This window comes from Megascapheus bottae, chromosome 2 (assembly GCF_031878675.1).
Source record: "Megascapheus bottae isolate mThoBot1 chromosome 2, mThoBot2.hap1, whole genome shotgun sequence".
NCBI lineage: Eukaryota > Metazoa > Chordata > Mammalia > Rodentia > Geomyidae > Megascapheus > Megascapheus bottae.
Window position 1 is genome coordinate 48,847,900 of NC_143510.1, and position 70,834 is coordinate 48,918,733.

Genomic DNA, 70,834 nt, shown 5'->3' on the forward strand with positions numbered 1-70,834 from the left:
GAAGAGCTGTGAGTGTGTGTGTGTGTGTGTGTGTGTGTGTGTGTGTGTGTTACCTACACTTACCCATACTTCTCACATAAAATAACAGACATGCACCATTGTACCTAGAGAAGTGGTGGTGAGAAGGGGTCTTAAACTCTTTGGATGTGTGCTGATCCCGGGGCTTGCATTCAGGGTTTAGGCACTGGTCCTGAGCTTTCCCCCCTCCCCCCTCAAAGCTAGCACTGTACCACTTGAGCCGCAGCTCCACTTCTGGCTTTTTGGTGGTTAATTGAAGGTAAGAATCTTTGCAGACTTTCTTGCCCGGGACTGGCTTAAAACTGTGATCCTCAGATCTCAGCCTCCTGAGTAGCTAAGCTTTACAGGCATGAGCCATTTGTACTTGATTCAACCTTCCCCCATCCTAGGCTGGCCTTGAACATTAACCCTCCCCATTTCCACCTCCTGGGTAACTAGGAGCATAACCATGAAGCCAGAGAGCTAAGAACTTTAAGGTACTCATTCCTGTGGTCTAGCCCAGTGCCTGGCACGTAGACATTCAACACCTGCTCCAAGAATAAATCAGTGATGGATAGATACATGAGTTCTCTAGGATATAAAATGGTACCAGCGAGGATAGCCCAGCTTCAAATGATAAAATTAGAAATGGGAGCATTGAAGTTGAAGTATCCATCAATCAAGAAGGAGCCGAATGTTTCTGCTCTATCAGGGGAAGATGAGATAAATACACAGAGGGGAAGACTTTCTGGAGGAGTCAGGCCTTGAGCTGTTAGAACTGTGGGAAAGCTGAGTTGAATATGGTAAAGAATGCCTATAGTCTCAGCAGTTGAGAAGCTGAGGCAGAAGGAAGGATTCCAAGTAAATAAAACAAACTACAGTAAAACCCTAAAACAACAACAAAGTATGATGTGACCTAGTATTGTGGCTGGACTCATGGCCTTCAAGAGCAAACAATCAAAAAAGATTTACTAGTCAGATAGATGGGAACCGGAGAACTCAGTAGTGGGTGAGAAACAAAGCTGGATTGCACGGACTTGAGAAAATAGATACGTGTATATGTTGGATACTGTCTGAGTGTGTGAGGCTGGAGGTGTGTACACATAAATACACCCACAGGCAAGCCAGGAACAAGAGCTCTCCTTTCCTCTCCTCTCCTCCTCTGGCCCCTTCCCCCTTCCCTTTCTTTTCTCCTCCTGTTTTCTCTCTTGGTTTCTGTCCTTTGCTTTTTTCTCCCTTAAACTTGGCTCTGGTCTTCTCCTGTGTGGCTTTCTGGCACTAGTCCCTAGCACTTGCTATATCTAAGTAATTCTGTTTCTTGCCTTCTTAGTTCAAATAATCACAAGAGGACTGGAGTGGCTTTGCCAGTCTAGTTTTGCTTTTTCTTGGTCCACGTGTCTCCCTCTATTGCCATTAGCTGTGGCCAGAAAACAGACCATATAAACTCCATGGGGAAAAGCAGGGGTAATAGGTGTGAGTGACAGACTCTAGTAATCTAGGTAGGAGAGAACTCTGTGTGTGTGTGTGTGTGTGTGTGTGTGTGTGTGTGTGTGTGTGTGTGTGTATTGGCCCTTAGGCTTGGACTCCGGGCCTGGCCAGCATTCTTCAGTTTTTTCATTCAAGGCTGGTGCTCTATTATTTATATACACCTCCATTTCTTGATAAGAGTCTCACAGACTTCCCTGCGTGGGCTGGCTTCATACTTCAATCCTCAGATGTCAGCCTCTTGAGTAGCTAGGATTACAGGTGTGACAAGTTCTCATTGTGTAAGAGGTGTTGGGCTCTGGCCTAGATGGTATGCTTTTCTTTAATGGACCTTAATTTCTCCATCTGTAAAATGAAATAATGTTTTTTAATCCCCTGTCAATTTAGAACACCATGATTATAAGTAATAGAGAGCTTGTCTGTTCTGTAGAACAGAACATCCAGACTGGGGAGATCCAGAGGGCTTTCTTGGGATATGGTGTGCTAGGTCGTACCTGGGGTCTAGAAGCCAGATGGCCAGAAGGCAGAACGGTTACAACATCAGCAGTACCAGAAACATGTTCTTCGAGACTCTGGCCGGGAGCATCCCCAAGGGCCTAGAGAAGAGGGGTGCAAGCCAACAAGGCCAAAGCTGTGAAATCCACAACCAAAGGAGAATGACTGAGAGAGCAATCCAGTTTGGCCACTGGGCATGCCTGGGTAGAAACTTGAATATGAATCATCAAAGCTGAGGGCATAGGGCCTATTTAACAAAGAAGCCCTGGGATGGAGCAAGGTCAGTATGACGGGTAAGAGAGAAGAAAGAAGGCTCTAGAGCCAGGCAGTAGCCTCTGGGGGCAGAAAGGGAACAAGGAGATCCTGGTGGGTTTTTGTTGTTGTTTTTTCAGGAACACCACAGTTCTGCATCAGCCTCTGGATCCCTGCATGTGAACTGCAGGCTGCGGACTGCATCCGTTCCTCGACAATGACTGGGATCTTTGAGCTTCTCAGACCCATACCATTCCCTCTAAACGTCTCCATCCGCCAGCTACTAGACACATCACAACATGCTTTCTCTATTGTCTAACTAGCCACGCTTCTGCTTCCCTCAACACTCTAGCCCATCTGTTCTCTACCAACCCCTGTACCTCTGCTTCCCCTACTCCCACCCTTTCCTCCTTATGGCTTGTCTTCTGCTCTCATCCTAGATTGCCTAGCATTTCCAGAGGAAACAATCATCAAAGGGGCTCAACTTTATGTTCTACAATGCTGGCTAGGTCCCAATACCATCATAACAGTCTCATTTGGTTTACAAACATCCCTAGATACAACCATCTCTGGATACCACTCTCATTGTCTGCCATGGCTTTTACAGATCCCCCCCCTTTTTTTTTTTTTTTTTTTTTTGCCAGTCCTGGGACTTGAACTGAGTCTGGGCAATATCCCTGAGCTTCTTTTGCTCAAGGCTAATGCTCTAGCACTTGAGTCACAGTGCCACTTCTGGCCTTTTCTGTTTATGTGGTTCTGAGGAATTAAACCCAGGGCTTCATGCATGCTAGACAAGTACTCTACCACTAAGCTACATTTGTAACCACTTACAGATTCTTACTGTGCTCTCAACCACATCCTTGATCATACACCATCCATCTCTTTGAGCACACTGGAGCAGGACAGAGGCCATGCCTGCACCTTGACTGAAAACTCAAGACAAACCCCCTGTGCCTGTGAAATTGCTTTTGACTCACCTTCTTCATTTCTTTTCCAGATGGCTGGTACTGGGGCTTAAACTCTGGGCCTTGTGTTCTTGCTTAGCTTTAACACTCAAGACAAGTACTCTCCCATTGGAACCATTTTCAAGGTTGTTTTGTTTTGTTTTTTCTTTTGTGGTTAATTGAAGATAAGAGTTCCATGGACTTTCCTGGCTCTGTATTGCAATCCTGAGATCTCAGCCTCCTGAGTTGCTAGGATTATAGGCATGAGTCACCAGTACCTGCTTCTGTCCTTTCTCCATTCTTCGGATTGGAATATTCTTCTTCAGGCCAACTTTGGCCCTGTACCTCTGCATGTTGATCCTACTTCCCTCTTGTTGTATCTTTGAATCCTTCTGGGCTCTTTTACAAAAGAGCCTGCTTATATATAAGCTGAAGTTTCTCTTTCCTTATTAAAATAAGACAAAAAATGTACCTACTTTGTTTTCTTTGTGTGTGTGTGTGCATGCACCCATCCTGGGACTTGAACTCAGAGCTTGGGCTTCTTGAGCCACCTAGCCACTTCTTGCCTTTTCTGAGTAGTTCATTGGAGATAAGTCTCACAGACTTTTCTGCCTAGGCTGGCTTTAAACTGCATCTTTGGATCTCAGCCTCCTGAGTAACTAGGATTACAGGCTTAAGCCACCAGCACCCAACAATGTACATACTTCCTTATGGTAGCACTAGGAGTGAACTCAGGACCTCATGCCTGCTAGTCAGGTGTCTTAAGTACTTGAACTATACCCCCAAGCCCCTTTTACATTGCCCATATCAGCAGAAGTCCTCCTGCTTTTGTATCACTGGGGATGACAAGTCCATACAACTGTGTCCAGCCATTAGTTGAACTAGTCTTCATGAATTTCTTTTTGTCATTAGCTTCAACTGTGATCCTCCCCACATCTCTGCCTCTCGAGTAGCTAGAATTACAGGCTTGAGCCACCACATCCAGCTTCTAAGTTCTTTTAAATAATAGATGAAACAGGCACTGATAGCTAATGTTATAATCCTAGCTATTCAGGAAGCTGCGATCTGAGGATCATGACTTGAAGCCAGCCCAAGCAGGAAAGACTGTGAGATTTTTATCTCCTATTAACCACCCAAGCCAGAAATGGAGCTGTGGCTTAAGTGGTATCAGGCTAGTCTTGAGCAAAAGAGTTCAAGGACAGAGCCAAGCCTGAGTTCAAGTACCAGAAATGGTACCAAAGTGGGGGATAAAACAATAGATGATACTTGGTCTTCCTAAACTTCTGCCCACTATTCACCTGCAGCCTCTCAAGTTAGTACTTTTTTTTTTTTTTTTTTTGGTTATGGGACATGAATTCTGGGCCTGGGCACTGTCCCTGAACTCAAGCTTAAGGCTATCACCCTACCCCTTGAGCCACAGTGCCTGCCACTCCCTCTCAAGTTAGTTCTGTACCCCATTCTCCACAGAATCTGCTAAGATAAACATCTTCAATAAATTCATATCGGTGCTTACTGTAGTTAAGCTCTTCTCAGCCTTGGGCACTAATAATCTTTGGAAAAACTTCTTCTGCTTTTGGCTTTATGGGTTTGTTTTCTCCCTATTTCTGTAATTATCCCTTCCCTGTACACCCTTGCTGTACTTCCAGTATTCTCATGTTCCTTAGAGTTTCGTGAGCAACTGTGACTTGCTGCTTGTGCCCACAGCTATACCTGCATATGGCTGGGCACCTATGGTGTGCCTTTCTAGCCCAGGAGACCCAGCAGGGAACTCATCTTCCCAAACATACCCTTCCTGTTTTGTCAAATGGAGCTGCTATGCAAGTTAGGTTCCTCAATAATCATATCAGGCCATTGGTGGTCATGGGGCTTGAACTCTGCCTGGGCACTGTCCCTGAACTCTTCAGCTCAAGGCTACTGCCCTACCCTTCAGTCAAGTCCCACTTCCCATTTTCTAGGGATTAATTGGTTCTTTTGTGCCCTGGCTGGCTTTGTACCTTGATCCTCAGATCGCAGCCTCCTGAGTAGCTAGGATTATAGGCTTGAGTCAGCAGCCAACTCTTTTTTTTAATCTCTGATTACCTTCTCTTCCCCCTCCCCCTTCTCCTCCTCCTCTTCCTCCTCCTTTATGCCCCCCTCCTCCTTCTCTTCCTCCTTCTGTTCTTTTTCTTTGGGCCTAATACTGGGACTTGAATGCAAGATCTGAAAACTGTTCCTTAGCTTTTTTGTTCATGGCTGACTCTACCACTTGAGTTACAGTGCCATTTCTGGCTTTTTGGTGGTTAGCTGCAGATGTAAGAGTCTCGTGGGCTTGCCTACCTAGGCTGGCTTCAAATCTCAGTCCTCGGATCTCAGCCTCTTGAATGGCCAGAGTGTGAGTTACTTGCACCTAACTCTGGGTTTGTTTTTTGTTTGTTTGTTTGTTTGTTTGTTTTTGTTTGTCTGGTTCTTGAGCTTGAACTCAAGGCCTAGGCTCTGTCCCTGAGCCTCTCTATGCTCGAAGCTAGTGTTCTACCACTTGAGCCACAGTACTACTTCTGGCCTTTTCTGTTTATATGGTTCTAAGGGATGGACCCCAGGGCTTCATGCATGCAAGGCAAGCACTCTACCACTAAGCCACATTCCCAGCACTCTCTGGTTTCTTTACCACAAATTTTGCCATCCTCCAACCATCCTCTGTCAAAAGTTCGAGTTAATTGGCTCCAGTAAAATAATCTTCCTAAGCCAGGCAACAGAGGCTCACACTTGTCACCTTAGCTCCTCAGGAGATGGAGCTATGATGACTGTGGTTTAAAGCCAACCTAGGGCAGGAATGTCTGTGGAACTCTCATCTTAATTAACCACCAAAAAGCCAGAGTAGAGCTGTGGCTCACATGGTAAAATGCTAATCTTGAGCAGAATAGCTCAGGGACAATACCCAGGTGCTGAGTTCAAGCTCTAGGACTAGAACAAAAACAAAAACAAACAAACAAAAAAGATCTTCCTCAAAGAGGAATATAATCTGTCTGTACTCTTGTTAGCACCTTTCTAAGTGTGCTGAGAAAAGTACTCTCCAACTCTCCTTTCATAGCTGCCTATCTCTCCAACATTACTGTCCAGGCTCTACTACCAGTCTCATTGAAGCTATACTCTCTGACTGAACTACATACTCTTCACAGTTCCCCTAAATGCCAAGCATAAGAGTCTCCTGCCATCCCATGCCCTGACCCACAGAACTCTGTCCAAGAATCAACTGTGGCATCACCTCTTCCTGACCTTCCCATCTCTTCAGCTTTTCCCTGCAGAGTTGAGTCACCCATAGTGACCACACCGACTCTTCATAGTCTTGCTCCATCACATCTAGAAATGCATGTCCTGGTTTTTTTTTTCTCTATTATAAGCTCATGAGGTCAAAGGTCAGGACTTCTTTTTCTTTCTTTCCTTTTTTTTTTTTTTTGTCCTTAGTGGGGCTTGTACTCTGGGCCTGGGCCCTGTCCCTAGCTCTTCAGCTCAAGGCTACTGCCCTACACTGGAGCCACAGGACCACTTCCGGTTTTCTAATGGTTAACTGGAGATGAAGAATCTCATGGACTTTAGTGCCTGATCTGGCTTTGAACCATGATCCTCAAATCTCACTCAGCCTCCTGAGTAGGTAGGATTACAGGCGTGAGCCACCGCGCCTGGCAAGACTTATTTTTATGAATAGGTGCTCAGTCAGTGCTAGTGGAATGGATGAATAATGATGAACTATTAATGAGCAGGATTAAAGATCCTGATGCTCACTAATGTAAACCAGGATAAACCTCAAAAAGCAGTATCTTGGTACTTTGTGACCAAAATGGCAACCATAACATTGGATGATTTAATCATTGAGGGACAAGGCTTTTTTCCTGGGGTAGTGACTCTTGGTGGGTGCAAGGAATTACATAGCACAGGGACAAACACAGAAGACAAAATGTTCCTGGACTGTGGTAAAGGTTCATTCTGAGATTAAGGACACTAGAATAGAATGTGGTTACCAGAGGAAAGAAAATTGGGGAGAGGTGGGTACTCAATGGATAATTACAGTTAGATAAGAGAAGTGACTTCTGGAGTTCTTATTGCACAATAGAACGTCTATAGCTAATGAGAATATATTGTACGTATTTTTTAGAGCTAAGGAAAAGGATTTTGAGTTTTAAAACTACAAAACAATCAGAAATGTTCGTCAATTCAAATATACGTATCCTGATTTGTATCCTGATTGCATATAGGTATAGAAATATTTAATGGTGTCCCCAAATTATGTACTATTTTATGTGTCCATTTTTTTGCCAGTCCTGGGCCTTGAACTCAGGGCCTGAGCACTGTCCTTGGTCTTTTTCAAGGCTAGAGCTCTACCACTTGAGCCACAGCACCACTTCCAGCTTTTTTCTATGTATGTGGTACTAAGGAATTGAACCTGGGTCTTCGTGCATGCTAGGCAAGCACTGTACCACTAAGCAACACTCCCAGCCCCTGTGTCAAAAAAACCAAACAAACAACTTTTTTAAAAAAGGAAGTAGGTACTGGTAGCTCACGCCTATAATCTTATATAATCCTAACTGTTCAGGAGGCTGCAATCTGAAGATCATAGTTTGAATCCAGCCTGAGCAGGAAAGTCAATCTCCAGTTAATGATCAGAAAACTATGAGTGATAATGTGGCTCAATTAACAGAGGGCCAACCTTGACCTAAACGAGTTCAGAGACAGTGCCCAGGCCCAGAGTTCAAGACCCACAACCATCAACAACAAAAATAGTTTTACATGGGGCAGATTGAGGAACCATTTGGTTTGTGAACCCAGAATTCTGGTCCTCTGACCTGCATATCACTGTCCAGGAATGAGTCAACCATAGGCCCTCCTTTCAAGACCCCTGGTCTTATAGCAGCAGCATTTAGCAGGGCCCAAGGAAGGAAAGTTCCCTTTCACTTAGCCTCAAAACATGATCCCAAGAGGTCAGCTTTCCCTTTCCAGTTACATGTCTGGGTGACTATAGTGAGTTGAAATAGTGTTCCTTCAAAACGTGTGAATATGATCTTATTTGGAAATAGGATTTATGTGTGTATGTGTGTGTGTGTGTGTTTGTGTGTACACATGCATGCACACACACACATACACACACATCAATACTCAGACTTGAATCTGAGGCAGTTTCATATGGTTTTGTTGCTCAAGGCTGGCACTGAAACACAATTCCACTTTGGCTTTTGTTGATTGATTAGAGATAAGAACTCAACAGATGTTTCTGCCAAACTAGCTTCAGACTGCCATCCTCAGATCTCAGCCTCCTGAGTAGCTAGGATTATAGAAGTGAACCATTGGTATTGGGGAACTCTTTGGATTCCTGCAGGATCAGGATGGGCCTTATGCCGGTAATTAGCATCTTTATAGGTAGAGGGAAATTTGAATGCAAAGTCACAGGGGTGGAAGGAAGAGCAGTGGGAAGACAGAGGCAGAGATTGGAAGTGTGCTCCAAAGAACATCAAGGAATCTGAGAACCACCAGAAGCCAGAAGAAGCAAAATTTATTTCCTAGACACTTCAGAGAGAACACAGCCAGAGCAACACCATGGTTTAAGAAAAAATTCTAACCTTAGAATGGTGGGGGGAAGCATTCATTTCTGTTATTTAAGCTACCAAGTTAGCTGGATGCAATGGCTTATACCTCAGTACTCGGGATACTGAAATCAGGGAGACTGAAGTTTGAGGCCTGGCGGAGCAAAAAGTTAATGAGATCCCCTTGTCTACTGTTAAAAACTAGATGTAGTGGCACATGTATTTGTCAGGCCAGATACACATGAAGTGTAAATAGAGGAGATTCTTGGTCCAGGCTAGACTGGGTATAAATGTGAAATTCTAGTGGAAAAACAACCAAAGTAAAAAGGAATTAGAAGCATGGATCAGCAGTAGAGTACCTGTAACAAATGTGTTATCTCTGAGTTCAAACCCCAGTACTGCAAAAAAATAATAAAGTTAACAAGTTCACAATATGATAGTATGGGCATCCTTAGCATTGTAGCCACAAAAGCTAGGTTTGGAAGCCCAGTATATATACTTAGGGGAAGGGACTACTTTTGGTAGACAGGTGAGAGAGAGCAGAACAAAAATAAGGTGTTGAACTCCATCTACATACACTAGCTAGAAGCATCAGCTGTATTGTATAGGGGAAATACGAGAAATATTTTGTTCCATCCCTCAACCATCTTTTCCACCCTTACAGCTCATGTGATCAAACTATGCCCTGGAGAAATTAAAATCTTGACCAAGGTTTCCTAGTCAGTTTAGTAAGAGAAGGTGAATTCAGATCCAGAATCCTGGCTCTGAAGACTCTGACTTTCAATGACTATAAGCTAAAGAAAGTGAACTGAAAAAAAAAGATATGCAGGGGCCGGGAGTTTGGCCTAGTGGTTAAAGTGCTTGCCTAGCATGCATGAAGACTCGGGTTCGATTCCTCGGTACCACATTCATAGAAAAAAGCCGGAAGTGGTGCTGAGGCTCAAGTGGTAGAGCTCTAGCCTTGAGAAAGTCCAAGGACAGTGCTCAGGCCCTGAGCTCAAGCCCAGGACTGGTAAAAAAAAAAAAAAAAAAAAAAAAGATATGCAGTGATTTGCTTTACCTGTGTGTGCCTTTGTATGTGTGGTGTGTGTGGGGGTGGGGAGGAGAGAAGGTGTCCAGAGGCTTGAACTAAGGGTTTGTATGCTATCCCTGTGGGGCCTTTTTACTATTTGAGGATTACCTCCACTTCCACTTTTTTATTTTATTTTACTTTGTTTGTGTGTGTTTAATTGAAGATAAGAATCTCAGAGACTGGGCTGGCTTTGAACCTCAATATGCAGATTTTCAGCTTCCTGAGTGACTAGGATTACAGGTGTGAGCCACTGGCACCAGCTTTCATTTTACTTCTTTTTGTTTTTTTAAAAAAGGCAAGCGGGGCTGTGAGTTTGGCCTAGTGGTAGAGTGCTTGCCTAGCATGCACGAAGACCTGGGTTTGATTCCTCAGGGACCATATACATAGAACAGAGCTGGTGGCCGGGAGTTTGGCCTAGTGGTTAAAGTGCTTGCCTAGCATGCATGAAGACCTGGGTTCGATTCCTCGGTACCACATACATAGAAAAAAAAGCTGGAAGTAGTGCTGAGGCTCAAGTGGTAGAGCTCTAGCCTTGAGAAAGTCCAAGGACAGTGCTCAGGCCCTGAGCTCAAGCCCAGGACTGGCAAAAAAAAAAAAGAGCTGGAAGTGGTGCTGTGGCTCAAGTGGTAGAGCTCTAGCCTTGAGAAAGCCCAAGAGCAGTGCTCAGATCCTGAACTCAAGGCCCAGGACTAGCAAAAATAAATAAATAAATAATAAAATAAAATAAAAGAAGCATTCCCCCTGCCCCTGCCCCCACTGTATTTGAAAGTTATATTTCTTTGGAAGCTACTTAGTGGTTACTGAAATGTTTAAAGACTTTTTTTTTAATCTCTGGCAATAGCTACTGATAATATTGAGTAATGATTTCCTGGGTTTTGTTTTTACTTTTTATTTATAGCATTAAAAAATTAGCTGACATTAGTTACACAGAGGAGTATTTTCTTGTTACATTTCCACTCTTATTTTACAATACATCCAATCTTTCCGGGGTTTAAAATTTATTTTAAATTTTATTGTCGGGATAATGTGTAGAGGGTTACAGTTACATTCGTCAGGTAGTAGGTGCATTACACCTCGCACATTGATGCCCCTTCTCATGTTTTTGTCCCCGATTCCCTCCCCTCACCCCCTCCCAATCCTCTTGTCCGGGTTTTTTTTTTTTTTAATCGTGAAAATACACATTATCGACAAAATTTGAATCACACGGCCCATAGTTTTGCACTTTGCTTTTTCATTTAAACATCATTTCATGAACATTTTCTCACGTCATCAGTTTGGGTGCACATGATTTTTAATTCCCTCGCATTACATGAGCCATAATTTATTTAAGCTTCTATTATTGCCGTCTTAGTTTCCAGCTTCTCACCATGACAAATAAGTAAGCAAACGTTTTGCGTAAATATTTATCTTCGTTATTTCCTTAAAACACACACGGAAGGATGCGGGGGGGGGGGCGGAGCGGGGCAGGCAAGGGCTTCAGAGCAGATAATGCTGAGTAGTAAGTGGGCTGCAGAGTAGAAGGCAACTGAACAAGCATGCCCGGGACAGCACTCACGAGCCCGGCTGTTGGGGAGGGCATGCCAGGATTCGATCGCACAGGTCGCCGTGCGCCCGGGGACTGCGGCGGGAAGCCTCGCCGTGGGCCTATTGCGATGACCCCCTGGGACCTAGCCGGGCTGGGGAGAAACCGAGGCTAGGGACCGAGACGGAGGGCAGGAACTCGAGCCGGATTAGTGCTGTTTGGCTAGGGGCGGGGCCCGGTGCTGATAAGGTAACCCTGCACGATCCTGGGGAGCCGCGGAGCTTAGGAGCCGCGGAGCCGGAGCCGAAGGAGACGGCACGTCCGCCCTGGCCCCCAGCACGCTGGGCTCTGCACGCCTCAGCGAAGTTGGCCGAGGCCCGAACCACTCCCACCCCTTTAACAGGGACACTCCCCTTTAAGGCGGGCGCCCGCGCGCTCCCCGCCCCGCCCTTCGGGGACGCGCGCGCGCGCGCGCGGCGGCGGCAGTGGCGGCGGCGGCGGCGGCGGCGGCGGCGCCGGCTCCCCGGCAGCGCACGTGCCGGCGCCGGGCGGAGGAGCGAGGCGGGAGCGGGCGGCGGGAGGAGGGGAGGCCTCGGGAGCGCGCGCGCGCGCGCTGGGCGCTGCTGGGCTGCGGCGGCGGCGGCGGCGGCGGCGGTGGCGGTTACTATGGCGGAGTCGGCCGGAGCCTCCTCCTTCTTCCCCTTCGTTGTCCTCCTGCTCGCCGGCAGCGGCGGGTCCGGGCCCCGGGAGATCCAGGGTGAGTCCCGGAGCGTGAGGGGCGGGGGCCGGGATGAAGAGGGCTGGGCGAGGGGTGAGGCCTCGAGCCGCGGCCCCAGCAGCTACCGCGCGCCCCCTCCCCACGCGCACAATATGGCCGGGCGGGGGGCGCGGAAGACCGGGGTGACCCTCGGCCGGCAGCCCGGACCTCGGGGGTGCGGCCGCCCCCCCGCCGCTCCGAGCGCACGCCGGGCCCCGCGGGACCCGAGCCCCTCATCCCGGCGGACCCGAGTTCGGGGAGCGCCGGGGGGTCGCGCCCCCAGGCTCCCGAGAGGGCAGGTCCGGGTTCCCTGGGTTCGGATCCGGAGGTCCCCGACGTCTTCGCCTTCCCGCACGCGCAGGGCCACGGCGGGGCGTGTGGGGGTCTTTATTCCTCCCACCAGATGCTCTTGGGGACGCCTTGTCTCCCGCCAAGATCGAGGGGTTCAGCGAGGGGGGCTTGCTTCCCCGAGGTGGTGTGGTGTTCACAGCCCTTGTGCCCCCTAGATTTGAAGCGCAAAGCCGGAGTGGGGGGGGTGCCCCTCATCTTCCCCTCAGCCCTGCTCTTCGGGTGTCTCACCCTCCCTCCTCTGCCTCGCCGATGTTCTGGGCTCCGCAGTCACAGTTACCCCCATCGCTCGGTCCCTGGCGTGCCGCGGGACACACGACCCCTCCTCCGGTGCCTGCCCGTGGAAGTGGGGCGAGCAGGCAGGCCCCGAAACCTGTTCGGAGCTCGGCCGTGGAGTCTCTAACCCGAGGAAACCTAGGTTTCCCAGCGGTGGATCCGAATCTAGGTGTTATTTGCATTGCTCCTCGCCCGCCCCCCCCCATCACCCCAGGGGGCTCATTCAGATCACTTTGTGGCTGCCTTTCTGGTGAAATCCTAGAACTGGCCACTCCCCCCACCCCCTCCCCACTCCGGCCCCCGATTATTTAAAGATCCCACCTCTGGACCGTCTCGCTGGCCCTCGGTCAGTACTTATTTACTTCCTCACACGGTCTCGTCTTCCCAGTCCTCCCCACCCGCACACATCCCTTACCTTCCAACCCCCACAGCCTTCTGCTCCCAGGATCCACCCCTGCCCTTCCCACTACAGAGGTGGGTACCTTCTGTGGGCCACACTGCTAAGTGTGTTGTGTTATGAGGCTTCAGGGGCTGAGAAGAGCAGTTGTAACCCTAAAATATTTGAGTCGTCTTAGATGTGTTTTGGTTTGGGGGTTGCAGATGAAGGTTATATTTGGCAGTTAGATTGAAGTGATTATTGACCCACCGATGCATCTGGGAGAGATTCTCAGGATTGTATTTGCTTCTGTTGTACAAAGCCTGCTGGCTTGATTTCTCACCAGTCCCTAACCTTCTAGCAACGAGAGATCAAGTGTGTGTTCTGAGATCTCTCCACCGAAAATACTGATTACCAGGTAGATCCTGGTTTACTAAGCCATCAAGAAAGGGCACTATGCCACTTTGAAGTCTCAAAAACAAGTTCATTACCTCCTGTGTTGGTATTTGTTCCTCAGTAGCCTGTGCTGTGGGAGTCTTTGTTCACTGGCTGATGCTTCTGTTAGCACCTCCTATGTTCCCCCCTGTTGCTTCGCTGTGTCATAGGTGACTGCGGTGGGGGTCTGATAAACATGCGAGGTAAGAACGGAATCTGACACTGTCAAGATAAGGATTGTCATGAATAAGTACTTTTACTGGGCCTCATTACAGGGCATGTTTTTGGAATGTATACCAGTGTTACTTCTCTAGTAGAGTAGTAAAACCAGCTTCGTGTTTGTCATTTGTGTGTGTGTGTGTGTGAATAAATCTTTAAATCCCTCCAGTAAGAATTCTTACCCTGCCCTTAATATAGCAAGATATAAGCAATCTTTTTCCTGCTGATTTGGTGTACTGTCTGTGGAACTTTTTTAAACCTAGTTTAAATGTTTAATTGATAATCCCACTGGGTCTGAATGGGACAGAGTTCATTTTTTTGTAACTCTCCAAAAATGAATGTTTGCTAGGATGGAGATGGGTGGGCATAATAGGGACTTGGTTTCTTTCTTCTTTTTTTTCTTTTGTAAATGGGAAATTAAGTTGTGTGTCCAGCAAACATTTCTCTAAGGCCTTTAAACCTCTTGGCCAGACACAACTTTTTTTTTTTTTTTCTTCAGGACACATATTGTTGCCAATACTGCATGCTACAGAGACCACTGTTGCAAAAGGCTTAAAGCAAAACAATTCTGGGAAGATAGAGGCTGTGGGATAATGAGAAGTTGATTTTTTTTTTCCTCTTCATTTCTTTTACAGTGGGTTGGAGAAGTGAGAGAGCCAGGCAGCTTGGGTACTGGTACTTGGACATGATGTGAAGACAGTAACAGATAGGTGTTTCTATTAATTAATGAATTAGCTGGGACTTAGTAAAAAGCCAGTGATAAGAAAAATGAGTTTCAGACTAGAAACAGCATTCATTTTTGATAGGTATGCCATGTTTTAAGACCCAGCTTAGGCATTTTCACATTATTATTCATAAATGTTAAATTGAGTTAGTAGCAGGAGAACATGACATTCATTTCTTAAAGACAAAAGCAACAAAAGAGGCATTTGAGGTTCTGATAGGAACATTTTGAGTTTCCATGAACACTCAGAATCTAATTTCAAGTTAAGTCTTGATGTTTTGTTCAGTGGATGTGGATTCCAAGTACAGTGGAAGTGAATTTCTGTAGAGGAAAGGGGAATCTCTGATTTCATGTTAAAACAGCTTCTGGGACAGATGTGATAGAGTGTAATAAAATGGCTACATTGGTTAAAGGTCAGAATCAGATGCAGGGAAGGTGCTGGTGTTCAGCCCAGAACTTTGCTTCTTTATAGGTTGTCCTTGAACAAGTAACTTAACCTGTTACTGCCTCAATTTCCCCCCTGAAAAGTAAGGAAAGATTCTGTGTCACTCTTATTGGGACATTTGTGAGGCTGACTGACTGATAGCCAGTTGGCAGGAAGGTATTTTTAGACACTGTTTCTGACTTCAGTGAATAAGCAATGTTGAGTTACTTTTTTATCTTTAGGGCAGAATAACATACTCTGTGACTGATAGATGTCCTACATGTTAGTGTGGTGGAGTTCTTATTTGTGCTTTTCAGTACACCTGAGTCCTATTCCCTCAAGCCTGTCTCTAACAGGCTTTTTCTTCGCAGACCAGGCAGCATACCTGTGCTAATGAAAGACTGTCTGGAGGGAGTGACCTGCTTTAGGCTTTATTGGTTGGCAGTGTTACGCAACTCTGGGTATGTTTATGGCTCTATGTAAATGTTACATAAGAACATGGAGGCTGAGAGGTGGCCAGACTGGTGACTGAACACAGGAAGGTTAGACTGGAGGACTACTTCATCTGAAAGGACCTTGAGAATCTGCAGTCAGTACAGAAAGAAACTGCACTTCATTTTCTTCTGGAAACCTTTTTAGATGATTGTGTCTTTCAGGGGGGTACTGCTGTGTTATAAATAGGTTTATTCTCCACCGGTGAGCTAATTGTAACCTTGCTACCAAAATATGAATCCGTAAAGAGGAGAGTGGGGCAAGGAGAGGACATGCGCTTCCTTTCTTCAGCATGTCCTGTTGAGGCTGCTTGTTGCATCTTAGAACATGAGTTGAATTACCTTGCAGTCTGTTCTAATAACTCAGGAGTACAGAGTGTTGAAGTGGAATGGACTTCTCAGTTCACAACACTTTAGATCTCCTTTCCTTTTGAAGGTTCAATTAGAACACTATCGTGGCTGTTTTAATTTTGAAATTCTTATTGTTTACTGCTTGCTTGGAGCAGCAGTGACCATTAATTCTGGAATGCTTCCTCTTTCTGTTGAGTTTTTGTGTTCTCTGTCACTGTGGGAGTTGATAGATGTGAGAGGGTCTTATCCCCTTATCCTCTCTGTATTTTCAAGAGTCTTCTATCTACCTCAGCAGCCTTCTGGTGCAAGAGCAGCAGGGACTCAGTCAGTCCCACCTGGACTGGGGATGCTGCAGCCTTTTAAGTAATCAGACGCCGTGGTTTCTGGCAGTCTGATGTGCATTTCTCTTGCTTGCCCCACGCCAGGATAGAATGCCTGTTCTGTGTTCTTGCATTTCTCAGTTTTTCTATCCTATGCATGGTTTAACCTGAGCTTGAGCTTCAGAGGCATCATTTCTACTCTGGCCTGCTCTGTCTGCCTGCTGGCTTCTCTGTCTTAGGTAACTGGGGCACCCACTACAAGTACTACTTCAGAGTGTCTTCCTTTCCTTATTCTAGAGCTGCCAGAGTTTGGGTTAACCGTGACTTTTCCAAATCTGGTGATCTTATCTCCAATCTAGATTCCAGAGATAGTACGATGTCAGGCAGTGCTGGTATGCTTTTTGTTTTTCTTTTACCACCTAGTTTTAAGCCTGCATTTGTATTACTAATATATATTTTGCTGGTCCAGGGCTTGAACTCAGGGCCTGAATGCTGCCCCTGAAGTTCTTTTGCTCGGGGCTCTACCACCTGAGCCACAGTGCCATATGTGGCTTTTTCTGAGTAGTTGAACTAACCTGGCTTGGACCCTCAATTCTCAGTTCTGAGCTTGAGCCACTGACACCCCACTCACTAATATTTTGGGGGGGGGGGCATGGGACTTGAACTCTGGGCCTGGGTGCTGTCCTTGAGCATTTCAGCTCTAGGCTATTGTCATATCCCTTTGAGCCATAGCCCCACTTCCCATTTTCTAGTGATTAATTGGAGATAAGAGTCTCACGGACTTTAGTGCCCTCCCTCACGGACTTTAGTGCCCTAGGAGGCTTTGAACCTCCATCTTCAGATCTCAGCCTCCTGAGTAGCTAGGATTACAGGCTTGAACCACTGCCCTCGGCTTCACTAAAATATTTTTATTTAACATAATGGAAGTAACTTTATCAAATCGCCTGTAATAGTTACATAGATAAATATAGAAGATTCTTATTTCATTTGGCTGAGTATGTGCCTGGAACAGCTTTTGACACAGGGGAATAACAGAACAACATGAGCAAAAGTTTCTAGATCTCTACTGTTGCAGAAATGGCAGTGGTTTACACTGAAAATAAATAAATGTAAGTTTTATTTGTCACAATGCTGTGATGAGAATAAAACAGGATAATGTGCTAGTGAGTTTCCAGAGCTGCCATTCCACCTCTGAGCTTCTTTCTTTCATCTGTAAAATGGAACTTACACCATCAAGCCTTATTTGTTGTTGCTACATTCTATAATACGGCTGTTAACATTAAATTAGTAAATACTAATGCATTGTGCCATTGTTCCTAGAGTAGTCAGGTTCCTGAAAAGCTCATATTTTCATCAAATAGATATTTGTTATAGATATTGTTGACTCACTAATTGAACTCTAGCAGTCCAGTTGAACACGTTTGGACAAGGCTTACTTAACACATCCTTTCTCTTTAAGACACATCGCTGTCTTCTTGAGCGTAGGAGCACCATGCCTGGAGATCATTTATTTCTTATTTCGGGGGATGTGTGTGTATATGTGGACCAGTACTGACTGTAGCTTGAACTCAGCCTGGGCACAGACCCTTAGCTTGTTCACTGAAGGCTAGTCTTGTAACACTTGAGCCACAGCTCCACTTCCAGCTTTTTACTGGTTAATTGGAGGTAAGAACCTCATGGGCTTTGCTGCCTTGGCTGGCTGCGAACCATGATTCTCAGATATAAGCCTCCTGAGTACCCAGGATTACAGGTATTAGCCACTGGTGCCTGACTTCAAGACCATTTAAAATAGCAAAATCATCAACAAAAAGTATGATACTAAATATACTGCCAAAAGAGCATGTGGTTACAGTATGAGAGCTGAGACAAGAAGGCAGTGTTGCCTTATTTGACCTCAACTGGGAACATGTGTGTTGGGTGGTTCAAATCTTTCGCTGCTCTGTGTATGTCCTCAAGTGACCAAGAAAGTACCACAAGCATTGATTATTAGGGTTATAGAGAAATTTCAGCATGTGTGCAAATTCATATCCATGGAGTCTGGATAGTGCAGAACAATTTAGTTGGAGCTATACAAATGTGGTAGAGATAGAACTGCATCACTTAGAATTCCAAAGGCTCTCAAGTGGTTTTACTGAGTCCTTAATTGTGTATGTGTGTACAAGTGTAATGTTCTGGGGTTGAACCCAGGGTCTTATGCTAGGTAAGAGTTCTACAACCAAGCCACATCTCTAACTCTTAGAAATTTAATCCATGTATTTAGAAATCCCATATCTAATTGTAAGCAAAGACACACGGCACTGTACATATTGATTCTCAATTATGATGACTCAAAGATTCCATAAAGATGTGTTTATTGAGCCCCTTCCCTTCCTCTCCCTCTTCTTTTCTCCCTCCCTCTCTCCTTTCCTTTCTTTTTTCGTTCTCTGTCAGACTTGGAGCTTGACCTCAAGGTCTGGGAGGGCCTAGGCACTGTCCCTGAGCTTTTTTGCTCAAGGTTAGCACTCTACCACTTGAGCCACAGCTCCACTTTTGACATTTATTTTTTATTTATTTATTTATTTTGGTGATTAATTAAATATAAAAGTCTCAGGAACTTTTCTACCTAGCCTGGCTTTAAACTGTGGTCCCCAGATCTCAGCCTCCTGCGTAGCTAGAATTGTAGATATGAGACGCTGATGCTTTGGTCATTTTCAAGGCAGGTACTGCTTTATGTCCAAGCCATCCTGGGCTATGATTCTCCTACTTGTTCTTCCCTTTGTCAGTAGGGTTGACAGATATTCGCCACTGCATGCAGCATCCAATAGCTGGGATAATAGACATGATCTATCACGTCCCCATGTTGGTTGATTGGAGTCTCTTTAAATGTCTTTTTGCCTCACTTTGAACTGTGAATCCCTAAACCACCTCCTCCATCTCCAGTTTCCAAGTAGCTATGATTACAGGCTGGAGCCTGGAGTCTGGCTCTGAATAAAGCTTTTACAGATGTAATTAAGGTGCAAGTCAGTTTATCTTCAGGTAGGGTGAGCTTAATTGAACTAGTCCTTTAAACTCTAGATCTCTCAGCTTTCAAAAGTCCAGAGATGTTCTAAGTGGCCTGGAAGCAAGCAGATACCCATGTTATGAATTACCCAACCCAACAGGCAGACTAGGCTACTCTCCCGACCATTCTTTTTCTAAAACGTGCCAGGTATTATACGTGCCTGTAATCCCAGGGGAGGATGAGATCAAGAGGATCACAATTGGAGGTCAGCCCAGGCAAAAAGTGAGACCCTACTATCTACTTCAACCAATAAAAATCTGGGCATGGTGACATGTAGTGCCTGTCACCCCAGCTCCATGGGAAGCATAAACAGGGTCACACAGTCCAGACCCGCCTGGCATAAATATGACACTTTATTTGGAAAACCAAAGCATAAAGGAATAGGGGCATGTATGGCTGGAGTGTTAGAAAGCTTTGCCTAGCAAGCTCAGGTCCCTGAGTTCAAACCCTTGTGGTGGGGGGGGCGAGGGAAGGACGTATGTGTGTGTTTATGAATCAGGATACTGAGTCAGTGAGTTGGGGGTGGTAGAAGGGAAGTAATGAAAAATCTCCCAGGATGTGAGTTCTAAAGACCCATGATGGGGCCTTGAATATAGAAAGGTCTTTTCTTTATGTGAGCTTTGGGATGGAATCTGCGAGGAACGGAAGCATTTTTTAGTAAGCATTTGAAGAGAAGCCCCTGGTCCCAAGTCCTCCTGCATTGACTAGATGTGTGTTTGTGGTTTTCACTTATCTAGTGTAGTTGAGTAGTAGATAAGATGAAATCCAGTAGATCAAGGTTCTTTATGATATCAGGGTGTGCCTAGCCTGGAGCTGAATGGAGGTTGAGATACTGGTGAAAGCCATCTCTTGCCCTTGAGCAGTTTACACACCAGCTAACATTTATTCTGTCAAAACTCTCTATCTACCACAGACTAAAGAGTTCAGACCCTTTTCAGTAATTTTTAAAAGCCAAAGCAGCTGGTGGCTCACACCTGTAATCATAACTACTCAGAAGGCTGAGATCACAATTTAGATCCAACCTGGGCACCTGTTACTGAAAGGAAAGTCCGTGAATCTTATCTCCAATGAATCACCAGAAAACAGGAAGTGGTAGAGCTCTAGCCTTGGGCTGAAGCCCTCAGGAACACCACCCAGGCCCAGAGTTCAAGCCCTCACAACAGGGGTCGGGGGTAGGAGTGGGGACAAAGTACACACCAAAAACTCTGCTGAATGTGTACTGTATATTCAGACAATCTAAACCCTTGTGTTATATCACTTCTGTATGAAGCTGCTCTTGGAGGCACTCTTGTCCTATTTTACAGATGCTCCAGGCATAGAATGGCTACAGAATGGGTCCCAGCTCAGTCTGACTCCAAAACTTGTCCTCTGGGGGCCAGGAGTTTGGCCTAGTGGTAAAGTGCTTTCCCAGCATGCATGAAAACCCCAGGTTCCATTCCTCAGCACCACATACATAGAAAAAGCCAGAAATGGTGCTGTGGCTCAAGTGGTAAAGTGCTAGTTTTGAGAAAGCCTAAGGACAGTGCCCAGGCCCTGAGTTCAAGCCCCAGGACTGGCAGACACACACACACTTACACACTTGTGCTCTGTGACTGACAAGGGTTATGGGTTACAGTTACAGTGGTTTAACCAAGTAGTTAGCCTTCAGGTTTCCTTTGTCCTCTGCCATTGCTGTATATAACCTTGGGAAATGAACTCTGTCTGATGGGTTCTACTGCCTTTTTTATAGCTTTTAGAATCAACTCCAGACCCTTTTACTTGGCATTATAATTAGTCTGATTTGCCCCTACTTTTCTTGCTTTGCTGTCCTTGCCTGTATCTGCAACTTTGTTGCTGTATGTTGTAGTTACTATGGACCTTATATGCCTTCTGTTTTTCATGGCCCCATGCCTTTTGTTTCTTTCTTCTCCATGGCATGCTTTCTTCCCCTTTCTCTTCCTGTTGAGGCTGCTAAATCCAATATCCTCTAGAATAGGACTTTTGTTCTTGGGTTTCCCAGTCAGTGCCACTCCTTAGACACCCATGCATACTGGTAGTATTTGAGTTCCATGCTCCCCTCATCTCTACTCCCAAAACGTTGATGCTTAGAACTACTTTGTTTTTTATATGGCTTTGGGTGATCACTGAGCCTTGAATATTTTAAGTAATTAATAAATTTGTTTGTCAGGTGTCCGTGGCTCACACCCATAATCTTAGCTATTCAGGAAGCTGAGGTTTAAGGATTGTAGTTCAAAACCAACCCAGGCAAGAAAGTCTGTGAAACTTTTATCTCTAATAAACTACTCAGAAAAAGCCAGAAGCAGTGCTGTGGCTCAAGTGGTATAACTCTGGCCTTAAGCAAAAGAAGCTCAGAGTCAGTTTCCCAGGTCCAGAGTCCAAGCAGCACTAGGCAAAAAAAAAAAAAAGTTTAATTGAATGTATATCTTTTCCGTCTTCTGTAAAATCCTAAGTAATTAATTCCTATTCTGTCCTGTTACAACTCTGAACATTTTGGTGTTACCTGGAACATGGAGATCTCTTCCCACCTTACCCCTTCATCTCTGTTTATTCTACACCTACCCATTTTATTCTAGCCAAATGAATTTGATTTCAGCCTCTCTAGTTTCTAAGTCTTAGCTGATTTTTTTTTCCCCTTCATTGTTCCGGTTGCCTGAAACAGTGATTCCTATCCCTCTCGTCACTCAAATGTGACATACACCATCTGCTCCCCACTAATTCATATAGTATAGTAAATATGTCAGGAAGAAAGTTCCAGTGATAAATATCCACCCTTGCCCCAATAGCCACTAAAGTGCAGTAATGAGAGCAAGCATCAGTTTTACATATTTATTATAAACTATCAGGAAAGGCAAACTAAGCCAAGTCACTAAATTATCCAAATATGAATGCATTTAGGTCCTGGGAACAAGCATTGGACCCATTCCTTTATAATGATGCCATTAGTTCTAGTTTTACCTTGACTTTTTCCTGGGCAGCAGGTGGGCCTTTGCTGGACATTCAAGTATTTACAGTCATATATTACTTTGCAATGACAGATCTCCTTAGCATAAACATAAAACATCCCTTTTGAGTGAGAACAAAGCTTTCATTCTCTAGACCTGAGGCTTAACGTTGAACTTGTTTAAACAACTCTCTAGGGTTGGGTTTGTTTCTGAGTAAAAATTTAGAAAGGCAGTTCATAGAATGGATATAATATAGAGCTAGCTTTTCAGGTACCTTTCTCTTAAGCAAACCCCATTTTTAGATCTTTTCCCAGTTGTAATTAAATACCAAGCCTACTAAGCATCTTACTTTTACATTGGTGGATTTTACTCTCTTTCTAGACAAATAACTTCCTTTATTAAGTCAGTTATTTTTTCATAAGTGCTCTGCTGTGTGCTGTGTGTGTGTGTGTCTGTCTGTCTGTCTATCTGTGTGTCTGTGTGTCTGTGTGTGTGTGTGTCTGTGTCTGCATCTGCACATTCCAGTCTCAGGGCTTGAATTTAGGGCCTGGGTACTATCCCCGGCCTTGAAGGTTTGTGCTCAAGGTTAGCACTCTACCACTTGAGTTACAACACTGTTTCTGGCTTTTTGGTGGTTAATTGGAGATAAGAGTCTCATAGATTTTCCTGCCTGGGCTGGGTTCAAACCGTGATCTTCTCTCAAATCTCAGCTTACTGAATTGCGAGGATTACAGGCATGAGCCGCCAGCACCTAGTGCTTCTCAGTTTTTCAGTATCACTCAATTTACCAAAACAAACCAAAAAAGTGCTCTTTAACTATAGTGGTAACCATGGTGAGGAATATGCATCTAGAATATAATAGTAAATATCTCTGGGGCAGAAATGAAGGGGACTTTGAACTTTTGCATTGTGTATCCTGTGGTTTGGATATTTTCCATTTTCCATTAGTTGCTGCTCTGCTCCTAAGGTTGGGGCTGTGACAGGATCTCCAGCCTTCACCATTACCTCACATTTTGAAAAATGTTTAGCAAGGAAGCATGAATTGTGTAAGCCAAAAAATAAGAACAAACAAAACTGCCACAACCTGATATGTACTTTATATACTTATATACCTAAACGACCCAGACAGTACTCATGACAGCATTTGTAATATTAACAGAAACAGGACATTTCTTCCAGTAGAATTCCTCAGAACAAAATATTAGAACTGAAAAGCATAGTAGCAAGGAGGGCTTTGATGTTCTCTTAGATTTTGTCTCTGAAATTGGGTGGGAGGGCAGCCAGTTGATGGAGATGCAAACTACTCACCTGTTGTGAGGATAGGCTGTAGTGAAGAGCAACAAGAGGTAGAAGTTTGACCAGGTAGACAGCACCTGAGGATACCCAGCAAGACCTTGTCCTTATATGGTATGATTGGCAAGAAGTTATAATGCTGACCCCCTGACCAGGGCAGTGAGCCCCATACAAGCCACAGCATTAGGTAAGACATTAAGGATTGCAGTTGTAAACTAACTAGTTAGAACAAGAGAGGAACAATTTGAAGTGCAGTTATAATAACCCGTTCCTAGGATAGATGGCCTTAGAACTATAAGGGCTTACATTGAATACAATGTTGAGTATTGATAGGGAAATTAGTAATGGCAAGTCTAGGAAAGGGAGAGCTTCATCCTTCCCCAAAGAGTGAGTATGAGTCAAAGATCTGCTGGGGTATCTACTAGAAAATTGGCAGATCACTGTATTTAATGTTTTGTTTTGCAAGCCCTAGGGCTTGAAGTAGGGCCTAGGCACTGCCTTTGAGCTTCTTTTGCTCAAGGCTAACACTCTACTATACCACAGTACCACTTCTGGCTTTCTCTATATATGTGTTAGTGAGAAATCGAACCCAGGGCATTGTGCATTCTAGGCAAGCCCTCTACTACTAGGCCACACTCCCAGCCCTATATTTAATGTTTAATGCACTTTGTTAAGAGATTTATATACCAATTACTTCTAGCCACCCTACAAAATAGATTCTGTTGTTAACTCTGTTTCTTTCGCTCACTTTCTCTTTCTCCCTTTCTTCCTACCTTTTTAGTTCCTTCCTTCAGTCATGAAGTTTGAACCTCAGCTCTACCACTCTGACCTCAGCTCCACTTTCAGGTTTTGAGTGGTTAATTGGAGATAAGAGTTTCACTGGAATGTTTCTGCTTGGGCTGGCTTTGACCTGGCTTCAGGTCTTATCCTCCTGAATAGCTAGTACTACAGGCATGAGCCACTGACACCTGGCTTGTTATACATATTTCTTTTCTTTCCCCTCTCTCTCTCCCCCCCCCTCTCTCTCTCCCCTTCTCTTTTTTTGGCCAGTCCTGGGCTTGAGCTCAGGTCCTGAGCACTGTCCTTGGACTCTCTCAAGGATGGAGCTCTACTACTTGAGACTCAGGGCCACTTCCAACTTTTTCCTATGTATGTGATACCAAGGAATTGAACCCAGGTCTTCATTCATTCTAGACAGGCCCTCTATCACTAGGCCAAACTCCGGCCCTGTTATCCCTATTTCTTTTCTTGTCCCCCTCCCTCTCTCTTCCCCCTCCCTTTCTTTCTCTCCTTTCCTCCCTCTGCACCTTCACTCCCCCACTTTCTTTGCCAGTCACTCAGGGCTGGAACACTGTCCCTGAGCTCTTTTTGCTCAAGGCTAGTGTTCTACTACTTGAGCCACAGTGCCACTTCTGGCTTTTTCTGTTTATGTGGCGATGAGGGGCCTTCATGCATGCTAGGCAAGCACTTTACCACTAAGTCACATTCCAAGCCTCCATCCCTATTTCTTGAATATTAGTCCTGTTCTTTTTTTTTTTTTTTTTTTTTTGCCAGTTCTGGGTCTTGAACTTAGGACCTCATGCTCTTGCTTATTAGCTTTTTCTGCTCAAAGCTGGTGCTCTACTACTTAAGCTATACTCCCACTTTGGCTTTTAGCTGGTCCATTGGAGACAAGAGTCTCTGGATTTGAACAGCAGTCCTCAAGTCTCAGCATCCCAAGAAACTAGGATTACAGTGTAAGCCATTGATACCCAGCGTGTTAACCCATTCTTTAGTTGTCCAGTTTTGCTCAGCTAACAAGTGACAGAACCAGGATTCCAACTGGCTGTCTGACCTCAGAGCCTTGGCTGTTCCTCACTGTGCAACTATGTCTCCATTAAGCACTAAGGCAGCCTTCAGTGACAGAGGAGATGACCCAGGAATCAAAATAATTATTTCATTTTTGTTGAGAGGCATACTGTAGAAGTCTAGATCTCCATTTTTTTCTGGGGGAATATCAGTCCTGGGGCTTGAAGTCAGACCCTTAGTGCTGTCTCTGAGCTTTGCTTAAGGCTAGCACTCTACCACTTGAGGTACAGTTCCTTTTCTGGCTTTTTGGTAGTTAATTGGAAATAAGAATCTCACAAATTTTTCTGCTTCAAACCAGATTTTCCTTAGACCTCAACCTCCTGTGTAGCTAGACTTTACAGGTATGAGATACCTAGAATTTACAGGCATGAGGCCTTGGTTTTTTGTGTGTATATTTTGTTGTTCTTGTTTTGTTTTGTTTTGCCTTTTTTTTCCCTGCTGTTCTTGGGGCTTGAGCTCAAAGGCTAAGTGCTATCTCTGAGCTCGCTCGCCTACCTGTCCCCCCCCTCTCTCTTTCTTTCTTTCTTTGCCAGTCCTAGGGCTTGAACTTGGGGCCTAGGCACTAACCTTGAGCTTTCTCAAGGCTAGCACTCTCCTACTTGAGCCACAGCAACACTTTTGTCTTTTTCTGTGTGATACTGAGGAATCAAACTGAGGACTTCATGCATGCTAAGCAAACACTCCCACTAGGCTACACTCCCAGCTTTTCTTTTGCTGAAGTCTACTGCTCTATCACTTGAGCCACAGCTCTGTTTCCAGCTTTTTGGTAGATTACTAGAGATCAGTGTCTCATGGATTTCCCTATGGGTTTGAACTGTGAGCCTCCAGTCTCAGCTTCCTAAGTAGCTAAGATGTTTTCAGTGGCCAGATCCCCTCAAGCAAACTGCTATAAGACTTGATGAGGCCCTTTTAGTTAGAAAATCAAATGTGGTGAGAGCAAAGATGCATTTAGGGTAATAACAGTAATATTTACAGGATGATAAACACAGGTAGCTGTGCACAGTAAGAGGGAGTGGGGACTGAAAACCACATCCTAATATAAAACTAGTGCCCCTGGTCCTGAAGTCAGGGTAGAGTCGAGTTGTGGTCTTTCATTTTGTCCCAAGGAAATGGGATGGGTGTGTAGTTCAGTAGCATAGAGGTTTGCTTAACATGATGGAGGCTCCACGGTCCTTCCCCATAAGCACAAGACAATGAAGTCAAAAACAAGCTCGGGTTGGGGATACGGCCCAAGGAAGAGTAAATGAAGTAATTCATGTCACAGGCTGCTACCATCAGTGTAGCCTGTCTGATGGGTGCTCCTCTGAAAGGATGAGGGCTGAGGCAGTGTGTTATCAAGTTTTAAACTCCAGTAGACTCTAGAATTGAAAAGTTGGCAGGTTTGCAAGAGGCCAATTTTGTACCTATGTAGGACAGTGCTCCATAACTCATATTCATTTATGAAATGGATTATCCCTAAGGAATAATAAGTTAAAAATCATGTTTGCTATCTATAGCTTTAAAATAGTTTTGGCCAGTTTACACACTGACTGCTGGACAGACTTGGCTGCTTTGTGATGTGCTTACCTTTAGAGGTGTGCTATAATCATGCGTTTCTCCCACGCCTGTCCTCTGAGCAGAGGCTGGGCAAGTGGCTATGAGTCTGCCCTGTGTGGCAGTCCCTGGGATTTCCCTGCTGAGCCATAGCCTTGCCCCTACCCCTCCCGAGGCCCCACTGCAGGAGGGCTTTCTTAACCTGTAGCAGCCAGAGGCTACCCAGGTTGGGACTTGTCTGCCTTTCTCAAGACACAACCTATTTCTCATGAATTAAATTTTGTGCTCCACAAATTCACACTATTACAAACCACCTTGCAATCATGCTTTGAACCCAGGTTTAAATCCTGTGAAGGCAGCTTTGTCTAGGTCAGTTTTGACTATCAAACTTGTTAATAACAGAAGTCTACTTTTAACTTGTATGTGCAGAGTGCCTTGATGAGTCCTCTGTGACTTGGCTCTTCAAATTGTGTCGTTTCTAGTACACAATGCTTTGGCCATAGTATGAGGAGTTTTAGATGTGTATTGTTTATATACCTGAATGAAGATTTTTTTTGTATTCTTTTTTACCATTTTATTGTCAATGTGATGTACAGAGGGGTTACAGTTACATAATAAGGTAATGAGTACATTTCTTGCTGAACATTGTTACCTCCGCCCTCCTTTCTCTTCCACTTTTCCTCTCCCTCAGCTCCCCCCATCCCCCTACAAGTTGTAAGCTTATTTCCAACATACTGTCTTGTGGTATCACGGTTGCATAGGTTCACACTTTGTCCTTTGTCGCACCATCTTGTTCCTCTTTCCTCTCCCAAATCAGATAAACATAAATTCAAGCCACAATGTACCAGAATCAAATACAGTGACAACAGGGTTAAACCAAAGGTGGGGGGTGCTGAATGCAGATTTTTAACCTGATGGGTCACTATGCAGCATTCATTACAAGGGGCTATTGTCGTTAGTCCAGATTTAGTTTTTTGAGGATTAAATTTGGATTTCAATGTTGTGCTAAATTTACAGTAAAGTAAGAGATGTTTGTAATTTTGTAATCACTTATTTAGTTTCAATGAAAAATAAATAGTAGCAGATAACAAGCAAATGAAACAGTGGATTTATTCTGTATCAGTCAATTAAAAAAAAAACAAAACTACAGTCAAACTTACATTGGAAAGGATTTGAGGTCTTGTTCCATCCCCCTTTTCTGGTTAATCTTGAGGAAAATAAAGTTGAGAGGCTTCCTAACTTGTCTAAAGTTACCTAACTTGCCTAAAGCCTCAGCAGAGTTGAGAAGTGAACATGGCTTTGTTGCTAAGACCTTGCTGTAACTTGCCACTTCCTAATTAGTGGTTCCAAAGAGATATTTTACTTGTGGTTTTGTTTTTTTGTGTGTATGTGGAGGGAGGGGTGTTACATCAAAAGGAGGAATTCCTATTTATTGAGCACTTTCTATTTGTTGATTCTTTTAAAATGTAAGTTACGCAGTTATGGTAGCCAGTTATTAACAGTCCCACTTTGCAGACTGAGCTCAAAGGAAACTGCTGCAATCAAGTTAATAACTTGCTCAGCGTCATGTGATTAATAGTAGAGCCAGCATTTGAGCTCTAGATCTTTCTCTAACCTGTTGTTCCATGATACCCACTGTGGCTCCCAGTGATACAGTTTAGATCTTTTCAGGGGAGTAGCAGTGATGGTAATCTTATAACTGTCCAGACTTCTTGCTCACAATGAGATGTGCAGATGTACAGATACAGGTTTAGTTCCCTTTCTCAAGATAGCTAATCTCTCCACCATCTCTATAAGATTCGTGTTGTTTTCTGGTGGGACAGTTGAGGCTCTGGGACTCACCCAGTTCCTTATCACCAACCCACACCCCATCCCCCACCCCATCCCCAGCCAGCAACTTTTCTGTCCCTTCTAGCATGGATTTCACCACTTTTGCTCTTTCCTGTCTTACGCCAAGATTGTTTAAGTACTTCCCAAAAATAATGAGCCACGTGTGGGTGTGTTCATTCTCCAGAATGAATCATTGTGAAAGAGGCTGTGCACCAACGAAACAAGAATAAATATCTGGAATCAGAGAGACTCCTGACTGTTCTGCCCCACTAATTGATGGACTCTGAAGTGAACTCTTTTTAAAGAGGCGACTGTGGGTTTGGCCTTGTGTGTCTCACCGTGCTCAGAATAGTCTTCTCTTGAAGTTGTTAATTTTCTCCTTCTTACTTCCCAAAATAGACCTGGTGCTGTTCTCAGCAGGACATCCCAACATCCCCGTGTATGCCCTGGGAGATGTGCTCCCCACAGGGAGCCCCTGCATGCTCCAGGGAGACAGAAGAGTGGGGAATGAGCTTTTCTAGATTAATGGAATGCCAGTGGAATAGAAGAAGATTGGTCTAAGTATTCTGAAACTTGCCTAATTGAAGTTTGCAAAGGTGTGGGGAGCTGAATGAGAAGAGGGGGGAGATGAAAAGTTTTTCTTGAGACTGTAAGGGCTAGCATTGAAATTCAAGGGGAACTTGTTTTTAGGATTCCTTTTAAGGTTTATATCTACTTTCACAAACATTCAATGAAGTTTAAGAAATAGCTTTACCAAATGCAACAGGTAGCCACATGTTGTATGGAATTTCTCTCAGAAGATAAGATCTGTTCAAATGCTCTGAAACAAGCATCCAGGATGTCAGGAAGGTCTCTACTGACTAGTTACTTGTTTCTTGGTTAGGAATAGCAAGAGGTTGCCCCATTTATAGATTGTCTGGATCAGGAAGAGTTGGACTCAAGAGATTTAGAATCTGTCTTTATATTTGAAAAGCCAAAGAGATGACATAGAGAATATTGGAAGAAAGGATGAAGATTGTGCATGAGTGTTGTGGTGTGTGGTGTGTGTGTGTGTGTGTGTGTGTGTGTGTGTGTGTGTGTGTGTATGCATGTGCGCATGCACATTGAAGAGGCTTGAACTCAGGCCTCAAAAAGCTGGTATTTCTCAAATCACTTTGGCCTCAGTGTTAATATCATAGGTAAAGGGCAAACCTGGATTTGAAGCCATCAATTTGGTTCCAAAACAGCAGGTTGTAGTTGCTGCATTTTGGCTTTTTGTGTGTATGTGTGTGCTGGTTCTGAGGCTTTCATTCTTTGGGCCTGGACTCTGTCCTTGAGTTTTTTTGCTCAAGACTAGCATTCTACCACTTGAGCTGCAACTTCATTTCCAGTTTTTTTTGGTGGTTAATTGAAGATAAGAGTCTCACGGACTTTCCTGCTTGGGCTGGCTTTAAACCTCCTCTATCCTTAGATCTCAGCCTTCTGAGTTTACAGAAGTTTATAGAAGTAAGCCACTGCCTCCTCCTTCCTCCCCTCTCCCCCTCCCCTGCTTTTTTTGGTGGTAGCCTTACAGATTGAACTCATCCCTCTGCACAAAGTACTCTTTATCACTTGGACAACAGCCTAAGCTCAAAGATAACCTCATCCTCTTATACTGGGGTTTGCACTCAGGCCCTTGTACTTGAAGGTACTCTACCTTTTGAGCCACACCTGTCAGTGCTTTTGCTTCATTCTTTTTTTTTTTTTTTTTTTTTTTTTTGCTAGTCCTGTGCTTGAGCTCAGGGCCTGAGCACTGTCCTTGGGCTTTCCTCAAGGCTAGTGTTCTACCCTGAGCCACCGCACCACTTCTGGCTTTTTCTATGTATGTGGTATCGAGGAATCAAACCTGGGTCTTCGTGCATGCTAGGCAGGCACTCTACCACTAGGCCAAACTGCCGGTCCCGTCTTCATTCTTTTTTATTTTTATTTATTTTTTTGGCCAGTCCTGGGGCATGAACTCAGGGACTGAGCACTGTCCTTGAGCTTTCTCAAGGCTACCACTCTACCACTTGAGCCCCAGCACTACTTCTGGCTTTTTCTGTGTATGTGGCACAGGGAATCGAACCCAGGGCTTTGTGTATGCTAGGCAAGCTCTCTACCACTAAGCCACACTCTTAGCCTTCCTTTTTTTTTTTTTTTTTTCCTTTTTGTTGTTGTTGTTGGTAGTAGTAGGGCTTGAACTCTGGGCCTGGGCACTGTCCCTGAGTTCTTCAGCTCAAGGCTACTGCCCTACCCCTTAAACCACAACACCACTTCTAGTTTTCTAGTGGTTAATTAGAGATAAGAGGAGCCTCATGGACTTTAGTGCCCAGGCTGGCTTTGAAGCGTAATCCTCAGATCTCAGTCTCCTGGGTAGCTAGGATTACAGGCGTGAGCCACTGTGTCCAGCTTTTTTTTAATTTTAATTTTAAAATTGTTATTATAAAGGTGATGTACAAAAGGGTTGCTTAAGCCAGGTAAAGAGTATGTTTCTCTTTCCTTTTTCCTTTCTTTTTTTTTTTTTTTTTGCCAGTCCTGGAGCTTGAACTCGGGGCCTGGGCACCGTCCTTGAGCTTTCTCAAGGCTAGCCACTTGAGCCACAGCTCCACCTCCAGCTTTTTCTGTGTATGTGGGTACCAAAGACTCGAACCCAGGACTGTGTGCATGCTAAGCAGGCACTCTACCACTAGGCTACACTCCTGGCCCTACATTTCTTTTTGGATAGTGTCACCCCTTCCTCACTTTCTCCTAGTTTTTCTCTCCCATCCCCATCCACAAGTTGTATACTTCATTTTCCACATGTCTAGTGAGTACCCCTGCTGCATTTGTTCACCCTTTGTCCCTTCATTTATTTATTTATTTATTTATTTATTTACTTGCTTACTTGCTTACCAGTCCTGGGCCTTGAGCTCAGGGCCTGGGCACTGTCCTTAGGCTTTCTCAAGGCTAGAGCTCTACCACTTGAGTCACAGAACCATTTCCTGTTTTTTCTATGTATGTGGTACCAAGGAATGGAACTTGGATATGCATGTATGCTTGGTAAGCACTCTACCAGTAGGCTACTGTCCCTCCATTTCTGTGCCCCATCTTCATTATTTTTCAAATTACGTCTCCAGTGTATGTGTAGGTTGGCCTGGACTGCAGTGCACCTGTTTATACTTCCCACAGCTTTGGGTCACTGTGTCCAGCCCCTGACTGTGATAGAGGTCTTACATTTACTCCCAGACTGGCCTTGAACTTCGGTCTTCTCTCAATCTCCACCTCAAAGATAAAACTATTTATAGCCAAAATGGAGAGTTAGAACAGGGTTGTTTTTCATGGACTGGTCACAGGTATCTGCTCTTGAGCCTTAGTACATGTTTTCCCACAGGCAGTGCTTACTGAATGTGGCACCTAAGACTTGGCGCCCTCTTCTCTCTGTCACCTGATTGGGTGAGTGCCTCATTCCCAGCTTCAATGTTCTAGTGGTCAAAGCAACATTCCTGCCATCCCAAGAGGTCAAGGCTAGGTTAGGCTCGTGGAGACAGTGTTGGGGAGAACCAACTGCTGCTGTCTGTGCTATTCTTGTTAGTCAGATAAATAAAGGATTGTAGATTCCAGGGCTGCTGAACAGCTTTCAGAGACACCAAATTCATTTTCAGTAATTTCCTGTCTGTGGCACACAGTTATGTACGATACATATACAGCAAAGTTTATTTGTCCCAGAGGGGATTGTATATGCTGTATGTTAGAAAAATTATATTGTGTGACTATATATGTGCATGTTTAAGCACTATCCATGAAACTTTGTGGATGGGTTAAATTTATTCAGCTTTGTGTGTGTGTGTGTGTGTGTGTGTGTGTGTGTGTGTGTGTGTGTGTGTGTGCGTGTGTGTGTGCGAGAGGGGGGGGAGAGAGAGAGAGAAATGGGGCTTGAACTCTGGGCCTGGGCACTCACTGCTCCTGAGCGATTCAGCTCAAGGCTACCACCCTATCCCTTCGAGCCACAGCACCACTTCCCATTTTCTAGTGGTTAATTGGAGATAAGAGTCTCATGTTGTTTAGTACCCAGGCTGATTTTGAACCGCGATCCTCAGATCTCAGCCTCCTGAGCAGCTAGGATTATAGGCCTGAGCCACTTCAGCACTGGTTGGTTTTTTTTGGGGGGGGGGGGCAGTCCTGGTGCTTGAACTCAGGGCCTGTGTACTATCCTTGGCCTTGGGTGTTTTGCTCAAGGCTAACACTCTGCCACTTGAACCACAACACCACTTCTGGCTTTTCTGTATATGTGGTACCAAGGAATTAAACCCAGGGCTTCGTGCATGCTAGGTGAGCACTCTACCAGCAGGCCATGGTCCAGGCCCTAATTGAGTACTTCTTATACATTTAGTCAGCTTTATGAAATGTCTTCTCTTTGGAGGACATCATAAAGGGGCACCGAACATAGATAAAAAATGTAGAATTGATAAACGAGTGGTCTTTGCAAGTTTTTCATAAGAAGAGATGTTTGAGGCCCATGGTTCAGGAGGCTGAGATCTGAGGATAAGTCAACCTGGGCAGAAAGGCCTGGACAATTTTTACTACCAGTTAACCACTACAAAGCCAGATATGGAGCTGTGGTTCAAGTGATGAGTGCCAACTTTGAGAGGCCGGGATTTTGGCCTAGTGCTTGCCCAGCATGCACAAAGACCTGGGTTCAATTCCTTGGTACCACCTGCATAGAAAAAAAAAATGTTGGAAGTGGTGCTGTGGCTCAAGTGGTAGAGCTCTAGCCTTGAGAAAGCCCAAGGACAGTGCTCAGGCCCTGAGTTTAAGCCCCAAGACTGGCCAAAATAAATAAATAAATAAATTTTTACTACCAGTTAACCACTACAAAGCCAGATATGGAGCTGTGGATCAAGTGATGAGTGCCAACTTTGAGTGAAAAATCTAACCAGGAGCTTGGAGCCCAGTACCAGCACCAAAAAGAAAAGTGATGTTTCAGCAGAATTTTGAAGAGTTTGTAAAAATTAGGACAGAAGCAGTAAAGGATATGTGTGAGCACAGCACCAGTGCGCTCATATCTGTGATCCTAACTACTTAGGAGACTGAAATCTGAGTATTTCAGTTTGAAGCCAACCCAGGTAGGAAACTCCATGAGACTTTTATCTCCAGTTAATCGCCAAAAAGCTAGAAGTAGAGCTGTGGCCCAAGTTGTAGAAGGCTTGCTTTGAGCAAAAAGGCTCAGGGACAGTGTCCAGGCCCTGCGTTCAAGCTCCAGAACTTTTTTTTTTTTTTTTGAAGAACAGAAAAGAAAATATGAGAGCTAGGTAGTAGTGTCTCAGGACTGAAATCCTAGCTACTCAGGAGGCTGTGGTCTGAGGATTACAGTTTGAAGCCAGCCTGGGCAGAAAAGTCCAACTTTATCTCCAGTTATCTAGCAAAAAAGCTGGACTGGAAGTATGGTTCAAGTGGTAGAGCACTAGTTGTAAGCACAAAGCTCAATGCCTTGAGATCAAGCCTAGTACTACCCCTCTCCTCCCCCCCAAAAAAGAATACATAATAATGTATATACCACATTTGGGATATTGGGTATGCTTGATGCCCAAGCAGGGAAAGAGGAGATGGGGTTATACTAACTGCAATATTTTGCATGGAATATGGGGAGTTTCCTTCTGTTTCCCAAAGGGAAGAGACTTTCTCTTATTAGAGGTTTTAGTTACAATATGAAGGTCATGCCCTCTCCCCCCCCCCCCCCCCGGCATGAAACAGCACTGAGAGCAGCAGTGGAGGCCTATAAGATCTTATTTGTGAGCTGCAAAAATAAGTAAAAGGGTTATGCCCAGTGGAAATAGCTTTTTGACTCCATCACCACAAAAGCTCCTTATTTTGGAGTGTGAAATATGCTAAGGGGTTATATTCTAAACCTAGAAAAGATCTTACCATTGCCATCCATGACAGCTCCCAATTTCCTGCAGCTCTCCTGTGTGCGTGTACCAGCTGTGTACAGGCCAACTACACATGTGAAACAGATGGGGCCTGCATGGTCTCTATCTTCAACCTGGATGGGATGGAGCACCACGTGCGCACCTGCATCCCTAAAGTGGAGCTGGTCCCTGCTGGAAAGCCTTTCTATTGCCTGAGCTCAGAGGATCTGCGCAACACCCACTGCTGCTATTCTGACTTCTGCAACAAGATCGACCTCAGGGTGCCCAGTGGTGAGTGGACTTGTTGGACTATTAGCTCAACTTGGAGATAGAGCCCCCACCTTGTCCTTTCATCTTTGTTTTGTGCTTGTTCTGTCTGCTGGCCCAGCGATAGTTAAAGGTGACTTTTGTGCCATTCTCTGAGGTGTAATGATGGAATTGTTCCCAAGTCAAGTTTGTAGCTTAGAAGATGAGGGAGGCAGATGTTCTGGTTAGTTTCAGATGTGCCAGCTGCATGAGTGGCTGAGCAACCAGTGGCTGTGGAGCCAGGCCGGGGATGTGTCCAGAGGATAGAGGAGTGATTGAGAATGAAGGGATGCCAGAACTGTGTGGAGGGTCTGCTCTGAGCAGGGGTTAGATGATATAAAGGGGGGCTGGAATTAGATGGTGATTATAGTAGAGAAGTACCAGACACCACCCAGGGCAGGTGAGCTACTTAGCAAGTGTAGTAGGAACACTGAAGCAGAATCTATCGTATAGAAACTAGCATGTCTGCCGATGGAGACAGGATCCTAACATGCTGTGAACTTCCAGAGTGGGTTTGGTTTGACTGTTGGAAGGTGCCTCAACTAAAGAAAGTAGCAGTCAGTACAGCCCAGAGGCATCAGAGGAACCCGAAGCTGAGGGAGAAAGGGGTCTTTTTCACAAGGTTCCCTTCTTTTTACTCTGTATTCTTTCCCTCCCTTCTGTCATTTGACCAGGTCATCCCAAGGAGCCTGAGCACCCTTCCATGTGGGGCCCCGTGGAGCTGGTAGGCATTATTGCTGGCCCAGTCTTCCTCCTGTTTCTCATCATCATCATTGTCTTCCTTGTCATTAACTATCATCAGCGAGTCTATCACAACCGCCAGAGACTGGATATGGAAGATCCCTCCTGTGAGATGTGTCTCTCCAAAGACAAGACACTCCAGGATCTTGTCTACGATCTCTCCACATCAGGGTCTGGCTCAGGTACAGAGTTCTCTAGGCGTCAGTCGTGTTTGTTGGCCCTCATGACTGGTTCCCAGCAGGAAAGTGTTTATGAGGAAGGCAGGGGGCCCTGCATTTGTTTCTACCAGCATTGAGTCATTTGGTTTCATAATTCCCCTTCTTTTAGAGTCCAACATGTAATAAGATATGATAATGGCTTCACAGAAAATCTTTCATTCCCTGGGATTCCAAAGGTCAAGTGCAAAACTCTCACTTGCAGAAAGCTGCCTCTCTTTCACTCTTACTGCTGTACATCTATGAAAACCCAGCTGGTTCCACCTGAGCAGTGGAGTGCTCTATGTAAGGGCTACCCTTTTGAGAAACTGGAGTGTGCTGGATTCCTGTGAGGTGCTGACAGCTAATCATTGATCTCTGGGCAGCCACAAGGGGATTTTAAGGACATTGAGCAAAGCTTAGAGTTGGGAGCGGGTGAATCATTGACTTGTACCACTGCCTAAGGGCTTTTTGGTGGGGGTTCTCGTAAGACCGCTTGAGCTTCCAGCATAGCTTGGGCTCCATTTCCTGCAGTGCCTGTTGTCCCGGTCTTTCATAGATGAGGGCATTGAACCTAATAGTGAGCCTTGGCATGAGACCAGAATTTTAAGACAGAGGGCTTAGGCAGGAGCTCAGCTAGGTATTAGATGTGAGCATGACTACAAAAGAGGTGTTTTTTAAAAAAATAAAGATAATTATTTTAATAACCATAGTTTTCCATTTTAAAAGAAGAAGTCAGCCATAAAGACCCATGAGTTGCCATTCCAGCTAGAACATGCAGGTCTTACATGTGACACTCAGTGTGTTTCTGTGTTTCCCTGCCCTGGGACAGACTATTGTTTTAGAGGGAAGTTGTGCCATCAGCCATGGCCAGAGATTCCTCCTTGAACACAGGGAATACTGTGAGCTGAGACACCTTCTGAATGTCAGTGGTTTTGCCTTTATTAAGCTTGGCAGCAGAAAGCCCCAAAATGATGAATATATTTTAAAACTGCATATTTTTAGAAACACAAAATATATGGCTTGTTCTTTGTCGACAGAGGTAGGCCAGAAGTTGAAAATGCCTGGCTGTGTCTTGATTGGCTGTGGGAAGAGGGGACTTAGTGTCCAGAGACTTGAGGACTGGGATGAGCTGAGGCAAAGAAGGCAGGATGATTAGTTGTCCCAGCACCAGGAGTACGTTGGTTAATGACTGTTTATCTCTAGGTGGTTTAGTTCATTCTTCGTGTAGAATGTGCACGGTTTCCAGTGTGGGGGGCTTTTCATAATTCTTTTTTTAATGCTTATGTGAATTCCAATTCATTTGAGCAAGAATAAGGTGAATATCTTCTGGGAACAAAGACTTCAAAGAGGCCGGTGCTGAACTGAATAGGGGAAGTAGGATTGTTGGGAAGTCTTACAGATGAGGATGAATTTTAGAGGGTCTGAGAATGATTGGAATTTTGTAAGGACTTAAGGGTGCCCATGCTGAGGGGTAGGGAAAGGGCTGGCCAAGGCGCAAAGGGTTTTGGGGGCCATACCCCATCTTATAGGTGAGAAGCATTTGCCGAAAGCTTTCACATATGAAAACCCGTGTCCATTTTTTCCTTTGGAAGGATACTGGCCATGTAAAGAATAAAGTCACTCATATACCTGCCTGCTGGTAGGAACAATGGACCTAGGCAAGGCGTGGGGTGGGTGGGTGTTCAAGACACCGACACGGTGAAATGAAGTGGTAAAGCAAGTTGGAAGGCTTTAAGAAGGGCCAGCTGAACTCCTGTGGCTCATGCCTGTAATCCTAGCTACTCAGGACGCTGAAATCTGAGGCTCGAAGTTCAAAGCCAACCAGGGCACGAAAGTCCGTGGGACTCCCATTAATCACCAGAAAAGGCGTTGTAGATCAAGGGGTAGAGCACTAGCCTTGAGCTGAAGAGCACAGGGACAGCGCCCAGGCCCTGAGTTCAAGCCCTATGACCAACAAAAAAGAAAAGAAAAAGAAGAAAGGCCAGAGTGGGGCAGGGGCCTGTTTCTAATTTGAGAATTTGATTGTTCTATACTGTGTAGTTAAAAACATGAGTTGTGGAGTCCTAGGTTTTAATCCATGCCTTGTCACGTAACAGTTTATGTGAGTTTGGATCAATTATATAATGCTCTGTTTTGAGCCTTAGTAGTTTGTTTTTGTTTTCTGTTAAGTGGAAAGCCCTACCTGACAGGTGGTTGTGAGGAGGAGAACTAATTTAATAATAATTTAGGCAAAGTGCTGCTCATGCTTAGTAAGCACGCAATAAACAGTAACTCACATCTACCAATAACAGCTGTTATTTGATCTTAAGAGGGAGATAGAAGGGGAGGTAGTGGATGAGTTAGATGAACAAGGTCCTACAAATATGGTAAAATGAGACTTAAATGGATAGTCTCCCATTCTATACCTGGAGTTTCTTGTAAGTAGAACTTTGATCTGTGGGTGTCTTGGGCCATACAACACTGCTCTCTAGTGGCTAATAGAAGAATGACCAGAAGGCAACTCATATTTTTGTTTCTTTTCTCTGCCTTTTTTGGGGGCGGGTTTAAATGAAGGTCCTTAACTTGCCCATGTAGGCACTCTGCCATTTAAACTATGTCCCCTGGTCACTGTCACGTTGCCTGCATATGTAAGGCATATGTAGGTGGCTGGCTGCAGAGTTGGTAAATCTGGGCAAGCATTTACATCTAAGCCCATCGTCCATACCAATTGGAGGAGAATTGCTTTGGTAAGGAATAGTTAATCATACGCATCTCCTCTATGGTCACTTACTCTCTGTCACCACCTGGCTCAGCCTACTGGTAGATTACCTAGAAACTATATGGGGCCAACTACTACTCTCTGCAGCTAACGGACCATTATAGAATGGGGACACCGTGTGGAGGGCCTTTCTACTAGTGCAGGCGTTATGCGCATTCCAAAAGTTAGCAAACTCATAATGTCAAATGTCTTTTCCATTCTTTGGCCCACAGGACTACCCCTTTTTGTCCAGCGCACAGTGGCCCGAACCATTGTTTTACAAGAGATTATTGGCAAGGGCCGGTTTGGAGAAGTGTGGCGTGGCCGCTGGAGGGGTGGTGATGTGGCCGTGAAAATTTTCTCTTCTCGTGAAGAACGGTCCTGGTTCCGTGAAGCAGAGATATACCAGACAGTGATGCTGCGCCACGAAAATATCCTTGGATTTATTGCTGCTGACAATAAAGGTAAAGCATTGGGTCAGGATACAGGGGAGCCTCAAGTCAACGGCATTCTCAGATGGAAGGAGACTGAAATCTAACTGCAGTGGGATGCACAGCTCTTTGGCTCCAGAGTTATAATCTATGGGGAAAAAATTCTGAGTAAGGTCCTAAATTTTCTTTTTCTCTTTCTTTCTTTCTTTCTTTCTTTCTTTCTTTCTTTCTTTCTTTCTTTCTTTCTTTCTTTCTTTCTTTCTTCTTTTTTTTTTTGCCAGTCCTGGAGCTTGAAGTCAGGCCTGGGCACTGTCCTTGGACACTTTTTGCTCAAGGCTACTGCTCTACCACTTTGAGCCAGAGCTCCACTTCTAGGTTTTTCTGAGTATGTGGTACTGAAGAATCGAACCTAGGGCTTCATGCATGCTAGACAAGCACTCTACCACTAGGCTATGCTCCCAGCCCAGTCCAAACTTGATAAGATGTGGACTTTTAAGGCCATATTGTACCTATACAGAAACCCAAGTGGAGATTTTTGTTTGTTTTTGCCAGTCCTGGGGCTTGAACTCAAGGCTTGGTCATTGTTCTTGAGTTTTGTTTTTGTTTTTTTGCCAGTCCTGGGGCTTGAACTTAGGGACTGAGCACTTTCCTTGGGCTTTCTCAAGGCTAGAGTTCTACCACTTGAGCCACAGTACCATTTCTGGCTTTTTCTATGTATATGGTACTGAGAAATCGATCCCAGTGCTTGGTAAGCACTCTACCACTAGGCCACGCTCCCAGCCCCTGACCTTGAGTTTTCACAAGGCTACCTCTCTACCACTTGAGCCACAACACCACTTCCACCTTTTTTTGTATATGTGGTACCAGGAAATAACCCCAGGGCTTCCTGCATGATAGACAAGCACTCTACCACTAGGCTGGACCCAGAAACTCAAGTTATTAAATACAGATAAACACCATACATGTCCTCACCCTATTCTCTAGTTTCTCCTCTTTGACCCTGAAACCCATCCCCAGTGTAGTCCCTGTAGGGGCTCCAGTGATTGCATTTTAAAAATGGCTAGAATGAGGAATTCCTCTGCCAGGAAAAGGATAACTACAGAGAGCCAGAGAGCATGCAGTCCAGATACTGGATCATTCTTTTCCAGACTGGCTCTTACCAGTAATGTCTATGTAAGCACCATATCCACTTGTAGTGAGGGGCCACAGAAGAACAAAGACCTGCCTGCCCCTGGAGTGTACCTTAGTAGCTGTCAGATGCGGTGTGAGATCTTTGTTTCCTCCTCCTCTCCCCTTTCCTCTTGCATTTGTTTTGAGTCTGTTGCTTGTTACCTGGCATATCTGTGTATTTCTATTTGGCTGGTATATTTCATGGACTGGTAAACTAATGGTTGATAATAGACGGGCACAGCTATTTTATTTACTTCATTAATTTTATTGTCAAGGTGATGTACAGAGTAGTGACAGTTGCATATGAAAGGTAAGCTTATGAGTACTTTTCTTGTCAACATTGTTACCCCTTCCTCATTTTTCTCCTACCTTCTTTCCCTGCTAGCTCCTCCCCTCCCATCCCCAGGCACAGCTATTGTAGTAAGCACAGATTGGAGGTGACTGACATCTGAGCTTGATTTGATTGAGACAAAGGTGGAAAGAATTGGTCAGGAAGGAAAACCAATCAGGAGGACCCTTCAGACATATGTAAAGGCGTGAAGTGTGTTTGAGACCTTGCAGATAACTTGGGATTGCTGTGTTGCTTTAAAAAACAACAACAACAACAAAAAACAGCTGGAACAGTAGGCAGAGGCCAGATTATAATGGGGCTTCTTGAAAAAATCATGTTTTAGTGTGAAAAGATGTGTAGTAACTGGAATTTCATTCATTAATGTAATAGCAATCACTGGCCCCTGTGGGTGAGGACCTTGCATCACCAGGTGCTCCGATCACACATAAGAAGACACATTCCTGTCCTCACAGAGCTCCCCGGAGGAGTGGGAAACACAGAGGACCTGAGGGAATAGAGGGGACTGAGGATGTATTCTAGAAGAGTCTCTACAGTTGTGATACAGCTTGCTCAAGTGGCATAGTAACTTGGAAGTGAGTGTGTAAAGTCTGTGGAAGATGCTAAGTATTTGGTTTTTGTTCCTAAAACAACAACAGACTACTCATTCCTTGCACTGTTGTGGAGGCTGTTGATGGTCCAGCTGCCCCATACTGAGGAGTCTTGGGACTTGTGTAGATGATGAGAGAAGGGGTTACTGCTCTCTGTGAATAAGCTGCTCTTGGCAGGTTTTGATACAATTACACCTTGTATACATCTGAAAGGATGTCTTCGCTTTTAACTTATCAGCATCCTCAAAACCTGGTGTTCACCTAGCATGTGGGGAGCTGTGTGTTGGATAAGAGAATCCAGGGCTGGGGCGTTCCAGCAGCCAGTCTGTCTGTTGATGCTGGCAACTTGTGTAAGGAGGGATCTGGCTGTCGAAACCCACAGTAGGGCCAGGGTAGGAGAAAGATCAGACTCCTTTGTTCTTGTCTTTTTACCACCATATAATTTAGTATAGAGCCCTGGAACTTGAACTAGCCTAGAATTTAGTTCTCAATCTAATTTCCAGTCTTGTAGTGACAATAGACTAGCCTAATTAGATTATCAACTTCCGTTGTTTCTTTTTTCTCTTTCCAACCCTCCCTAACTGGTCCTGGCTCCTCCTTCCTTCCCATTGCCCCATGCATAAGAGACCATAGAGTGTGTGCTGCCTCCCTCCCATTGCATTCCTGAAAGTGAGATGGCCTCTGTGGAAATACTTGTGAATTGAAGGGTACCTTTTGTTCTATAACACTATAATGTGTGAAAATCTTTCCTGCTCTCACCGAGCATTCCTAGCTAAGAGACATTTCAAGAGGGCCAGGCACTATGGCTGGCCTGTGTTAGAGAGTCCAGGGCATGCAGAGGCCCCACCAAGCTTTCCTTCTTGGCAGTGCAGGACGCTGCCAAGTGTGCTTCTTATGCAGGTGAGCCTGTGAATCCCTTCAGGATCAAAAGCAGCAACGTAACAAAAGTGGTTATACCCTGTGCCTTTTTCTAAGCAAGTTTTCCTAGTGTCTCAGACTTGGCAGACAAATGAACTTCTGTTTAGATTCATTCTATAGCCTCAGCCCTCACTTCAGCCTAGAACTGTAGGCCACTGTGGTGGAGTATGCAAAGGGAGCACTAAGGGATGTGGAGGCAAGAAACATAAATCCAGGGTACACTTGGATCTTGAGTTGTACACATTCTCCCTGTTCTGAGCGTTATACCTATTCTGCAATGCATGTGTTCTCTGCAGATAATGGGACCTGGACACAGCTGTGGCTTGTCTCTGACTATCACGAGCACGGCTCCCTGTTTGATTATCTGAACCGCTACACAGTAACCATCGAGGGTATGATTAAGCTGGCCCTGTCTGCAGCCAGTGGCTTAGCACATCTGCACATGGAGATTGTGGGCACTCAAGGTGAGTGGGTTTGAATGAGGAATAGGAAGATTTGGCTAATAGCCTATCCATCCTGATTTCATTCCTAGAACTCCTTTTTACTGGAAAAGTTAAGACTGGAACTCAGTAGCTACAGTTTAAGGGTAGAGGTTGAGCTTTATCTGAATATGAACTCAAGATGGACAGACAATCCTCCCCAGTCCTCCCTTAGGGAAGTCTTAACTGCAGGGTTCAGTTGTCAGTGATATGACATAGTTATTTACAAAGATGTAAGTAACCACCTCAGATGCTCAATGGTATGCATATAGGAGAATGGAGCTAAAAAGAACCCAGCCCCAGAGAGCTTCTTAGCAACATTTTATTAATTTATTTTCTTTCTTTTGGTGTACCAGAGCTGTCTCTGGACCTTTCTGCCCAAGGCTAGTGTTCTATCACTTGAGATTCAGCTGTATTTCCACTTCGGGTGTGTGTGTGTGTGTGGTGTGTGTGTGTGTGTGTGTGTGTGTGTGATTGGAGATAAGAGTCTCAGGTTTTCCTGGCCTACGCTGGCTTCAAACTGGGATCCTCAGATCTCAGCCTACTGAGAAGCTAGATTTACAGGTACTGGTGGCACTGGCTTTATTTATTTATTTATTTTTATAGTACTGGGAATTGAATTTAGGACTTTATGCTTGCTGAGCATTTGCTCTGTGACTTAAGCCCTTAATGCCTTCAGCCCTTTTAGCTTGTGCTTCAGATTAAACCTTCAGTTTCTACCCAAGGCCACCCTTAGAACTCTATGTTCCCACCTCTGCCTTCCCCATAACTGGGATTATAGGTGTGTATTACCACACCCAGTTTGATGTTTTTGTTTTTTCTTTATTTTTTTTGTGCCAGTCCAGGACTTGAATTCAGGCCCCAAGTTCCTGAGCTTTTGTGCCCATAGTTAGCATTCTACCACTTGAGCATTAGCTACATTGGCTTTTTTAGTGTTTAATGTGTGGTAAGAATCTCATGGATTGGTTTTAAACCATGATCCTCAGATCTCAGCCTACTCAGTAGCTAGGATTACAGGTGTGAGCCACTAATACTTGGACCAGCTTTATTTTTTTGTTGTTATTTGTTTTTTGTTTTTTTGTTTTAAGTAGGATCTCAATATTTTTTTTTGCCTGTGCTGGCTTCAAGATCTTCCCATGTCCACCTCTCTTATAGCTGGACAGGCATGTACCACCATACCCAGCTTCAACTCAGTAATTTCACATGGGGATACTCACTTGCAGACTGTGTGCTAGTGAGACCCTGGGCTCCCCCAGCTAGGATATCTTCTTGGAGAAAGAGGACCCAGAGCCTGGCTGCTCATTGACTGTAAAGTTTACTCTGGGAGATCCCGGTCTTGCTCAGCTTCAGGTAGAACCCCTAGTGTGTGATTAATGTGGCAAACAGCTTTGATTGGGCATGATAAGAAACCAAATAATGACAGTTGGGTCTGTTGCTGACCTCTGTGTCAATCCCTCCAATGACTACATTCAGGCCTATTTCATTCTGAACTCCTCCAAGTTCCTCTGCAGCTTTCCACCTTACAGTTCATGGCCTGAAGGTGGCCACTGTACTTGTAGCTCTATTAGCAGATACCCACCTCTACCTTAAGCCTTTTCCACGGGTCACTCCCGTGCTACATATAGGTCACCAGAGACGGTTAAACAACACCAGAACTCGAACACACACAGTCTTGATTGTAGTCTCTTTAACAGTTATACTTCCTTTAAAAAATATATTCTTGCTTTTGTCTCCACCAGGAAAGCCTGGAATTGCCCATCGAGACTTAAAGTCAAAGAACATCCTGGTGAAGAAAAATGGCATGTGTGCCATTGCAGACCTTGGCCTGGCTGTCCGTCACGATGCGGTCACTGACACTATTGACATTGCGCCAAATCAGAGGGTGGGAACCAAACGGTACGAAGGCGCTGAGCCAATGCCCTTGCTTACCAGCTTGTCCTGTGTCCTTCCCATGCGCACAGGAGGAAATGTAAACAAAGGGACTGGTGGCCCTTCCCCTTGGGCAGCTATAAGCTGCCACTCCCATACCCCAGGCCACATAGTCACACGTAACACATTCCTGTGCCTGGACTGCAGCTCTGTGGAAATGTATACTCGCTGCTGGTGCTGTTGCGGGTGTGGGCAGTGGAGAATCTGGAGCAGGATTTGGAGGGTGGTAGGCACCAGATGTGGCTCTAGGAAAAGATGAAATATTTTGGTCTCTTCTTGCGCAAAGATCCTGAGGAGGCAGCCACGTGCTCTTTGTGGAGCAGAGCTGATTAAGATGGGGCTTGGGGCATGCTCCGGGGTTGCAGCTCTGCTTCCCACTTTACCAGGAAGTGAAGGCATTGTGATTTGCTACCTGGAAGAAGTAGGACTGCCTCATCAAGAATGACAGAGGGGTCTGTGTGCTGAGTGAAAGTGAATTCATTAAGCTGTGTGGTTGCTTTTTGCCCTTTTTATTTTTCCTTCTGGGTCCTGAAGCCTTGAATGGACTCAGAGCCTGGACACTGTCCCTGGGCTAGCACTGTGTCACTGAGCCACAGAACCCACTTCTGGCTCTTTCTGAGCTGTTTATTGTAGATAAGAGTCTCACAGACTTTACTACCTGGGCTGGCTTCCATCTCTGGGATCCTCAGATCTCAACATCCTGAGTAGGTAGGATTATAGATGTGTGCTGCCAATGTTCTGGTTTACTTCTCCCCTTCCCCCTCCAGTTCTAGGACTTAAACTCAGGGCCTGAGCACTGTTCTTAAGCACCCCACTTCTCTCCCTCTCCCTCCCCCTCCAAAGGCTAGCAGTATACCACTTGAGCCACAGTACCACTTCTTGCTTTTTCTGTGTATGTGGTACGGAGGAATCGAACCTAGGGCTTCATGCATGCTAGATAAGCCCTATGCCACACTCTGGGTCCCCTACCCTACTTTTTGTCCTGTTGACCTGAGTGATTGCAGCAACCCTAACCCCAAAGTGTGGGACTTCAGGTGAGGGGCTCAAGTCACATTAATTAATTGTAATTAGTACTCAAAATAAAAAAAAAATGGGTAACTGACTAAGAGTGACTCTGGAATTTTCACTATTTGCAATCAAGCAGATAACAAAAGTTCAGAATTTTTTTTTTTCAGCTTAGGCAACATTGTGAGACCCTATTTCCCAAAAAAAGCCAGGTGTTAGTGGATCACACCTATAATTTTAGCTGCTGAGGAGACTTAGGATTTGGTGGACTGCCCTTTTCAAACATAAAAGTCTATGAGACTCCTATCTCCCAATTAGCCAGGAAAATGCCAGACTGGAGGTGTGGATCAAGTGGTTGAGCACCAGCTGTGAGCATGAAAGCCAAGCAAGATTGTGAAGCACTGAGTTCAAGTCCTGGCACTGGTAAAACAATAAGTAAAAGTAACCATAGACCTAGGAGTAGCCTAATGTCAAATTAATACTAAAGTGTTTAAGCTTGAATTTCCAATGTGAGTGTGTGCAATAAAGACAAATGTTCACTCATTCCCAAAGGCATGCTCAAGAGTGAGCAATCCCATATTCCCAGAGTAGTCATCATGTTCTATGCATAACTGTGTTTCTCATGCTCTTGCAGATACATGGCTCCTGAAGTACTTGATGAAACCATTAACATGAAGCATTTCGACTCCTTTAAATGTGCTGATATTTATGCCCTTGGGCTAGTATATTGGGAGATTGCTCGAAGGTGCAATTCCGGAGGTACTTTTTTATTTGACCTTTTATTCTGCTCCAGTTCCTGCATGATGGGTCATCTGAGGGTTGCTGGTGCTTTACCAGCCCTTTCACCATAAGCTGTCAGATGCCAGTTCCAGACCAGGAATACACTTAAAGAGTTCTCATTGAGGGTCATCTAGACCCCTGGATGCCAGCATCCAACCTGGGAGAAATAGGATAGCAAGACCCCATCTTAACCAATAGCTCGAGGCCTTGAGTTCAAGTACCATTACCACCACAAAGAAAAAAAAAAACAAAAAAAAGGAAAAAAACCTTGGTATTTTCTCTTTTTTTATTAAAAGATTTTATTAACACTGATTTTTTTACATCATATTTCAATGTCAAGTTTAACAAATAAGAATTCAAGAATGAGGTCTCTGTATGCAATCGCTGGCACATAAATTTAAGAACAAAATTAAAATTAAGCTGAGTTTGTATGTCATAGATACATATCGACATATGATATATCATGCCTATAGAGTATATATCCCATCATAGATTTTTATGTCTATGTAGTTATATTTATATCTCTTAAGTTCATGTCAATGACCTTGAGTACCCAAGTACTGAGTCATCGCTCTTGTGCTGTTTGAACCTAATACCCACATAGCAAGGAGACCATGCGCCTTTTGTTCCTTTGGACTTGACTTACTTAACATGATTTGTTCTAGTTTCATCCACTTCCCAGCAAATGCCATTATTTTATCTTGTCTGGTGGCTATGTAGAATTCCATTGTATATATGTACCACATTTTTTTTGTATCCATTTATCTGTAGAGGGGCATCTTGGTTGTTTCCATCACTTGGCTATTGTGAATAGTTCAGCGATGAGCATGGCTGTGCAGTTGTTTTTATCATATCCTGGGTTATGATGCTCAGAGTAAATGCTGAGGAGTGGCATGGCTGGGTCATAGGGAAGGTCTGTTTTAAGTTTTTTGAGGAACCTCCAGACTGCCTTCCACAGTGGTTGTACTAGTTTATATTCCCACCAGCAGTGTAGTAGGGTTCTCTCTCTATATATCCCCGAAAACCTTAGTATTTTCAATTATTCATATCAGAGTCCAGCAAAAGTTACCTTCAGAGTAGGTAATATACTTTTTAAATTTTTGTTTATTGTTCTTTGTTCAAGCCAGTACTGGGGCTTGAACTCAGGTCCTGGGTACTATCTTGTAGCTTTTTGCTCAAAGCTACCCTGTTAGCTACAGCTCCACTTCTGGCTTTTTATTGGTTAATTGGAGATAAAGAGTCTCACAGACTTTCCTGCCCAGGCTGTCTTTGGCCCTTGATCCTCAAATCTCAGCCTCCTGAGTAGCTAGAATTACAGGTATAAGCTACCAGCACCCAGCTGCTTGTATTGGTATTTTATGATTACCTCCAAATATTCTACAACATGATGAAGTTCAAGGATGTTTAGCCCTACTGTAAGCCCTCATTTGTGATGAAAGATTCCAGGATAATAGAAGTAGTCAAGTTAATACAGTCTCAGTGTACGTACATGAAATGGAACTGGGTAATGAGGGGGAATGACTGGGGTTGGGAGAGATGAGGGGAAAGAATGATGAGAAGGGGTCAAGTTGCATTGTTTTCATAAGTACTCATAAGATGATGAGTTGAAATTCCTTTGTTTAGCTGGGTATGGTGGCTCACGCCAGTAATCCTAGCTACTCAGGAAACTGAGATCTGAGGACTGTGGTTCAAAGCCAGCCTGGGCACTAAAGTCTGTGTGATTCTTATCTCCAATTAACCACCAGGAAACCGGAAGTGGCACTATGGTTCAAGGGGTAGGGTGGTAGCCTTGAGCCGAAATGATCAGGGAGAGCACCCAGGCCCAAAGTTCAAGTCCCATGATCCACCAAAACCAAAGAAACTCCTTTGTATGATTATTTAATTTTAAAATTAAAAAAAAAATGGAGCCAGGCACCTGTAACTCTCAGACAGAAATTTGGAGGATGACTATTCAAAGCCAGCCCACGCAGAAAAGTCTATGAGATTCTGTCTCCAATTAACCAACAAAAGGCTAGTTGGAGGTATGGTTCAAGTAGTGGAGAATCAGCCATGAGAAAGAAAGAAGAGTGAAAAGAGGCCCTAAGTTCATACTTGGGCAAGATAGATAGATAGATAGATAGATAGATAGATAGATAGATAGATAGATAGATAGATAGATAGATAGATAGACAGGCAGACAGACAGACAGACAGACAGACAGACAGACAGACAGAAAGACAGACAGACATAGGCAAACTGCCTGGCCCACCCACCTTATATGCTTTACCTGTTTAGCCTACTTACCCAACTGGAAAGAGTTCTAGGGATATATAGCTTATTGGTACTGGGTTATATTCCAGTCTTGGATTTGGTAATACCTGCAGATGAGAAAAATGAACCAGAGAAAGATTAGGTCATTTGTAAACTGGAATTCAAATTCCAGCAGGCTAAGGACTGAATTTAAGCTCTTAAGGACCTATACCAAGTTACAGTCTCTAAAAGTCTTTCTCACTGGAGGTATGGCCCACGTGGTAGAGAATTTGCCTAGCAAGCCCAAGCAAGTTGCTAAGGTCAAACTCAGGTCTCCCTATGTGACTCTCCTTTTGTCATTACAGACAGGATGGTCATTGGCCAAGTGTCCAAATCCAAATTCATTACAGGTTAAAAGAAATGCTAACAGTCTGGCTTTATTAATTAATCTTCTGTGAATTAGCAGGATCTTCCTTTTTTTCCTTCCTTCCTTCCTTCCTTTTTTCTTTTTTCTTCTCTTCTTATTCTAGGGTTAAACTTAGGACCTTGCACCTTGGCTTGCTAGCTCAGGCAACTCTTTTACTGGTTAATTGGAGATGGAATCTAGCAGAATTTTCTGCTGCAGCTGGCTTTGAACTGAGATCCTCCAGATTCCAGCCTCCTTAATAGCTAAGATTGCAAGTGTGAGCCACCAGTGCCTAGCCTGGATTTTTTTTTTTTTTGCTAGTCCTGGGTCTTGAACTCAGGGCCTGGACACTGTCCTTGGGCTTTCTCAAGGCTAGAACTCTACCACTTGAGCCACAGCATCACTTGCAACTTTTTCTATGTATGTGGTATTGAGGAATGGAACTCTGGTTTTCGTACATACTAGGCAAGCAATCTACCACTAGGCCAAATTCCTGGCCATGGATTTTTTTTTTTTAAAGTCGGTCATGGGTCTTGAACTTGGAGCTTGGGCACCATCCCTGAGCTCTTACTCAAGGCTAGCACTCTGCCACTTTGCGCCTCCACTCCACTTCCAGTTTTCTGATGGTTAATTGGAGATGTTGCCCAGGCTGGCCTTGAACTGTGATTCTCAGCCTCCTAACTAGCTAGAATTACAGGCACCACTAGTGCCTGGCTAGCCTGGATTTTTCTTTGAAATGAAATGTCCCAGATTATCTACGTGGTTAGTGAGGTGCAGAGATTGACTAGGAGTGTCAAGGAAAGTGCTTGGTTCTTTCCATGTATGTACATTTTCCAAATAATGAGCTAATATCCAGCACCCCCAAAAGATGACTGAGGTTTCTTGCTTTCTTTTTTCTTTTTAGAATTATCATGAAGTGGCCAGGTATGGTGGCTCACATCTGTAATCCTAGCTACTCAGAAGGCTGAGATCTGAGCATCGTGGTTCAAAACCAGCCCAGGCACTAAAAAGTCCATGATACTCTTGTCTCCAATTAATTACCAGAAAACCAGAAATGGTGCTGCGGTTCAAGGGTAGGGCAGTAGCCTTGAGCTGAAGAGCTCAGGGACAGCACCCAGGCCCAGAGTTCAAGTCCCACAACCAATGAAAAAAGAAAAGAAAAAAAAAAGAATTAGCATGAAGGGCCTGGAATGTGGCCTACTGGTAGAGTGCTTGCCTAGCAAGCCCTGGGTTTAAGTCCCCATTTCTGCACACATAGAAAGGCTAGAAGTGGTGTTGTGGCTCATGTGGTAGTGTGCTGGCCTTGAGAAAGCCCAAGGACAGTGCCCAGGCCCAGAGTTCAAGCCCCAGGACTAACCAAAAAATCATCATGAACTGATAGATTTAAAAATACTCATTCCCATTAAATTTCTTTGTCTTATTAATATTTAAATATTCTCATCTGTAGCCAGTTGGAAAATTTTCAAATAGCCCCATTAATCTTCAACAGATGCTGTGGCTTTTATTAGGAAAATAATGTCCCGGCTCTTTTGGGTGGGTGGTAGTGGTGGTCTGTGAGTTCTTGGTACCATCTCTGGAATAATGACCTTCACTGACCCATGTTCATCATAGTGCGAAGCAGCAGTGCAGACCAGAATGTGGGCTGTTCACTGTTACTGAGTAATCGCTCCCTTCCTTCTGCTGATAGATATTTTCTTTTCTCTCAGGAGTTCATGAAGAGTATCAGCTTCCATATTATGACTTAGTGCCCTCTGACCCTTCCATTGAGGAAATGCGTAAGGTCGTTTGTGATCAGAAGCTACGCCCCAATATCCCCAACTGGTGGCAGAGTTACGAGGTAGGAAGCTTCTTTGACTGCTATGGCTTTTCCCATCTGTCTTATGTCTCTGCATTATGGAAAAGATTTGCATCCCTTATCTGAAAATTCAAAATCTGAATTTTTTCCTTATTTGTGTCTTTAGATAGAATCTTGTTCCGTAGCCCAGGTGGGCCTTAAACTAACTCATTATTGTAGCTCAAGTACTGGGATTACAGGCATATGCTACCATGTCTGGCAAAAATCTGTTTTTTGATCACCAACATGGTGCCACGAGTGGAAAATTCCTTACCTGATCTCATATGACAGGTCACCTTGCCCTCAAGTGGTGGATGGAGAACAAATACAAGCTCACTAAAAATACTGCATTAATGAAGTTTATCCTTAAACATCTCTAAGACACTTTATTGCTCGTCTACAAATACTTCCCAAATGTGAAGGAATCCAAAACCCACCACACCATTTCAGATAAGGAGAGCCGTTTGTACTTTTCTCTGCTGCTCCTGCCAACTGACCCCTCTGGGCTGCAGGCTGCAGTCTCTGTCCTCATTCACTATAGGTGCTCTTTGGAGGTGAAAGCCTAGAGAAAATGGAATTCCTTTGGGCCATAGATAATGGAGGTAGTCAGCTGAATACAGAAACAGTGAGCTGGGAGCCCTTAGATTATCACGTGGACTGATATGTTCGTACAAGAGAAAACCACACTTGGCTTCTTGCAGAACAGTGGCCACTCAGGCTGAGCTTGTGGACTGGGGCACAGAAGATAGGGGCACTTTTGAGCAGTGGCCCTGCTAAAAACTGCAGAGAAGGTGGCATGTGAAGGGGTTGGCCTTAGAAAGGGGGATTTGAATTCAGGACATGTGGCAGGTGAAACGAGGAGTGGCAGCATTTGGTGGAAATGGCTGAAGCGATTGATGTTGACAGATTCCAAAGAAACCTGAGTTCTGGGGTGTTAAGAGTTTTCAGAGTTGGGCTGGGAATGTGACTTAGTGGTGGATTGCTTGCCTAGCATGCATAAAGCCCTGGGTTTGAGTCTTCCGTACCACATACACAGAGCCAGAGGTGGTGCTGTGGCTCAAGTGGTAGAGTGCTAGCCTAGAGCAAAAGAAGCTCAAGGACAGTCCCCAGACCCTGAGTTCAAGCCCCAGGACTAGCCAAAAAAAGAACTTTTCAAGGGAACAAGGTACAAGGTTTGCTTAGCTGATTACACAGAAGCTACCTTCTCACGTATCACCCTGCTTTTCTTTCTACTTATTTATGTGTTTAGGTAGCGTTATTTGGATGTCTGATCAACAAGTGAAATTATAGTTAAGATGTGCACATACTAATTTGATATTGTATAAATTGTGAAGGATTATTATAGTCAAGTTAGCCGTTATGCATGTGTTATGAGAATACTGAAGACACTCTCCTTACTCCAGGCCTGGTTATGGAGGCCTGAGGCAGGAAGGTTGTGAATTGGGAGATTAGCCCTAAGCCTGTCAAAAAAATTTTTAATGTGCTACACATTGGTGCTTTTAATCCTAGCTGTCTAGTAGGTTGAGATCTGAGGATCACATTCAAAGCCAGCTAGCCAGGGCAGTAAAGTCTCTGAGACTCATATCCAGTTAATCACCAAAAAATGGGAGGGAAGCTGTGGCTCAAATGGTAGAATGCTATCCTTGAGCAAAACATCTTAGGGACAGCCCCCAGACCCTGAGTTCAATCCTCAGGACTGGCACAAAAAAAAGGCAAAAAAATTAAAATGATCTCTTCTTTTAGCAGATTTCAAGTATCTCATACAGCATTGCTAATCCTCATTGTGTTTGGATCCATCCTTCCTCTCCCCGCTAATTGGAGTGTGTGTGTCACAGTGGAACAGGAAAGGCCTGCTCTGTCTTTGAAGAGTTCAGCCACGAGAGGGCGTTTGTGCACCAAGAACATCAGCTCCCATTTTCCTCAGTGTTTTGTTGTATACTAGAACAATTTTCCAAAATATTTCCTCACTGCCTGTGGTTAGGTTCACTTGGGAGAGAGGCAGAGAGAGCTGACCTTTCCCTGCAGCTTTTTGCTTCCCCTGCACAGCCTCTAGAAGAGCAAGGGGGAAAGGTTTGAAAAGAATTTTCATGGTTGGGGGGTAGCAAAGAGTCTGATAGTCTTGGCACGGATGAGGCAGCAGGGAAATGAGCTAGTGCCTGCCTAAAGGCCCGCAAAGCTTTTCTAGGTCAAGGTCAAGTTGACAGCCCTGCGTCTCTCCTGACAGGCGTTGCGAGTGATGGGGAAGATGATGCGGGAATGCTGGTATGCCAATGGCGCAGCCCGCCTGACTGCCCTGCGCATCAAGAAGACCCTCTCACAGCTCAGCGTGCAGGAAGATGTGAAGATCTAACTCTTCGACCCTTACATGCAGCCTGGGCGACAAGGATGACACGCAGCTGCCGTGTTGAGCATACCATGGAGGCCTACCTCTCGTTTCTGCCCAGCCCGCTGTGGTCAGAGCCCTGGCCCACAAGAGGGACAGAGCCTGGGAGACTCGCTCGCTCCCCTGTTGGGTTTGAGACACAGATACCTTTTTTAATTTACCTCCTGTTGGCATGGAGACTCTGAGAGTGAACCATGTGGAGAACTTAATGCCATAACTCAAACTGGTTGCAGTGGGAAATCCACAAAACCTAGTGCATCTGGCATGTAGCCAGGAGTGTGGAAAGAATGGCCTGCAAGGGGCCAGGAGGAGCTGCACTGTGGTTAGTGCTGAGTAGCATGCAGGTTTTACTCCAGGGACCAGCCAACAGCACCCCAAGGTATCCAGGGAAACCTAAGTACAGTCCCTGTCACAGGCAGCTCTGAGCTGTGTGCTCCCCTCCTCATGCAGACATCTGGAGGAACTGCCAGTGGAGTCACCCGCCAGCTGTCTGTCCAGTCGCGTGTGCATGTGCTGAGGTGCGTTCCCATTGTGCCTGGTCCGTGCCTCGCCTGCCCTTAACACGTGTGTGTATGTGTGTATCTGTAGGTGCGCACTTACCTGCTTGAGCTTTCTGTGCATGTGCAGGCCGGGAGTGTGGTTGTCCTGCCGTCTGCGTGCTGGTGCCTCTGTGCATAGTGAGCAACATCTAGTGTCCCTGGGGCCCTTCCTGGAGGTACTCCTGCCCCACCACTGCCAGGGTGGTCCTCTCCTCCCAGCACGCTGCTCTGCCCATCCTATGTCAGGCTCCCCTCCTCCAATTCCAACTGGAACCAAAGCTGGCCCAGCTGTCCATGGCAGGAAAGGCTTTTGGTCAAAACATGAGAGGGAGAGGGATGGGCAGAAAGAATCTTGGCAAAATCTTGGGTGTTAGGGTCACCATCAGTGGTGGGAAGTGAGCCAGCCCAGGAGCATCAAGGAAGTCCCAAGTTCTTGGGACTCAGATCGGAATGTCATCTGTCTGTCCCATCCCAGATTCTACAAACTGCAGTGTGTATTTTTGGTGGTGGTAGGTCTGGAGTGGGGAAAGGCAGGGTGTGGTGCTGAGTGGGAGGGCGTCTGGGGTGGGAGGGCAGCATCTGCATGGGCCTTTGAGCTGGATTAACCAATCAGGGTGGAGGGAAGATGAGAGATTTGCATCCACTTCGGGGGCCCTACGAAAGGGAGCAGCCTGAACTGAACATGTTATTTAACCTAAGTATAGTATTTAATGAAGTCTAGAAGCACGGTTGTGGGTGGTGATTTGGTCAGCATATCTTAGGTATATAATAACTTTGAAGCCATAACTTTTAACTGGAGTGGTTTGATTTATTTTATTATTATTTTATTTTATTGGGAGGGTCTGGATTTTAACTTTTTTTAAAAAGTAATGTTAAGTTTTTGTAAAAGGAAAACCATCTCTATGTGATGATTACCTCTCAATCTGTTGTGTTTTGTTTTTTTTTTTTTTGAAAAAAATCCCTTAAAAAGGTAAAAAAAAATTCTTTTTCAGTCAAACGCACATAGCTCAATCACACTGGAAATGTTTGTCCTCATACCTGAGCCTGTTCCTGCCCAGCAGTGAGATTCCTCCTTGCCCTGGGAGCTTGCTGTCTCTGTGTTTTGTCTCCCCCTCTCCCCCCTGAGCATCCTCACCTCTTGTGCTTGTGCCGCTCCAGATGTTGGCTCAGCAAATGAGAGTCAGGTGCTGGCTGGGTACCCGTGCTGACTGCGCCTGGAAATACCTCTATGACCGACTAGACAGGCTTAGGTGCTGCTCTTGGAGCACTGAAGAGGAGCTCAGGCAAGTGAGTGCCTGCTTTGAGACCAGATATTTTCGTGCTTGGTTCTGAGAGCTTTTTGAGCCTGGAATTATTAAGAATTAAATAAGATCACTGAGGAGAGAGGATTCTCATACCCCTCTGCAGAGACCACTGGTGAGCATCAAGCCCTGGGGTTTAGAACCCCAGGTGAGACACCCTGCCCCCCAAAAGCACTGCATTCATCTTGAGCCCTCTTCCTGCCTAGGGGAGAGGCATGTTATGTGTGCAGCATCCCTGCCAAAGTTGGGGAGTCGGGGCAGAGTGCTCCCCTGCCCTTGGTCATCCTGCGCTCCTGCCTTTCTATTTATTTTCCCTATGTGTCACTTCTCTTCTTGCATCAAAGGAGATCTTCCTCTAAACCTTTGGGCCAATTTACTGGCCACTGATTAATTTCCCTTGAATACCAATGTGTCATTAGGGGACCTTCTTTGCCCACCCCTGCTGACCTCCCACTGACCTGCCAGCCCTGCAGCAGAACCTTGGTGTTACAGGTGATGATGATGAACTTAAGACTCCACTGCCCTGGCCACAGCTGGCCTCTGGGACCCGCCAGTGTGCGTCCGTCCACCGGTGACTCCAAAGCCACTGGCCCACTCCTCTGCCGCGCGGTCCTCCCCATGCGGGTGGCGCAGCGTCCCCCTGCTGCTCTTAATGCTAGGCAAGAGTTGGGGAGGAGCTAAAGCTGTGGCTCTGGCTCCTGGAGGCCCCTCCGAAGCCAGGGCTGAGCACCCCTCTGGATTCTGGATTCACAGACCGAGTCCAAGCCCGTTCCCACGTCGCCATCGAGGTCCCGCGTGGCATTCTCGGTACTTCTGTTTGTTTTTGTACATTTTATTAGAAAGGACTGTAAAATAGCCACTTAGACACTTTACCTCTTCAGTATGCAAATGTAAATATGTTGTAATATAGAAAATCTTTTGTTTTAATATAAGAATGAGCCTGTCCGATTTCTGCTGTACATTATTAAAAGTTTTATTCACAGAACTTCACTGGTGCCTTTTGTCTTCCTGTGGAAAATGACTGCCCGTGTTTGTCAGGGGATACAGGGGCTCTGATGTAGAGTTCCTACCTTCCGCCGCCCAGGGGCGCCGTGTGCACCCCTGTTTCAGCAGCTTGCGTTCACAAGAGAAGTGGGCCTAGCAGTGTCAGATCTTCCTGAGCTTTGCCTTGCTTCACGCAAGGAGGAGCTCCTTTGGGCTTAAGCTTTCTGTTTTTGTTTTTTTGTCACAAAGGTCTGAGCTGGGCATTAGTGGCTTATACCCATAATCCTAGCTACTGGAGAGGCTGAGATCTGTGAACTGGGGTTCAAAGCCAGCCAGACTCTTATCTCCAATAAGCTACTCATTAAAAGCTGTGGCGCTATGGCTAAGGGACAGTGGGTAGGCCCTGAGTTTGAATCCCAGGTCCTGCAGAAACGGGACCCTAGGTAATCACATACAAGTTTGCAAGACAATCTAAGACTTCTGCTTTGTTTCTAATCCTCGATTGGTGTATAATCCTGAATTATGGAGTGCTTGGGTAACTAAGATGGGGATCTTCAATGGTTTTGTGGGTAGATTCCATGCATGGTGTGTGTGTGTCCTGTGTCTAGGCTGAGAGGATCCAAGTGTGTGTGTGTGTGTGTGTGTGTGTGTGTCTCCATTTGTCTCCATGTCTTCTGTGCCTTTAGGCTGAGAGGATCCAAAATAGCAAGTGCCAGAAGGATAGAGTCTCAAGGTTACAAAATGGTACCCTGAGGATTATCTTGTCTCCAGTGCCCCTGCCAGATGATTGTACCTTTGAGCTCCGATCTAGAGGCTGCAGTAGGATAAAGGACTGGGTAGCCATGTGCCGTTGAGGTGTTTCAGAGAGCTAAAAAGCCCTTCTGTGTGAGGACCCTTCACGTGAAGGCAGCATCATGTATCGTGTTGGTATTCACAAAAATACCTCTTCCCGGTGCTGGGATGTGGGTTAGTCTTAGAGTTCTTGCCTAGCACACATGGGGTCCTGGGGTGAGGATTTCTAAGTACCATATACATAGAAAAAGCCAGAAGTGGTACTGTGGCTGAAGTGGTAGAGCACTGTCCTTGAGCAAAAGAAGCTCAGGGCAGTGCCCAGGCCCTGACTTCAAGGCACCAAAGAACAAAACAAAACAAAAACCACTGGAGGTGAGCATTATTCCCGCTGTGGATTAGAAGAATCAAAATTGCCCAAGATCTCAAGGCCAAGGGGGAAAACAATTTCGGTCAGGTCAGGATGTTGCCTGTAACCTGCAGCTCCTTAGCACTCTACTATCATGGTTCTGTTTCTTTACCCCCCTAGCTGGAGCCTGGGCCAGGTAGGGCAGAGTGTCACCAGGCATTCACTCATTAGCCTGAGTCCATAGACTGCCGGCTGCATCCACAGGCATCCCAGGACTACAGCTCATCTCTTGTGTTGTAGAATCCAGACACCTTTTTCTCTCTCAATCCTGGATATGGCAGGTGATATTTTGACCTTAATGCAGGACCTCACATGTTTTATTGTATTTTATTTTTGGTGCTGAACCTGGGGCTTGAACTCAGTTCTTGACAGTTACTGTATCTCATCTTGGTAAAAGTCCATGGCACCAGAGACCTGAATTCATTTGAATGATGTATCACTTGTGATTTTGTTTCTTACATCTTAAATTTCTGACTCTCAGGCCATATATGCTCAGATACAGTTCAGGAAAATACACTTTTTTTTTTTTTTTTTTTTTGCCAGTCCTGGGGTGTGAGTTCAGGGCCTGAGTGCTGTTCTTGGGCTTTCTCAAGGCTACAACTCAACCACTTGATGTCATAGCCCCATTTCCGGCTTTTTCTATGTATGTGGTACCAAGGAATTGAACCCGGGTCTTCATGCATGCTAGGCAAGCACTCTACCACTAGGTCAAACTCCTGGCCGAAAATACACTTTCTAAACACAGCCAAAACAAAACTAAAATGACTGACTAGGGAACTTGAAAAGGGGCAAAGGTTTAGACCAAACCTAGAAACTGTGGTAGTATCAGGGTTTGCCAGAGAAACAACGCATGCGGTATAGAGACATTATAGGGAGATTCATTTTAAGGTATTTACAACTGGTGGGGAGGGCTGGAAAGTCCAGGTGTGCAAGATGGGCCAGCATTCTAGAGACCCAGGAAGGACTGGTGCTGGATGAGTCTCAGACTCGTGGATTGATTTGTTGAAAACATCCCATTAGGGAGGGTGCTAGATTTGGTCTCCCAAGGTCAGTTTGTTGAAGGCATGCCCCTGAATCCTTGGTGTTGCTGGGATATGATAGAATTAAGCAGGTAGGACTTAGTGGAAGGTCTTACAGGTCAGTGGTTAAATGCCCTCAGAAGGCACTATGTGGCCCCTTCTTCCTTTTATAATCCTCACACAGTACCTACCTGCTCTGAGGCAAGAAGGTGATTAGGCAAAGCCAAGGGAAATCAAGTGAAACCATGGGAGAGTAAGAACTTGATGGAGCCACGCACCAGTAGCTTACATCTGCAATCCTAGTTACTCAGAAGTCCATGAGAATTTTGTTTTGTTTTGTTTTGTTTCGTTGGTTTTGCCAGTCATGGGGCTTGAACTCAGGGCCTGGGCACTGACTGTCCTTGAACAGTTTTTGCTCAAGGCTAGTGCTCTGCCACTTGAGCCACAGTGCCACTTCCAGTTTTTTCTAAGTATGTGGTACCCAGGAATGGAACCCAGGACTTTGTGTAGGCGAGGCGAGTACTCTACCACTAGGCTATGCTCCTGGCCCTCCATAAGACTTTTACCTCCAATTAACCACCAAAAAATAAAAACGGAGGTATGGCTCAAGTGGTAGAGCACCAGCCTTGAGTGAAAAAGTTAAGGCATAGTACCCTGAGTTCAAGCTTCAGGACCAGAACACACACGCGCGCACACACACACACACACACACACACACACACACACACACACACAGGCCTCCACTGGCACCAAAAACAAAACTAAAAACAATGGAAAGGAGGATGGGACTATGCAGTCTTATCTTTTGTTTCCCTTGAACAATCACATACGCTCACCACCATGCACTGCCTCTTATGGGCCCAAAGCAACAGTGTCCGTCACTCAGAGGCTAAAACCTCCAAACTGTCAACCCTAATTAACTTTCTTCCTGTCAAACATGAATAGCTTCCATAAAGGCTGTTGTGCTTTATTCAGTCTACTGATAAAAACATTCACCACTTCTAATTCATACTTGTGGTCAAAAAGAATAATTTTTTACGACTATGGCAGAAGGCACTGGGTTCTTTTGAGACTTCTTAGAAGCTATAGATGGGGGTTTAATAGGACAAGAACAGCCCAGGAACAGTTGGATAGGCTGGGATCTGTTTGTTGAGTAACTCTAGTGTATAAAGCAGTAGGAGCTGTTTGGGTTTTTTTGTTGTTTTTGTTTTGTTTTTGTTTTTAATTGGTTGAGGGTATATCCAAGGGTATTATCACAGCAGAAGCAGTTAACAAGCATTGATGGCTCATACCTGTAATCCTAGCTACTCAAGAGGCTGAGAGCTGAGGATCGAGGTTTAAATTTGTCCTGGGCAGGAAAGTCTGTGAGTCTCTCCCAGCCTAACACTTCTGGGTTTTGAGTGGTTAATTGGAGGTAAGAGTCTCACAGGGACATTTCTGCCCAGGCTGGCTTCAAACCTCAATCCTGAGATCTCAGCCTCCTGAGTAGCTAGGATTACAGATGTGAGCCACTGGTACCTGGTTCTATTTGTTCTTGTTGTAGGAAGTATGCTTGCTGCTAATTAACAATAAAAGAGGGGCTGGGAATGTGGCTTAGTGATAGAGTGCTTACCTAGTATGCATGAAGCCCTAGGCTCAATTTCTCAGTACCACATAAACAGAAAAAGCTAAAAGTACCTGTGGCTCAAGTGGTTGAGTGCTAGCCTTGAGCAAAAGAAGTTCAAGAATAGTGCCTAGGCCCTGAGTTCAAGGCCCAGGACTGGCTAAGTCAATAAATAAATGATACAAGCAAGGAGTGGGAGAGCGGCAAAGTGGCTCAAATGGTAGAGCACCTGCCTTGCAAAAGCAAAGCCCTGAGTTCAAACTCCAGAGCCACCAAATAATAAAAACAGCCAGGGGTGGTGGCTCACGCCTCTAATCCTAGCTACTCAGGAGACTTAGATCTGAGGATCACAGTTCAAAGCCAGCCTGGGAACTAAAGTCCAAGAAACTCATCTCCAATTAGCCACCATAAAACCGGAAGTTACCTTGTGGCTCAAGGGGTAAGGCGGTAGCCTTGAGCTGAAGAGTTCAGAGACAACAGCCAGGCCCAGAGGTCAAGTCCCACAACCAACAAAAATAAAAGAATAACAACAATAATAATGAACTAGGTGCTGGTGATTCATGCTTGTAATATTAACTACTCAAGAAGCCGAGGGGTCTAGTGGTGAGTGCTTGCCTAGCATGCATGAAGACCCGGGTTCAATGCCTTGGTACCACATACATAGAAAAAAGCCAGAAGTGGTGCTGTGGCTCAAGCAGTAGAGCTCTAGCCTTGAGACAGTGCTCAGGCTTTGAGTTCAAGCCCCAGAACTGGGAAAAAATTAAAAAATAAAAAGCTGAGGATTGTGGTTTAAAGCTAATCTGTGCAGAAATGTCTATGAGACTCGTATCTCTAACCAGGAAAAAAAAAGCAGAAGTGGAAATGTGGCTCCGCTGGTGGAATGCCAGCCTTGAATGGAAAAGGCAAGCAAAAGTGAGAGGGCTAGAGTCTAAGCCCCAGTACCAACATACACACACAATTATTATTATTATTATTATTATTATTATTATTATTATTATCAAAACCTTAGGGCTTGGGATATATCTCAGTGAGTGCCCAAGTGAGAGAGGCCCTGGGTTCCATCCCCACAGTCTGTGTGGGTAGACATATTAGACTGAATAATTTATGAACATAAATTTATATTGTTCACTGTTCTTGGAGGCTGGGAAATCCAAGTTCAAAGCACCAGCAGATTCAGTGTGTGAGAAGCCTGCTTGTCACAGATTGTACCTTACAAGCCCTGCCAGGCAGGAGGGGGAAGCAGCCCCCTCCAGCCTCCTCTATGAAGGCACTAACTCCATTCCTGAGAACAGACCCTTGCTGACCTAAGCACCCCCTAAAGACTCCATCTCTTAATATGATTAAGTATTGAATTAAAACATAGAATTTGGGGGGACATCAATATTCAGAAAATAGCAGAGGGGTTGGCACAGGAGAATGATGAGGTCATGTTTGTCTTTGGGTGGCACCTCTGTGGGGGGTGCTATCCTGGACGGTAGAGAGGGGAATGGTCAGATGGGAGCCAACTCCAGTCTCGCATTAATGGCACAGTCTCAGCCTGGTATTCTTGTGTTTGGAAACTCGGAAGGGTGGTACACAATGCTGGTCTTGGAGAGGGAAAACAGAGATTAAGCAATTTGAGCAGCTTGTTTGCCAAAGGGAAGAGCTCTGGGCCTGTAGGGGCCCTCAGAGTTGTCATTTTCTGTCTTTACCTCGAGTAGCTACACTGAAATTAAGGGGAGAGATCATTGCTTCAGAAATGATGTGATGAAAACTTGAGTTTGCCTCCTTTCCTTACACCAGTTCAACTTGTCAGCTTGTTATAGCTAGAGACACACTCCCTGAACCCCCATCCAGCAGGCAAGATGACCCCTAGCCTCTGGCAGAAGGGACCAAGAGATAGCCATGTCCAACACAAACTGCTGTGTCCACCCACCTTCCACTCCCAGTCTCTGGGATTACGGGGGCTGTGCTGGATCCATCCTGTGGGTAGACACTCAGCAGAGTGCCAGCACCAACATAGTCCATGGTAATTGTTGGGCAACAGGAGCCATTCAGAAAAACAATCACTCCCAACCCAGCCAGCTGCCCACCAGCTGCCCACCAGCTGTCCACGCCTCCCACAAGAAGTGTTGTCATCCAACAGGGGGGCCCAGCCCGTCATTCCTTAACAAACCAGAAAACCAGCTGAGCCCTAGGCTCTCTTCTGCCTGCCTGGTCAATGCCCAGAGAGGAGCCCCAGCAAGCTCTTTGACCTTGTCAGTTCTGGATCCTCTAGCTCTATGCTAGAAACTGAGATAGAGTGAGACTTGAAGGGTCTGAACTTGTACAGCTCTGGGCTCAAGTGACTCAACTTCCTGATGCTCTCCCAGAAGTTAAGCTGGTCCATGGGAGGCAAGAGTCAGCTCTCCCATGTCCCCCACAGGGGTTATTAACTAGTGGGTGCCTGGGCAAAGGCTTTTCCAGAAAAGAAGGGCCTTGCTATTTGCCAGCGCCCCTTCCCCCCACCCAAAGTCCTTACCTAGGCCATTGCTCCCCCCCCCCCCAACCCTTCTCCCATCCTGAATGCTGGTTGCCAGGACAACTGGAGCCAAAGGAAAAGAAACCTTCAAGATCACTCCAAAAGAGAGAAGAAACCTGCTTGAGAATCATGTGCAGATGGAGGACAGATGTCTCAGGAGTCCAGACCATGGGGGATTTGCAAGGAGGCGTGGAGGGGGAGTGGGCTGGTACATGAAGTTACAGACAGCCTGCAGAAAGCTCCCCACCCTAGGCTGGAAAGGGCTGCAGCAGATTGGATGAGAAAAACAGATGCTGGAGCAAAGACTGGGGCTCAGGAGGGGATGAGGGGGAGAGCGTGGGAAGGCGGGACCTGGGAGCCTCCTGCCCACTGTGGCATGTGAAGGTCGCTGTCTGAGAAGGCCAGCAGCTGCCTCCCCTGTCCTTGGCTGGCCTTCACCTACAGCAGGGCAGAAGCAGAGTCCAGCCACACAAGAGACAGCTTCCTCCCTGACAAGGGTGACATTCCAGAAGTGAGGGCAGTGGCACAGATTATCCCTAGAGCCACAAGGTCAGCGTCCCACCGATTCTTAAACATGGCCACAAGTCCAGGTGGTGTCTGGCACCAGCCAGCCAACCTTTCGGTTTGGTTTGAAAACAATTTTACTTCACCATCAAACTCATGGCCAGCAGAGGGCATTACCACTCCATAGTGTGGCATCTTGGGCACCCCCATCCTTCCTTGGAGAAACTGGGGCTAAAGCAAGCACAGACCCAGGGACTGAATTAGTGGTATGAGTCAGGACTTCTGGGTTCCCCAGCCTGTTCTGCTGGAGTCCTCCCCTCCCTCATGTCTGTGACATAAGCACTTATACTATAGCTGTTCTCTCGGAAGTAGAAGGTTCCCTCTGTCTCTGACATCCCAGAATTTAAGGAAAAAACCCAAACGATAGGAGAAAAGTGCCTCCTTCCTGTGGAGGTCTCTAGTACTTTTCTGCCCTGCAGGAAACTGAGCTGTGGACTTTATTTCTCCTGGTGTCCTCTCACTTAGAGGCAGGGAGGCCTTCTCGCTTGCATAAACTGAGAAAGGGGTGAGCAGGGAAGAGGGAAACTCTGCCTCCCGATTATACACCTGAAGGAGGACTGTCAGGTCTCGGGCAAGGAGATGGCCTGGTGGATCTTTCACAGAAGAGGTAGGGCTAGGAGCACTGTGGGATCCCTTCAGGGATGAGCCCTGGAATGAATACAAAAGAAATGGTTGCTCCTCTGCCTTTGCCACCCCTCCCTCCCTGCCCATCACAGATGCCAGTCTGTCAGGAAAAGGCAACAGACGGTCCAGGGGTCCATCTGTGCTAATGCACACAATAGAGTCCCATGTTTCCCCACTGACACTCGCTCAGCCCCTCAGCTGATGGCCACTTGGTAGCCCAAGGAGGAGGTGGGACAGGAGGCCCTAAGGGAGGGAGCTCTTCACTCCCACAGTGCCCACACCTCCCCTGCCTCCCACCCCACAAGCATCCTGCCATCTGGATTTGTGCAATGACTGAGCACTGGAGGAACACTCCCACCCACCCATACCTCAGTGGGGCGGGGGGCCCAGGGGTGTGGGGGTGGATGTGGGCAGGAGACAGTCTGTGAAACTGAGCCAGCCTGGTGAACTGAGACAGACAGCCTTGCCTGGCCTCCCCAGGTGGGGGTGGAGTCTGCCCCTTTGCACTCCTTATGCAAAGCACACACACAGTATGCCACTCCCTGCCAGACCAAAGGCTACCCTTAACCCAGACACCTAGTGGGTCCCAAGTGGTGCAGAGAAGGGCTCAGAGGCAGGATGAAGAACAGTGTAGGTCTGGACACTGGGGGCTCACACATAATAATCTTTCTACTTTGTAGAAAAGTCTATGAGTCTCTTATCTCCAGTTAGCCAAAAGTGGACGTGTGGCACAAGTAGTAGAGTGCCAGCCCCCTGAGCAGAAAAAGCCAAATGAGAGTGAGAGGCCCGGAGTTTGAGCCCCAGTTCCAGTGCACACATACACATAACACTCGCTCACACACCCTTGACCATACAGATATGGAAAGACTAGAGAAAGGAAGTAGGGATAGTGCAGCCAAGGCCTCTGCGTAGTGGCTCCCATTGGCTTGTGCTGACGTCTTGTGGTGACTACACACAGCCTTCCACTTCCTCCTCTCACTTCTTATTCAGGCACCACCGACAACACACAAGCTGGGCCATCCTGGCCTCTCCCACAGCCTCGCAGCCATGGTAACAAAGAGTCTGAGGAATGGTCCCGAAGACAGGGTCTGTGAATGGCCTATCAATTCTGAGCACTCACTCTGCTTGGGCACATCCTCAACCCTATGAGTCAATCACACAGTAAGGAATCTGAGAAAAGGGGATCTGAAGTCCATCATCACAGCCCAGGAGACTTTCATCTGGCAGGAACAACTCCACGGAGAATGCACAGAGCACGTGCCTGAATCCCCCTCCCGTTGCTTTCAGGTTTCCACCTTCCCCCTTCCCCTAGATGGGATACGCAGCCTCCTTCAGCAATTCTGGGGCATTGGTGGAGAGGAGAAATTCTGGCCTTCTCATGCCTTATTGAGCTGCTACCCAGGCAGTTCAGGGGAGTTCCCTCTCTGCAGCCCCTCGACTTCTCTCCACTGGCCTAGAGTCTCCTGCTGCAGACTTCAGATCTCCGATCTCCTAAGGGTTCCTTCTGCATGAATTGCCACATGCATCCAGTCCCAAATTTCGTGAGAAGACCCTTCACAGACCTTCTCCAGTGATCACACAGCCCCCGTCCCCGCCCTAAAATAACCCCTCCCCACACCCTCCACCCTGCTCCGACCTGCCCATAGGTTTTGGCCTTCCGTGCCTCGGTGCGCCGGAGTTTCCTCCGAGAGAGCTGTTCCCCTCCTCCGAGGGCGGAGCTTGCGAGCCGAGGGCGGAGCCTGCGCGCTCCGGGGAGGAGTCTGCGCTCTGGGGGCGAGGCCACCGCGGGCTGCGCCCCACGCGGCTCCCGAGCCTATAAAGGGAGGCGACACGCGGCCGCTCGGCTGGCACCCCCCCAGCTGCCCCTAGCGCCACTGAGCGGAGCCAGAGCCTCCTTGGAGGGGCGCCGGGCGCTGGAGCCATGACCCTCCGCCGGCTCAGGAAGCTGCAGCAGAAAGAGGAGGCGGCGGCCGCCACGGACCCTGCCGGCCGGGCTCCCGACCCCGAAGCTGCTCCCACCCCGATCCCGGCCTCGGGGTCCCCGGCTGCGGCGGCTACCCCCGGTCCCCCCGGCGATGAGCTGTACGCGGCGCTGGAGGACTATCACCCCGCGGAGCTGTACCGCGCGCTCGCCGTGTCCGGGGGCACCCTACCCCGCCGAAAGGTGCGTCCTTCCGCGCCCCGAGTCTCCGCACTCCGGGTCCCTTGTTCAGGACCTATTCAACCCTATCAGCGCCTGACTGACCCCCCCCCCGGTATTCTCTACTCGGGGTCCGCTGATGGCCCCACCATTGTCCAGCCCTCTGACCCGAATCGACTTCCTTCGGCCCTCTCCAAGAAGGCGCAAAGCGTCCCCACCGGGGCCCCACGACTCTAAAGGCTGTGGTTCCCCCTCCATGCCGCCCCCAACCTCTCAACTCCACTCTCCGCCCTCGCCGCCCCATCTTCTCCCTCTCTTCTTCTGCCTTGACTCCGTCCCAACACCCCCTTTCTCCGACCCACTGCCTCTAGTTAAATGCGCCCCTCGCCCTTCTCCCCAAGTGCCTCGATCTCCCGGGACCCCCTCTTCCGAGCCTTTCTGTAGTTGGAGCCGGGAGGGCTGGGATGGGGTCCCTCCGCTCTCCCCGGACGAGTTAAGGTGCCCAGAGCCCCAAGCGAGAGAGAGAGACACGGGCTGCTGGCCGAGCCGCGTGCCGTCCCTGGCTAAAGAAGTACGTGATCCGAGAGAGCACACCCTTCCGGAGGGGCGCTCGGATTCCTGAACTTGGGGCCTACCGCCTTGCCCCACAACTGGGGTGCGGGGTGGGCGCGAGGGCACCGCTCCGTGGACTTCAGCCAGGACCGGACGCGGTGGGAGGGATCTGGGGCGCTCTAGGGGCAGGAAGGATGCGGGCCGCACCCGGCTCCTGCGTCTCCCCCTCCTTGGGGTTCTTCCTCTGGACTCAAGGACCTTAGCGCTCTGGCGCCGAGACCCGAGACTCCCAGGTTAAGGAGAGAGAACTGGTGGCCTTTCTCCAGACAGCAACCCCCCCTCCCCGTTTCCTTAACTCCCCCCCCTACACACACAATGAATAGCTTGTTGAGAATTTGCATTTTATGAAAATCATTTGAAAGACAAAGGGGTCTCTCTCTCTTGCTGCCTTGTCCTTCCTTGTTGGCCCATTTAGGAAATGCACACATAGCCCCAAGCTAATCTTTGGTTCTGGAAAAAGAGCTCCCACCTCTTTCTTATCTTGGGCAGATTGGAGGGTGTGTTAACTGGAGCCCCGAGCTTTGAGGCCTTGGGCTGTTTCGGTGTTTGAACACTTGGGAGAAAGAACTGGTTCTGGATGGGGCTTCCTCCCAGAATCAAAATTTTGGCAAAAGAGAGACAATGCTTTTGTTCATCGAAGGCCCACAAGAGGGAAGGTTCTTCAGGTGTCACCTCTTCTCCCCAAAAGAACTCTCAATGTCACTCCTTAAGTATTATGACACACAAGGTCAGCCTCTACGATTTTTTTTTATGGATCCAGAAAATACATGGTCATTTTGAGACCCAGAAATGGCTGGGGGTAGTTGATTACCTGCAGCAAGGATGGATGATTGCTCTCTGAAGAGGTCTTGACACCTCTGTCTCCTCCTTTGCCACATTCCAACCTGTAATTGCCATCTCCTTGGGCCTGGGACTGAGCTCTCCAGATCATTGACTTGGCCTTTATAGGGAGACTCAACTGATAGGAGGTCTTGGAGTGCCTTGACAGGAAAGCTATGGACTCCCTACCCCTTTCTGAATCTCACCGAGGAATAAGCCCAGGCCTCAGCTTTTAGGGCCTAGAAGGCCCAAGCCCCTATATAGGTCTCTTAGGGACAGGGTCAGGACTTCAAGGGTCATGAAACCCGTAGAATAAAACTTGAGGGGTCATCTGGGACACAGGAAGACAGCTGTGTCCCCAAGGTCCCAGGAGCCAGGGGTAAAGCCTGGAGGTAAAAGTGATAATTGCATTCAGTAAAAATGCATCAGCACCAAAACAGATGTGGGGTAGGGAAAGGGCAGACAGGTGGAAAATGGCGTGCTGTGTCTAGAGCTGGAAACCAAGTGAAGGATCTCTTGGATTGTGACTCTCCGCTTCTGCTCAAGTACAGTGCCTCTCACCTGTTCCCTTGATTGTCTTCTTGCCCAGGGCTCAGGATTCCGTTGGAAGAACCTCAGTCAGAGTCCTGAACAGCAGCGGTGAGTCACCCCCTCCCATCCTCTGCGGTGGTCCAAAAGATGAGGTGCTGGGGGGGGGGTTGCACACACAACATAGCATTTAACCCAGCCCAGTGTGTCATTCTTCTACCCTTTCCCCATGGCTCCCACACTGGGAATGAGGGGCAGGTGGGAGTGCACACTGTGTGCAGGGGAGGCAGAGAAAGGAGGTGGGGACTTTTGAGTCATGAGGTAGTCCTCAGCCACCCCCAGTCCTTGTCAGTTACCCCCTCCCTGGGGAGATTGGGATCTAAAAGGGGTGGAGAGTGAGGGCAATAGCAGACAGTTGTGGGACTGCTCTAAACCTGGCCTTTGGGGCTTCCCCAGGGAGCCTAGCCAGGCCAGCAAGCTGGGATCACATTAAGAGCAGGGACTTGAATCTGACCAGCTCTAAGCCTAGAACTGTAGCTGCATGACAATCCTATCATTCTGTGGCCGTCCAGGGAGGACCAGAGGTAGTCAGAAGTAGGACTTACACAGGACACGGGAGCTCACAGTTTCTCTGCGCATGTACCCTTGGTGATTCAGGCCTGACTGCCTCTGAAATGGATCAGCAAATCATGGCCTATGGGCCAAATTCAGCTAACAATTTTTTAGATTCATTTCTGTATTTTTCAAGGGTGGTAAAAAGAAAAACAAAGAGCCCTGTATGACAGAGGCCCTATGAGGCCTATAAAGAAAACTTAGAATATTTACCATCTGGGCCTCTGCAATATAAGTTAGCTGTCCCTTCCAGAAACCCGGAGAACACAGTGACAGATGTGGAACTTCCAGGTCTGCCCCAGGACACACAGAGGGAAAGACGTGTGGTTCTGGGTGAAGAACTCAGATGGGAGGTCGGAGGCTGGCACAAGGGGGTTGGAGAATGTGGGTCAGGCCAGGAGGGGCCTGGTCTCCCCAGGCTTTCTAAGGCTGGTCGACTTGCAGGGGCCTTCCAGCACAGCTTTAACTCTGCCTCTGGCTGGCGGGAAGGAAGGGGGTGGGGTGGGCAGAGGAAACTCTGGGCTCCCCCAACAGGCGAGGATCTGGAACAGCTCCAAACCATTGTGTCCAGCGGGCAGGCCTTCAGTGCGGGAAGGGGCGGCCTCAGGCTCCCCTCCCCCCAGCCCTCACATCTGGTGGGCTGGCCCCACCACAGCTGGGAGGAGCAGCTGTGGTTTTCTGCTGGGCCCTCGTGACTGGCCTCTGGGGGTGGGGCCGTCCTTCCCCCAAAGCTGTGGAGCCAAGAGGCTCCTGGTTGGGGCTGAATTTGGGGACCTTAACTCATCCATGAGTGTAGCCTAGAGCTCAGTAGAAGGCTAGGATGCAGTAGCTACTCCACCCTGGGGGGCCAGCCATCTCTGATGCTGTACACCTCCCTTCCCGCCCCCCTTACCACCCCCCAAAAAAGAAAGAAAAGCCTGGTTTATCCTGTGTATAGCTCCTTGAGGCCAATTCCAATTGAGTCTGAAAGGACATTCCAAAAATCTGTGAGTGGCTTGTCACTGGAAACTGTGGGTCCTTCTGGCATGTTCTAATCTAGACTTCCACATCCTAAGGGACCAAGCTATGGAACTGCTACACTTCTACTTTTTCTGTTTGTTTTGTTTCATTTTGGATCCCTTTGGTTGGGTTGGGTTTTTTGAGGCAGGAACTCATTACATAGCTCAGTCTGGCCTAGAACTGTCTATGTAGCTCAGGCTGACCAGGAACTCATCACCTTCCTGCCTCAGCCCTACTTCTAGTGGTCTTGACCCCTGTGTCTCCCACAGGAAAGTGCTGACTTTGGAGAAGGAGGATAACCAGACTTTTGGCTTTGAAATCCAGGTGGGAAAAATGGGGCATGGAGGGGTTAGGGGTCAGGAGGCCAGCCTGAGGGACAGATGGACGTGCCTGTCCTCAGACTGAGGGTCCCCTTGTTCATTATAGACTTATGGCCTTCACCACCGTGAGGAACAACGTGTGGAGATGGTGACCTTTGTCTGCCGCGTTCATGAATCCAGCCCTGCCCAGCTGGCTGGACTCACACCAGGTAGGCACTGGGGCAGGGTATGATTTTAAGAGGTAAGACAATCGCTCCTGAAATTAACCTTTCTACTTTGAGAAGGCCAGGGAGTGAATGGATAGAATCCAGTCTTTAGAGCTATGGAATTGTGATCTTGCACAGTCCTGTCTGCAAATGGGGGTCACAACACATCATTATGGCACAGCACAGTGTGGGAGAGGGGGGGTTCCCTGGGCACAGAGCCAGGGTCTAGTAAATGTGATGTTACTGCTGTGCTGTTGATCTGCCTCTTCTTGGCAGTCTGGTAACCCAGCATGGGCTGGAGCTGGGGCTGAGACAGGAGCAGCCTTCCATTGTACTTGATAGGATCCAGGAGGGTCTACCTTGCCCCAATGCAACTCAAGTGTGTGGGTACTTCGGTTATATCCTCCTAAGGAGGAAGTGATGAGCTTCGGGCCAGTGACTTACATTTATAATCCTAGCTGCTCCAGAGATAAGAGTCTTACAGAATTATCTCTCCCTGGTCGGCTTTGATCTTCGATCTTCAGATCTCAGTCTCCCATGTAGCTAAGATTACAGATAAGAGCCACAGGCACTTGGATCCCTCAGGTATGAGCTACTCAGAAACTTTAGGAATAGCCCAGAGACCTAGGAGGGCTCAGTCGTCTTTGGAGACAGACCCACCTAAGGATATGTATACATGAGTGCTTGATGCATTTGAGTGTATCCTGGCACCTAGGCTGGGATGCTCCAGGCCTGGATAAACTAGTGGACACTGTAGGCAGGCAGGGAGAGAGTGACTTTTTGCCAGTCCTGGGCTTGAATTCAGGGCCTGAGCACTGTCCTTGGGCTTTCTCCAGGCTAGAGCTCTATCACTTGAGCTTCAGCACCACTTCCAGCTTTTTCTATGTACGTGGTACTGAGGAATCGAACCTGGGTTTTTGTGTATGCTAGGCAAGCACTCTACCACTAAACCAAACTCCTGGCCTGTGTGTGTGTGTGTGTGTGTGTGTGTGTTTCTTTGTGATTTTAACGATTGAACCCAGGGCCTTGCATATGGTAGACAAGAAGTCCAAGCCCTACTATTTTAAGGCAGGATTTTGCTAAGTTACCAAGGCTGGCTTCCAATTTTGAATCCTCCCAAATAGCTGAAATTACACACATGTGCCTCTGTGGATTGTGGTAGCATGTGCCACTATTGGATAGGGTAAAAGATGCCCAGAATGTCTCCTTACTCCTTTCTATGGGGCAGGTAGGGAGTTCAAGAGTATTCCTTGAAGGCCAGGTGCTGGTAGCTCACACCTGTAATTTTGCTATTCAGGAGGCTGAGATTTGAGGATCCTTATTCAAAGCCAGCCTAGATAGAAAAGTCTGTGAGATTCTTATCTCTAATAAACT

At 46.3% G+C, this 70,834-nt stretch overlaps 2 protein-coding genes across 2 annotated transcripts in view; both read left to right on the forward strand.

Annotated features, from left to right (window-relative positions):
• Positions 1-11,990: 11,990 nt before the first annotated feature.
• Acvr1b (activin A receptor type 1B) lies at positions 11,991-54,377 on the forward strand. Its single transcript, XM_090326001.1, has 9 exons — positions 11,991-12,076; positions 34,460-34,699; positions 35,389-35,637; positions 38,623-38,853; positions 42,144-42,311; positions 44,066-44,222; positions 45,895-46,019; positions 50,382-50,512; positions 52,734-54,377. Exons 2-9 carry the CDS (start codon positions 34,525-34,527, stop codon positions 52,857-52,859), a joined length of 1,362 nt encoding a protein of 453 aa, XP_090182127.1. The 5' UTR covers positions 11,991-12,076; positions 34,460-34,524; the 3' UTR covers positions 52,860-54,377.
• Positions 54,378-65,083: 10,706 nt separating this feature from the next.
• Tamalin (trafficking regulator and scaffold protein tamalin) overlaps positions 65,084-70,834 on the forward strand; it is an 8,522-nt gene continuing 2,771 nt past the window's right edge. The window contains exons 1-4 of the mRNA XM_090355867.1: positions 65,084-65,388; positions 67,385-67,434; positions 69,204-69,258; positions 69,361-69,463. Coding sequence (XP_090211993.1) covers positions 65,146-65,388; positions 67,385-67,434; positions 69,204-69,258; positions 69,361-69,463 — 451 coding nt within the window. The 5' untranslated portion in view covers positions 65,084-65,145. The remainder of the gene's footprint in view (positions 65,389-67,384; positions 67,435-69,203; positions 69,259-69,360; positions 69,464-70,834) is intronic.

Coding starts and splice junctions, on each gene's coding strand:
- Acvr1b (XM_090326001.1), top strand. CDS start 34,525: ATGGTCTCTATCTTCAACCTGGATGGGATGGAGCACCACGTGCGCACC. Junction 34,700..35,388: donor CGACCTCAGGGTGCCCAGTG/GTGAGTGGACTT, acceptor TCATTTGACCAG/GTCATCCCAAGGAGCCTGAG. Junction 46,020..50,381: donor TCGAAGGTGCAATTCCGGAG/GTACTTTTTTAT, acceptor CTTTTCTCTCAG/GAGTTCATGAAGAGTATCAG.